This window comes from Danio rerio, chromosome 24, assembly GCF_052040795.2.
Source record: "Danio rerio strain M-AB ecotype USA chromosome 24, GRCz13ab, whole genome shotgun sequence".
NCBI classification, from domain to species: Eukaryota; Metazoa; Chordata; class Actinopteri; order Cypriniformes; family Danionidae; genus Danio; species Danio rerio.
In genome coordinates, this window is record NC_141044.1 from 26941454 (window position 1) to 27009810 (window position 68357).

Genomic DNA, 68357 nt, shown 5'->3' on the forward strand with positions numbered 1-68357 from the left:
AAGGTACAACTATTTAAAAATCTGAAATCCGAGGGTTCACAAAAATCTAAATATTGAGAAAAATTGCCTTTAAAGTTGTCCATATTAACTTCTCAGCAATGCTTAGAACCAATCAAAAAAGATTTTTCTCTTATACTTACAGTGGGAAATTAAAACATCTTCATGGAATATGATCTTTAATTAATATCCTTATTAATTTGATCATAAAAGAAATACGTATTATTTCAAAACATACAATGTATTTTTGGCTATTGGATCAAAATATGCATATTTGCAATTAACCAAGTAAAAGGTTCATAAAAGTTCATTAATTACAGAATCAACCAACAACTTCAAATTAAAAGGTATTTATTTCCCCCAATTTTTTCAATTTAACCCACAATACTACATGAGGTATGGTTCGTGGTTTATTGCTTAAAAGACACCCTTGAGTACTTTTTTAAAGATTTTAACAGATTTGTGTGTGTTAAGCCTCAATTAAGACAATGTTAGCACCTGTCAGCTTTAATTTTGAGCATTTGTCAGCTAGAGCTGTACAAAAATTGGAAAACAGCGGACATTGGGCTCTATTTTGACGGTCCATGCACAGATCGCAAAACGCAGGGCTCAAACGCTTTCAGGGCGTGTCAGGACGCGTTTTTGCTAATTGAAGGACGGGATATCTACCTTGTGCCAAGGCGCATGGTCTAAAAGGGTTGAGTTTATTTTCTTAATGAGTTATAGGTGTGTTTTGAAAATAAACCAATTAGAGTCTCATCTCCCATTCCCTTTAAGAGTCAGCTGCGTCGCGCCAAGAGCGCATTCGCTATTTACAGGACGCAAAGTAAGTCTAAGTGGAAAAAATTTATCATTTCACTCGCAAACAGTTAACAGTTTTTTAACAGAAAACTGTTAAACAGAGCATCTACTGCGTGAGAATAAGGAGATAAATGATCTACTTTCACTTTCGCTCTTGGATAGGGAAACCTTTACGCACAGACATCAATTAGCCTACAAATAATTAATTTAGTTTGTTAAGCGCAAAGATTTGTTTCAAAACTATTTCTAAATTCAGTTCTAATTTCTAGCAAACGAATAAATGAACCATAATAACCAAGTGTGGACAAAATACTGAGTTATTTCCAAATACACCTGCCATGCCCCATATGGTCTAAAACCTGACAGGTGGGCAAATCCAAGCTTGTTTTTAATAAAACAAATATAAATATGGATATAATAAATAATACTGCTAATAATAATAACATTATACAAAAGCAAATTGTTATGAATGAACTGAAAAAGCCTCCCGAGATAAAGAAGACATAAAAGCAGTGGTTTTTCATATTTATATAGGCTAGAAAATAATATGTTTTGTAATATTTTAATCCTTTATATTTATATCCTATATCTATTCTTATTATATCCTATATATATCCTTAATATTTACATTTATTTCATATGTAAAGATATTTGCCTATTGCTCTCTTGTGCGTATTAAGCAGTGCGTAAGCGAGGCGCAACTCTGCGCCAGAGTTTAGACCGGTTTAGTTTTGGTCTAATGAAAAATCTATTATAGTTTCTCAAAATAGCGATGCACCAGCAGTCCGCCTCAGAACGCCTTCCTTTTTAGACCAGACTGCCTATGGGCGCACAAATGAGCGCTAATGCATTTGCTATTTAAACAGCGTAGCGCAATGCCTCAAAACAACTCTTGCGCCAAGCTGAAACTACCAAAAGACTATTGCGCCGGGTGTATGATAGGGCCCATTGTGTTTTATCAGTTGTTACCATTAAGACACACTGTCTCTCTGTGTTGTTGCATTTGCACATATGTAAAATCTTCCAGATTACCGACATGGCTAATGGTTGAAACCAGCTGCACTGCTATTCACTGTCTCTGCATTCACACCCAGGGATTCATGAGTGAAGTCCTCCTCATTTAGTTTTTATATAAACACGATTATCTTAATTATGATATAACAAATTGTGGTTATGTGTATATGAAATTACGAATAGTCTATCGTATACTATATGTAGCAGGGCATTAAATAACTTTTTATTTCTTTGACTTTAGCTTTGTAAACTATGAAATCACTTACCTCCTCATGTTTTGTGTCAAATATTTTTTTTTTGTCTGATTTTGTGAGCCAACTGACAGTTGTAGTAAAAATTAATGTAAAACAATTCAGGAACTAGCTTGAGGGCACAAATGTACTCAACAGCACAAGAAAATCTTCAGTTAAGTTGTAATTACCTGTAAACAATGTTAAGAGAGTGCAAGTAACCCAGAGCGCTCGCCATCTCCGCAATATAAAACTTTGCTCTGGGTTCAGGAAAGGTCCGCTCTTTTTGGAGATGAAAGAAAAGCTGTAATTGAAAGAAGAAATCATAATTATTCATTCGCAACAAGCAATCCATTATATCGAGGCTACTTTATGATCTTCCTTATAATGCTAGTGATTATTTGTATGATTTCTCATTTGTCTGGCATTTAAAATAATATGATCATCTCTCTTAAAATATCTTGAAAAGAATTATTCAAGACCAGTGGTTTAAGTGAGCATGTGAATAGTAACCATGCAGATTGGCCAATAATTAGCAACAGTCATGCACTGACTTCATCTCTTTTATATTCACATGACTCTATGCTGCATTTTCTAAAGTGATATCATTTAAAAGAATAGTTCACCCAGAAATGAACATTTAATCACCATTTACGCACCCTCAAGGGGATCCAAACCCAAGTTACTTTTTTCTGTTGTACACAAAATAAGATATTTTTAATAATGTTGGCAACTATTAGCCATTGACATCTATAGTAGGTTAAAAAAATATTATGGAAGTCGACCAGTTTCTAATATTATTCAAAATTTCCTTTTTTTTTTTTTTTTTTTTTTTTTTTTGCTCAACAGAAAAAAAAACTCAAACAGGTTTGGAACAAGTGGACGATAAACAGTGTTGGGGAAAGTTACTTTTGTAAGTAATGCATTACAATAGTTAATAATGCATATAATAGTATATAATAGTATAATGCATTAGGAGTTACTCTATTAAAAAATTAACCAGTTGCGTTAACTTGTTACTTTTTATGGTAAGTAATGCGTTATGTTACTTTTGAGTTCATTACGTAATTTGCGCTACTTGTAATGCGTTACCCCCAACACTGACGATGAATACATCATTTTCCAGTTTTGGATGAACTACCCCATTAAAAGATATATGACTTTGTGGTCCTGTTCTAAAATGCAGGAATTCTGCGATAAAGTGCACAGTTACATTCAGAATGTTTCTGGATCCTGCTTTTCATTTTGTCCTAGAATATAAGTACTGGGAGACCTGTTCCTGTTGGGGTCTGGTGTAAAGATGTCTGAGTGGATTCAAATAAGTATTATGATTGGATAGGGGATGGCGTTCAGCAGGTTCACCATCTTTTCAAGATTGGGTTACGGAATTGGGGAAGGTGGCAGCATATGAAAAAATGATTAGTTGATAAATTGGATGTTTATCAAAGAAGATGGGGAAATTATTTAGCATTTTTGGAGGATGAATAAGGTCAATGTGGTGAGACGCACAGTAAAAGTGTAATTATCTTATTTTATTTAGTTATTTATTATTATTATTATTATTATTATTATTACGGTGTGTTTTTTTAACTATTACTATTTTCTGTATGTGTGCTTTTTTATGAATTGAGTTTATATTATTTATCTGTATTTACTGGATTTATGATAGCAACATTTAATTACTGTAAAAGTGGCTGTTGAGGAGGGAAAAGGAAAGGAGATGTTAAAAGGATTTAAAGATGTGTACACTGATAGTACTGTTTAATTATTGATGAAAATAAAAAAAAATATTATAAAAAACATGACTTTATTCTTCTGTACAACACAAAACGTAAGTCAAAAGGGCCTATTTTGGATCCCATTAACTTTCATTGTACGAAAGGAGGTTTTCAGAGGAAGAAAATGATTTTAAACAAATTACGCAATGAGGAGGATGACAATTTTCTTGATGATCTACATACAGTGACAAATATTACTTTTGTCATTAGCTCTATTTACAGTAAACTGGTTTAATCTGTCAAACGGTAGATTTGAGATGTGATAAGGCAGATGTGAGCCTTGAGTGTTTCACAACCACAATACTCACTTCTCCACCATTGACAAAATCCAGAACAAAGTATAGCTTGTCCGTTGTCTGAAAGGAATAGTGCAGGCCAACCAGGAAGGGGTGTTTAACATTCTTCAGCAACACATTGCGCTCAGCCATGATGTGCTTTTGCTGGCGTGAAAAGAATACCAAGGCCATTCATTAATCAGATGTCAAAGAACATGAATGAGTGAGCGTAAGTAATGTTTTGCTTTTGAAACAAAGGAAAATGGTTACCTCTCTCCTGTTTAGAATGACCTTTTTTTGCAAGACTTTGATGGCATAACACTTCCCATCCCGTTTCCTCTTTGCAAGGAGAACCTTTGTGTGAGAGAGGACATGGTGGGTTAGTAACAGTTTCACCTTCCACTACGGCTGCCCATTAGCCAAAACAAAAATACAAGTCTGTCTTTAAAACTGAGGGACTTTCACTTCCTGAATGGAGAGTCCACGGCTCAGAAACAAACACCAGTGCTAACCATACACCAAACAAAACTGAGAGATTATAAAGGCTCGGTGACATTTAGAACTTTCAGTAACTGATACAAAATTTACACAAACTTTTACAATTAGTGGCAGCCATAAATAGATTTTAATAAAGAGCTTTTGCTTTCATCAAGTCATTTCATTTAAAAAGAACCTACCTTCCCAAAGCTTCCCTTTCCTATGACTTTAAGAAAGTCAAAGTCAGTGGGCTTTGCACTAAGGAAAAACACATGAGCATGAAGGCATGTGCAAAAGTAATTTCCATCATTTGAATATTTATATGAATTTCTACCTGATCTGTTACATAACACATAATGAGTCAATATATAAAGAAATAAATGAAGTCTACAAAGCTATTTAAAATAATTAGGAACACTTACTGTGGATTTGCAGATGGCCCCAGGTTAATGTTTCTAGAGGTAGAGTTACTCTATAAAAGATATGACAAAAACAGTGATGATTCAATTCAGTGATGTAGTAAAGCATACTTGCCATTTAGTATTAATAATTTGTTCTGATCTTAGTTATAGTGATTTTATTTTTTTATTTTTATACATTAAAACATTTTACAGAACAAAAAAATTCAGTGACAGCGGTTTAAAAACAAAAAAAACAACAACAAAAAAACAAGTAACACCAGTAAATAAAACAAATTACAAAAAGATACATACATCATTTTCAATTTCAAAGGATACAGCAGGAAAAACTACACTACCTGACAAAAGTCTTGTCGCCTATCCACGTTTTAGGAACAACAAATAATAACTTGACTCCTAGTTGGTCAATTGGAATCAGAAGGGGCTAATATGAAAAGGCAAACACCTCTAGATTACGCTTATTTTACCAAAATAAAATATGATCAATTAGGACAGTAAGGTCTGACTTTACTCAGCCAAAAGTCTTGTCACTCATCAGAAATAATGTACAGTATAATATAAAGTCATGGTGCAGTGGAGAAAGACCTTATATTGTGTATGACTCTCATGAGCTTGAACAACTGCATTCATACATCTCTGCATGACTCAAATAACTTAATAATAAAGTCATCTGGAATGGCAAAGAAAGCGTTCTTGCGAGACTCCCAGAGTTCACCAAGATTCTTTGGATTCATCCTATCCCCGACATGCTCAGAAATGTTCATTTCTGGTGACTGGGCTGGCCAATTCTGGAGCACCTTGACCTTCTCTGCTTTCAGGAACTTTGATATGAGAATGAAAAATTTGCCCTCTTCTGAGGTTTGTAATGTAATGGGCAGCACAAATGTCTTGATACCTCAGGCTGTTAATGTTGCCATCCACACTGTAGATCTCTCGCACACCACATACTGTCTGAATGCAACCACAAACCATGATTTTTCCTTCACCAAACTTGACTGATATCTGTGGGAATCGTGGGTCCATGTGGGTTTCAATAGGTCTTCTGCAGTATTTGTGATGACTGGGATGCAATTCATAAGATGATTCATCTGAAAAATCTACCTTCAGCCACTTTTCCAAATGATAACCAAGAAGTCAAATTATTATTTGTTGCTCTTACAACTGAGATCGACGACAAGAAGATTTTTGTGAAGTATTGTATGTCCTGTTGCCATGTTCATATACATATTAACAGGTGCCCATCTTTGTTTTAAAATATCCATATATTGCAGTCATATATAATATAAAGAGTCTAATGTACTAATATATATACTGTATATATATATATATATATATATATATATATATATATATATATATATATATATATATATATATATATATATATATATATATATATATATAAGAGAGATAGAGAGACAGAGAGAGAGAGATAGACAGAGAGAGAGTATTATATATAGTCATATCTTGCATTCTATATCTGGATTCAAGTTTTTCTATCCACTGTGCTTTTGTTGGAGGGTGTGGCTTCATCCGATTTATTGTTATACTTTTACAAAGTGCAAGAAAGACTATATGTAGTATACATCTCTGGTTTTTACCATATACATCCTGGGGTATGCCTTCCTGATCTTAGTTGTATATGGACTATACAAAAACATAACCATCTACTAAGGCTTGGCGATATGGCATAAATGCAATTTTGATAATTATTCTCCATACTGAACGATAAAGATATCTATTTCGATATCAGTTTTTAATGCTTCCAGATTTAAAAAGAGTACCCCAACAATGACTGAAGCCACAAAAACTAGAGGCTCCATTGAATAGCATAACATATTTTCAACAATAAATTTTCGGTGGACAAAAATTTTGTATATCTCTAATATCAACACACTTTTCGATCCCTATTGTTGCACATTCCTGCTGTGTGATTAGCTCTTAGGTCAATATAAAGTAAAAAAAGTCCAGAGCTTATCATTGTTATTGACATAAATTTTATTGCGATTCAATATAATATCGTTTATCAGTTTAGTCCTACCATCTACATTTACATGAAAATCTTCAGTATTTAAAAAGTTTTGCTTTAAATGACAATGTTGCCAAAACTATCCCAATTCATACGATTCTGCAAAACCATCTAAAAATGCTGCATTATGCATGTCAGGCCATTAATTGAGGACAACACTTTAAGAAACACGACTGCATTACACATTCTGACTTGTTATCTGTCTTTAGCTAAAAATGAAAGCAATTTTTAATGTAAACTTTCCCTGAGATTGAAAAACAAAACCCGTTTTTATTTCAGATCCCAAAAGCATGTTGTTGCATAAATGAATGAACAAAACACATTAAAGTGATCTGTTTTTACGTCAAAATAATTGTACATAACAGCCCCTTGGAACAACCAGAAAATGTGCATCACATTGCATTTCAGGACCCCAGAAAAGATCTGAAAATATATATTAATATTAAAACATTCTTATATCAAAAACTACAGAGTAGCTAACACAGATAACAAGCAAGACAACAACAAAACTGTACAGTACAAGAACCAGTTACTCTATATCGTATGTTCAAAAGCAAAATTAATATTATTAGTACAAGCACCAACCTTGTCGTCTTCATCCTCTGAGCCATCAGAGAAGTTTTTGGCTTTGTCCATCTGCAGAAAGACTTTGACATCGGGACTGTGCATTCAAAATGAACATTCACATGTTAGAGGTCTGACTGAGCCAATACAAAGCTACAGCTGTGAGAAGGAATATGAGCTAACGTCAACAGCTCTCTGTAACAAGAACCGTAACCACGACGAATTTTAACAGAATCAAAAAGAAGCATCTTTTATTTGGCACTGCTTCACAAGATACTATCAGACCAGCTTTGTACTAAAAAAGTTCAGAGATATATTTCCTGGTGTCCATTACAAAGCTCACTCAAATTTTGCATTTACATTTAGATGCACTGACATGGTGATATACTTAAGCATAACTTGCAAAAACTGACTGCGATACTTACTGGCTGCAGAGCTGTGAATGGGACACGATCCTCTGAATGAACTCATGTAACCCCGCTCGTCTCTGTTTTATAAACTCTAAGAATCAAACAAAAATATAGCTGTAATTGAGCACAAAGGACTATCATTTTCAATTCAAAGCTGCAATTGTTTATTGTATAAAAGGAAACCAAAAATCCTTACAATAAAACAATTAAATGTATTATTATCACAATGCACAGGCAAAGACATGAACTGAATAATGTATCAGCTTGCACTAACACAAATCCTTTTTTGGGAAGTTAAACAGCTGTGTGTATTTACAAAAGACAAACAGTCAACAGCTGTGCCTGATGTTATTGCATATGTTTGTGTAGGGCTTTCCCTTTTAGACACCAAATTTCTTTAAATAAAATGCAATCTTTTACTACGGTTATTGATAGGGGTGTAACGGTTCACGGTTGATCCATGATTCGTACGGATTACAACCCATGGTTTGGAACACACGTGACCTGCGGATTAATAAATTTATTTAACTTGTAGTTAATCCTAAATTTGTAACGATCATAGAGAGATTACCTCTAATGTTATTCAAATCACATGTACTATGAAAGCATTTAGACTTTCCTGTAAAATATAATGATGACAGAAAAAGCTGTGGTAGGTTATTCAGGATGTCATGGGTTTCTTAGGTTATTAAAGGTGATTTCTGTCCCTACTTGTTTACCCTGCACGAATGCATTCAGTGTAAGCTGCATGAATAATCATTAAAAGATTGGAATCTCAACCCCATACAACACAAATGATAAATTATGGTGATTTGCATATGTTTATTAATCTTTTGGATCGCTATATTCAAATCTGTGTTTGAACAATGCAAAAATCAAGAAAGAGATTGAGTCTTTAATTAAATAACACAGAAGCACTGGGATAACAGTTTATTCATTCATTCATATATTTATTTTCTTCTTGGCTTAGTCCCTTTATTAATCTGAGGTCACCACAGCGGAATTAACTGCCAACTTATCAAGCATATTTTTTATGCAGCGGATGCCTTTCCAGCCGCAACCCATCACTGGGAAACCAAAATACACTCTCATTCATACACACACACTACAGACAATTTTAGCATACCCAATTCACCTGTACCACGTCTTTGGACTGGTGGGGGAAACCGGAGCACCCGAAGGAAACCCACACGAACACAGGGAGAGCATGCAAACTCCACACAGAAACGCCAACTGACCCAGCCGAGGCTCAAACCAGCGACCTTCTTGCTTTGATGTGACAGCACTACCTACTGCGACACTGTGTCGCCCATAACAGTTAATAGTTTAAATAAAACCACTGATGTTTATGGTAAAGATTAAAATCACTGTCATTTAACTTGACGCTCAAAAATAAGTTGTAAGCAGCAATTAAAATATTTAACCAATAGGTGGCGACAACCAGCCATCAAAAAATATGCCACTAAATAATTCTTCGAAAATGACACATCTTGCATTAAAACATGTTTTTGAGTAAATAACTGAATCATTTATAAAAATAAATTGTAGAAATTATGTTACATTTATACATTTAGTGTTACCAGCAACAGTAGTAGTAACAGTGAATTTTTACAGTATTGAATATTTTACAATTAATTTTTATTATTTTTATTCATTATTATAATTTCTTCATGTTATTTTTAATAAAATGATAATTTTTCAGTTTGTTAAAACCAAAAGTATCTTGCAGTGCTGTTTTTAAAATAAATGAAAAGCAAATTACATTCATCACCTCTCCTTTTTAGCTGATCAGAAAAATGGTCCAATCAGTGACTAAAAAAGATTTGTGATCCGCTACACCACTACTTTTTTAGAAGTCCATTTATAGTAATTATACCTCAATTTAACAATTTTATCCTTCACAATATACCATGACGATGTATTCCTGGAAAAATTGAGGAGATGAGTTGAACATATTTCTGATAGAAGACCAGAATTTGTTGCTATAAATAAACAAAAGATGCTTAACTGACAGATAAAAACAAGCTAGAGTGTGTATCCATATACGGTTATACATATTCATAACGTATTCTATATAATATCTACATGTATGTGTATAATGAAGGTGGTCATTTAAGACTATTCAAGAATTCAGTTTTTTTTTTATTTCTATTAATATTATTATCATTTTCTTTTGATTCTTAAGCTATTTTTTCTTTTTATAATTTACTATGTATAGTTAGTGCACTTGGCAATAATGTTTGTAAATTCTCATATAAAGTCACATACTGAGATCCAAATGTAACTTGAAATATTGTATGATTGTACTCACATGAGTGTTAACAATTAACATAAAATAAAAAATAATATAATATGACATGGTTGACTACCATTGGTTAGGTTATATAGCAATTTAGAAAAGATGAAATATAGAAAAAAACATGTTTTTTATACTTTAAACATTAAAATAAAGCTGAAATACAGGGGAAAAGGGTATGTCTGGTCACCCTAGTAATTTGTGCATAGCTTCCAGCAAGTGACATTTGCACCAAAACACAGGAGTGTATGATTTTTCTGATGTCAAAGGCTGAGCATCTAAGAGTGTTTATGCATTTGCGTTTTATGTCTGTTTTGCTGCATACATGGCAATTTTTTATCATCACGTTGACCAGGAACCAAGCTGTAAGCCAGTTTGAGGATTACTCACGACTACAATGACTTCTGACAAGAAATAACGGATTTAGTCATCACTTCTTAAAACCAGTGTGTAGCATTGGGGCACTACTGTACAAACGTGCACCAATTAATTTGCTTGCTATTGTCCAGTAATGCACCAATTACCCAGAAGGAATAAAAGAGACAGAGAAAAGCAGACAGAATCTTTTCAATGATGGAGAAGTCCTCTGAACATGTGCACAAATTTTGACCAGACCAGTGATTTCTCTATGAAAAAGATCTTGACCACATACTGGCCACGTAATTGGTTGCACATGAGCTAAATACAATTGGAACTTGGGTGCACATTCTCCTTTAGTTATTCGTGCACGCAACGTTGCTGCCACATTGTCTGAGAGCATTACATGAGATTAAACAAGGACAAAGATTGCATAGGCTCGGGGCAGGGAGGATTTAGCATGCTTGATTTTCTGTATGGAACACTGTTGAATAATCTAATTTGATAAATACATGTGATCTCGGTTAAGCTAAATAAAGCACAGCCATTAACGTACGAGAACTTGAGGACAACTGTTTCCAATAGGTAAGAAACAATATGCATTATACTACATAAGAAATTAAAGTACTGTAAAATACCTGGGTCAAAATTGTCGCCAAATATTCTCTTAGCAGGAATCTTCAAATTCAGCGCAGGAAATTGTTTTTTCAACTGTAGAGAAACACAGTCTTTTTAAAATACACCATTCACCAGTTTTAAAATAAACATGAATATATATTGTTATAATGTTAAAATGAAATAATAATTTCCACAAAAATATTAAGAAGCACAAAACAAACCATATCAGGCTTAAATGATCTAACATTTGATTTTCCTTCATGATCAAAATAAACTAATACAAAAAAATCTAAATCTGAGTGTAATTCATGAGTGCAATGCTGAATTAAAAAGATAAGAGGCAAAATAGGTATAACACTGATAATTATAAGACTTAGGGTGTACTCCCCAGGTGCAACTGTCCCCTCTCCCTTTCGGCCTGCACTCATGCTGCATTTTCTGCCTTCAGAGCCCCATCGCACAAACGTCATCGATGACGCAACTGTTCAGTTTAACAGAAGAGAAGCGCTCTCAATGGAGATTGCTTTAGTTATATTCAATTATTTATTTTCCTTTGGCTTAGTCCCTTTATTAATCAGGGGTCGCCACAGCATAATGAACCACCAACTTATCCCGTATATGTTTTACACAGCGGATACCCTTCCGACCGCATCACAACATTGGGAAACACCCATATATTCTTGCATTCATACAAATCCACTACGGACAATTTAGCTTATTCAATTCACCTACACAACGTCTTTAGACTGAGTGGGAACCCAGAGAAAATCCCACGCAAACACGGGGAGAACATGCAAACTCTACACAGAAATGCCTACACATGAACTGACCCAGCAGAGGCTCGAACCAGCAACCTTATTGCTGTGAGGCGATCATGCTGCTGACTGCGCCACCATGTTGCCCGCTTTAGTTATATTGTTTTGTATTATTTCAAGTTAATTGATATGCAGAGAAACTGTAAAATATATTTAGCTGAACAGATCCACCACTTTTAACGCTAATAAATGTTTATGAAGGTCTCATGCTGCAGGTTTTAGAAGGTTTGCTTAAGGTGGCAGCTGACGAGCAGCAAGGGGTTTGTATCTTTATAAACTATGACAGTTCGCTTTTATTAAAAAGTAAGAATGATTAATAAATCCATATGAAACAGTTCCTTAAAAGTAATGTCTGATCTTTAGTTTTGCGCTCAGGCGTGCTTTGCACTCTAAGGCCCAACCGAACTGCTCTCTGGCACACCTCTTCCAACTGGGCCAGGGCCAGCTAAATGAACTGCGCCTGAGCCCGACCCAGAGCACTCACACTTGTCAAACGAACCAGGAAATGGAGGTCAAACGTGCCTGGGCACGGTTCGGATAGTCTAGTGTGAGTACGCTCTTATCTTTATGCATCAAATCAGCAAATTTAAATGATTTCTGAAGTATCATGTTAGATAGAATAAAGGAAATTCAGCTTTGCCATCACTTGATCACTTATGTGCAATTAAAACAGAAAAAAACTATTTTAAATCCTAACAATATTTCAGAATAATACAGTTTTATTGTATTTTTTCACTCAAATAAATACAGCCTAATAATTCAGCCAAAAATAAAACTTTCCACACAATTTTCTTACACTCAGGTAGTACTAATATTTTTTCTTCTGTCGAACAAAAAACAAGATATTCTGAAGAATGTTGAAAACCAGCAGCCATCCATAGTAGGAACAAAAAATACTATGAAAGTCAATGGCTGCTGCTTTCCGAACATTCCTTAAAATATTTTAATTTGTGTATAACAAGTTTTGGAACAAGTGGAGAGCAAGCAAATGGTGACAGAATTTTCATTTTTGAGTGAACTATCCCTTTAACGAGCTTAAGACTGTATTCTTTTTGAAGACATGTTACCAGATAGTGAAGTACTTCTTGTTATCTTTTCACATTTGCATGGTTTTATGTTTACTGGACTAAAAATGCAAAGGACTTACAAATTCATTTACTCACCGTGTTGTACAATTTGTCAAATTCTGCATATCTCCGGAACACAAACCACTCATGCCTTCCAACACTGACCATAACTTTGTAAACCTGATGAATAAAAGTGGTCACACATTACAATTTAAACATTTAAAACACACTAATCCAAATTGTAAATGAAAAGACCCATCAAAGCTCACGTGACTCACAGTATAGCGTTTCTTCTTGTCCCTCTGCTCATTATAGCATGGAATGCTAACATTGGGACAGCTAGGTTGCTCTTCCATCCTCTCAGAATCTCAAAAGTGACCGTTCATAAACGTAACAGGTCCTCAGAAAGCTTTCCTGCTTCTTTGGCACACCTGATTCTGATGGGAACTTTCCATTCTGGCTCCTGCGCAGAAAATAAACGTAACACAACATAAGCGAGAGGCTCTACCTCCGCCAAACACTCTTTTCAGCAGAGTCCAGCGTCCACTTTAGCTCCAGAGGGCTCTTTTGGGCCTTGCATGACAGGACAGGAAGGCCACTGAGAGTCACTAATCAAGTGTGGCATGAACACAGAGAGAAGCTTCAGTCTGGGCGGTCAAGCGATGATGAGTCTCCGCCTCTCTTTCATCCTCCCCTCGGTTTCTCTCCAACTGAGAGGCGAGCAAACGGGTACGTTCATTTTTCATATGCCATTTCCACATACTCCCTCTGTCAAGCGCAACACGCGATGGCTCACCGGGTGGGCAACGTTCCCGTTCCCCTCTGAGGTATTTTTAGAAAACGCAGCACTGGACATACAAAATGCAGATTTAAAGGCCAGGAGGAAGCTCTTAAGAGACGATTGGGAGCGACAGAACGGCCTGATCAAATTCATTTTGAATTCCCTTTAGGAGTTTGGCCATTAAATATGACATTGCTCTGTATTTTTATAAACAGTCTTGTACAATATATTGGTATTAGCTTATAAATGCGTATTAATGTTCCTGTTAACTGTTGAGAATTAAAATTAGGTTGATGTATTAAAGGCAATCAATTATGGATTATTTGTGCTGGTTGAAGGATTTCAGATGGGTGCTCCTGTTCATGAAGGTTTTGACTAGTGCAGGGGTGCCCAAACTATTGCTTATGAAGGGTCAAAAAAATATATACAGCTGCATTGGTAATTTCCTAATGTATTAATATTACTACATTAATATTAATAATTATACTTTGTTAGATTTTATAATGGACTTCGTACAATAAAAACATTAAAACATATATTATACAATGGTGTTCAATGCTGAATACTCAAGTCAAGCTACACTGCCTTGTGCATTGTAATCTATCACAACCTTCCCATCATTCTAAATCTCTTCTCAGATTGGATGGTAGGCCAAATCAAAGGTTACCATGGGCCAACTTTGACCCGCGGGCCCTACTTTGGGCATCTCTGGACTAGTGTAATAGTCATGATGTGACACATCACACAGACTCACACATCAGATGGCCACTTTAAAGGGTTAAATCACAAAAAAAATGATAATTCTGTTATTAATTATTTACCCTCATACCACTCCAATCCCCTGAGAGTTTTAATCATTTTTAAAATACAAATTAAGCTATTATTAATGAAATCGAAGAGCTCTCTGGATAAAGGCTGCACGATACTGAAAAAAATCTGATAATATGATATATTTTTCTGCGATAAATATTGCAATATAAATGCAGTTTCACAAGATTCAAATAGCTCTATTTGATGGTTTTCTGGGGAGTCTAGCAGTATTACGATATAAAAATTGAAGAAATTAAATAAATTGAAAATATCTAACTTTTTTTTTGTCTTGTTTCTAGTCCAAATATCCAAAATGGTTAGAGCAAGAAAAAATGGCTTGGTTTTTTTACCGTCATAAAAAAGAAAAGTAAACTTATTTTGTTTTCACTTTGAAATGTAGATATTTAGAAACGAGACAAAATTTCTTAGTAAGAGAACTTTTCTGCATAAATCATATAAATTCCATATAAATACAGTGATTAAATAATTTTTTATGGCTTCTGGTCAACTATCAAACATTGCATTTCTTTGCGATGTGACTATTACTGATGCACACATACTGTAGCAATATTGATGATATAAATCATCAAAATGATATATTGAGCAGTCCTATAGTGCTGAGACATTTAGCCCAGAAAAGGAAACAATATCTTTTTTGAAATAATCCATGCAAATTAAGTGGTTCAAATTTGATCATATGATGCTTCAAGAACACTTTTATGCACCAAAAAACCTTGTAAAAAGGACTTTGTTCAGCCAGGTCAGGGTACACGCGTTTACTATGGGCAATACAACTTACCTCCATTAGGGTCAGCAGCCGTAGGGCTGCACTATATATCGTTTGAGCATCGATATCGCAATGTGTGCATCCACATTGGTCAAATCGCAAGACACGCAATAATGAGTTAGGATTATAGACGACCAGAAACCACAGGTCAAAACGCACAAGATTTATGGAGACACTAGAGAATTGAACCGTAATAGGGTAAACGTTTATCCTCTGCATGTGTTTTTAGGGTCTGTGACTGTGTGAGCATTTGAAGAGAGCCTAAAGCATTTTAGTATAAAATGCAGAAAGAAGTTTCATGAAAATTAATTTTATTAAATTATTTATATGGTGCAGACCATACAGTGCCATTTTACATTTGATTATAACATTTCTTGAATTTACCTTAATACTGTTGCTCTCTCTAAGAAAACCATAAAGCACGGTGTATTTCACTTTAATATTTGCTCAGTTGTGTTTATTTATGACTGTAGTTTATGTAATAATTTACATAAAAATATATTTATCTTTCATTCCCCTCAAACAAATTATCCTAAGTAATGACTTTGCAAATAGAGCTATTTAAGTCATCTGGTGAAATGATATCGAAATATATAATCGCAGAGAAGAAGAAAAAATATTGGGACATTTTTTCAATATTGAAATTTTTTCAATATCGTGCAGCCCTAGTCAGCAGCACAACAATCATCATATTTAGACGTATCAAGTGTCCGGAAAGCTCAGGGAGTGTCCTGCAATTTCATAGTGGCTCCCTGATGCCCACGAATGAGATACAATATCCTGGAAATTACACAATATTACCACTTACCCTGTGCTTAGCCAGATGCTTTTACAGTTTTTGGCAAAACAAACAAATAAAAACACAAACGTGTTCTTGTAACTTGATTCCACTAAAGTCACATGGAGTGTTTCGATTCCTTTGAATTTCATTAAATGTTTTTCATTTATTTTCTGTATTTTTAACATCTCTGAACCACTGCTGTCTATGGTGGATCAGAAATCTCTCAGGTTTAATCTAAAATATCTCAATTTATGTTTCAAAGACGAAAGATGGGGAATTAAAATGAGGTAAAAAAGGTAAGAAATTAATAACAAAATTGACTTTTTTGGGTGAACAAACCCTTTAAAGGGCACCTATGATGCGAATCATCTTTTCAGAACTGTGTTTAGGTATTGTGTCCACAGACATATTGGGGTCATATAAAGACTACAAGTCTCTTTCTTTGTATTTCCTGACATTAAAATAGGATCCAAATCACTGCTATTTTGAGGCCCACCGCAACGTGACGTGGTTTCCTCGCCCCCCGAATTGATTGACATCCATGTATTAACATGTCTCCAAAGTAACACATATAATCATATAAACAAGACAAGATGTGCGCAAAGCAACTGGGATTAAAAGATCTGTTCAGCTTGCTGTAATCATCACTCATCATTAAATGTGATCAAGAATGATTTTTACAAGTTGAAAACAAATTTAAAACAGTTCTTCTTTATAATAGTGTGAATTAAAGACGGTAAAATTGCTGTAATTCATCACACTTCAATCCTGGTTTGTGGATGTTAAATCAATGTATTAAAGTGTATCCTGTCACATTTGCTGTGCAAAAACAGTGCAAAGTTAAACGTGTGCGCTGCGTGTGCCTGTGTGTAAACTTTGTAACGTCATTGCAAAAAGGCTTGAATTAACTCCACAACAAATACATCAAGTAATCATTGGGAAAGTTCTTAATGGAGTATTTCACACAACACGAGATGTGCTTTATTCAAGTCTGTTCCTGTGCTTTTTATCTGACACTGCGGAGATTGAGGCACACTTAAGAAAACTAGCATTAACGGCACAGGCAACAAAAACAGCTACATTGTGTTTAGAGAAAAAAATTCTAATATTCTGAAAGGTATAATAAATAATCTGATGGGTGTTTTGAGCTAAAATTTTACAGACACATTCTGGAGACACAAAAGACTTATCTTAAATCTTGAAAGAGGTAAAATAGATGCCCTTTAAAATGCTAGAGGGAAAAGATTCAGAAAACAGTGTTTTTCTACAGTGACAAAATAAAACTGCAATTTTTCTATTGGCCTTCTTGCAGCTTTCTTGTTTTCAAATAAAATCGGTTTCTGTGTTTTGGTTTGTTTATTAAATTTACGCAGGAAATTTCATATCAAGATTTATATTTATCTGCTCATATACTAGTCAAACTTCCAAAACTTAAGAATTATCATTGAAATGCATCAGGCAAAGTTTCTATATCGCAACCCTAATTAATTTCCAAAAAATGATATACGTTTATTTTGTTTTTGACTCACGAGTAATACAGTATTCCTTTGTTAAATAGTTAGATTATCCTAAACCCTCCTGTGTTTCTCTTTATCATGTGTCGTGACATGAAATACAAACTAACTGTGTGCAGATGAGATAACAGTCCGTAGCTCCGGCAGACAGTTTACCATATCACTGTGATCAGTATTTGTCTACATTCCTGTGAACCTAAAGGAACATATTTGTCTATGTGGTCAACTATTCAAAGACTTTAATTGCGTTTCATGAGTTGTGTATAATCTAATTCAATTGGCACTCAGGAACAGGTGGTATCATTTTAAATATGCAAATGAATCCACAGCCCTAATGATTTACCTGCATGTTTTCTTACACTGAAAACAGCAACCAGGAAGAAGGGCATGCATGCATTCACTTAATTGTTTGTTCCAGTGCCAAAAAAGCAAGCTTGAAACTGAATGTAAAAGCAGTTTTTTCCATTCATGGCTTGAAAAACTAAAGATTATAAACAATAACAAATTATAAAAGATACTACATGAACATTATTATATTTCAGGAAACTAGAGACTCTATGTTATCATTCTTTTAGAAGTGCCAAAAAGGTAAATGCTATTTAACATGGCCTTATGCTATTACAGCAACTCAAACAGTCAAACAGGTTTGAGCAGAGAAAAGAAAGTAAAGTGAACAGGTATATCTTGCACAGACATGCCACACAATGAAATACGGATCCATGCAGGTTTGTCTCTGCAATCCTCTGCTTTCATTTCACACTAAGAGTAATTCTACCCTATTAAAATGATACATCTGAAATAACGTGTAAATAATGTGTGTCAAAAAGAAACCACTCACAAATGTATCTGTAATAAAACTTCAGACAGTTTAACATCCCATTAACATTTATAACGGAAGGCTTGGTGAATATTTCACTCGTTGGTCACATCGTTTTCATTGTCAACACTGTGTGTGTATGGCTATTGCACAAGTACACTGAATGACACTGACTAGCCCACGCAGGACTCATAGTTTCAATTCCCATTTAGCATGACATTTCTACTTCATGTATTTTGTTGCTGTAATGGTGTAGGAACACAAGCTGACTAATTCTGTCTAATATAGTTTTACATAAGGAGTTAGGTATATATATATATTAATATTATAATTTTTTTTTTACTGATATTAATGTTTATTTTGCCGACTGCTCCGGGTGTATACTCACATAGTGCATTTGTATATTTGTGTGTGTGTGTGTGTGTGCTTTCACGACTCACTCAAAATGTGTGTTTGTGCACTTGAATGGGTCAAAAGCAAAGGACCAATTATGAGTATGGGTAAAAGCATACTTGACAAATCTCATTCCACTTCAAAAAGCAGAACTGGTTTCATTTATAGTTTCAATTATGTTATATATAAATGGTGCTACTATTTATTGATATTCAAAAACGTACAGACGTTTTAAAGCAGTCATGTTATTTTAGTTATTTAATATTACTAAACTATAAGCTAGAACATATTAAGACAAAAAGCTGACAGTAAAATTGGTTACAGGTCTGTATTCAATCTGACTATATGCTTTTGCTTTAAATAATTTCATTTTTGGACATTCTTTATATTATGTAATATTAGTAGTATTATGAGCACAGCTAAACACATTAGCACAACTGTTGCAGTGCATTCTGCAGATCCTAATAGCAAAATCAGATACAAAATTACAGAATTTTCCAAATACAGACGGCCATCTGGTGTAAACATGGACATTTTAGGTCATCTTAACGTATTTAAAGACATTTTAAGAATGATAGATACACTATTGTGTACTGATGCCAACCAAAGCTTCAAGACTAAATCCTGACTGGCAGACATTTGTCTGTGTTTTGCGGAGCTTTGCATTTCTGCCATGTGGCTAGCTTGTTTTTAATAAATAAATATTTTATTACGTAATGTACATTGTGTACTCTCGCAGAGAAAAGGACCTGTTACACATAAAAACTTAGTACAACCACCGACGTACTTCAAGAGTGGCTTGTATTATTCAGATAATACTAAGACATTAAACTCATAATAACAACTTGCCTTATTTTTTCACTCTTTCCATCCAACTGACTCCAGTGACGTGTCGGGAGGCAAAGGAAGTCCAGCGATTCAAAAATCCAGCTCGGCGTCTCTGGGCGCTAAATGTTGACCCGGCTGAACTGAAAGAGTTTGTCCTCCCCGACATTCATTATGTTCCCGATGAGCCACCCGTGAGAGAAAGACAGACACGCTGATGTTTGTTTCGAAGTTCCGAAACAATCAGTCACGCGACAAAAAGCAGCGAGATGAGGAATAATAATGTTGTGAAGGAGCATATAAAACAGCGCCATCTGGCGGAACAACTCTCACGAACATGCACTTAATATATATATTATACTCAGGCCTTGACACATTATATTATATTATATTATATTATATTATATTATATTATATTATATTATATTATATTATATTATATTATATTATATTATATGATATTATATTATATTATATTATATTATATTATATTATATTATATTATATTATAAAAATGTTTATATATTCATAGAGGCTCTGTCACAAAAAAAATACTCGTATGTGTGAACATACCTGGTAAAAAAGCTCTTTCTGATTCTGATTTAATTCACAGATTTTCTACAAAGTATGTTTTATATTGTAAACTTGCAGACTTTTTTGGTCAGATCCATAACGCATGTCTATTTTCCTAATTTAACATATAAAACATGTTTATATATATATATATATATATATATATATATATATATATATATATATATATATATATATATATATATATATATATATATAGATATATTTAGATATATTTAGATATTTATATGAAGAGTTTATATGCAAAAACCTTTAAGTATCATTTAGAATTTTCATCTAAAATTTGCATTTTTCTCAGGCTTCTTTGTGTAGTTTCAGTAAGTTTACACTTAAAAAAAAATTTCAGACCATGCCTAAAGGTTTTTGCATCTGAACTCTTCATATATATATATATATGCAGGCCCGTAGCCAGCTGGACCTTTTTGCAGTTATACGCCTCAGTTTCTAGTTAACTACGAGATTTAAATACTGCATTTTAGTGTTTTTTTTTTTTTTTTGCTGGATTATCTAGTCAGATGTCATCATAACCACACTTTTTTATGTACTACAAACATTTCCTAAAAAATTGCAATTAAAAAAAATGTAAGACTATTTTTTAAAATACAAATTTATGACATCATATATCATTAGGAGAAAATAGGAATCTGCTAAACTTTTAAAGTAAAAAAAAACTGTAGCCCACTATCATTTATTAGACAAAAAACAAGCTGGCCAGCACATTCAACTTTCCTTAGTCAAAATTTGGCCATTTCAATAAAAAATATAATATTTAATAATAATAACAATAATAATAATAAAACAATAATAATGAATTTTTCAGAGTTTTTCTAGTCTCTTTGGTAAAAAACAGTACATTTGAAAATTCGCAGGTCAGATTTTCTTTAGGTCATAATTAAATTTATTTATATGAATTTTATCTAAAAAATGATTAGACCTGTCTAGTTTCATCTGGAATGCATCCCAGATCACCTTCTGAAGTGGTTTGAGCAATCGGATATCTGATCAAAATAAAACGAATAAAGTGAGCAAACAGCCTCACAGACGTGACGGGAATATATATTGAATATAAATATATTATATTAATTGTATAATACACATAATATATAATATTAAATTACATAAAATAATTAAAAGGACAAATGCTAGACCTTTTAGCCGCGGGGGGTGGTTATAGCAAGTAGCATGCTATTAGGTTATGTGACCGCTAGATGGCGATCTTGGATAATAAGAAGCTTACTACCACTAAAGTAGTGTGTCCTAGCCGGGTTTACTTTCTGTTCTGATATTCCGCATGTCTTTAATTATAATCATCTGTCTCCATATTCTACTGCATCCCAGAATATTACACAGCAACCAACATGTAAAAATAAATATTCAATATATTTCATATGTTTTTGTCCACAGCCAACCGCAACTCGCCGTGACGGAAATTCCCGAGCCTGTCTGCTCCAATAAGATGTGCTCTCTTCAGCGCTCACCATGACAACGAGACTCACAGCAGTGACGTCGCATTGTAAACATTTGCATCTGCATTTCTATAAAGCTCGTCGGTTCTCTCTCTTAGCCTTGTCAGTTCGCTCGGTGTTGCTGTTTGTACTTGACCAAGGTGAGTTCAATACCTGACGGGAGGAGTGGAGCCACGCCAATCTCACGAAGTCCGCTTCGTGAAGCTTCACTCGGGCCCATCTGTGCTGTAGTTCCTTGCAGTTTGTGTACATAAACGCAATATCGCGAAGAATATTACGTGTTTTGCTGCTCGAAATGTGCCGCCGAGCAACATCCAGTGAACACTGGCACGGACTGGCACCCGGTTAGCTTGTGCACTCCCTGGGGCGAGGCGGCTTGTGAGCCCTAGGCAGGGATCAATACAGGCCGTGAGGACCCTCAGGGAAAAACGGGAGGCCGGTAGTGGGACCCCGCTGCGAGGGTTATTGTGGGTGGGAGCAATGAGGCCCACTCATCGTCTATTTTAAACTATAGTTTCAAACTTTAGTTTACTATAGTTTAAAATAGAAACCATGGTAACTGTAATGATTTAACTGTATAAGCGCGCGCATTATAATGTTTCCGTGCTGTTTTTTGAAAGTTTATCCTGTTTAGATAAGTTTGCAGGTCAAACAAAATAAACTATACTCTTTCTAAACACCTGTCTCGTGTTTTATTTGTCCTCTACAGCAATAAACTGTCATATAAGTCTGTTGAATGCATTTGTATGCAACATGGTTTGACAATAATGTAGTCTAACAAATAAATAGTTGTTTTAAATGTACCTTCATTAGTCAACATTTGGTGTAGGTATACAAAGTTAATCAAAGATGTCCTAAGACATAGTGGTAATGTTATGGTTGTTACATAACTGTATTTATTCTTATTCTGTATGTTTAAAACCAGCAGGTTATGCTATATATTTAACATGTCATGAACTTACTGTTATTCAAACATTTTCTTGATAAAAATGTCATAAGACAAGAATAGGTTTTGTTTTGGTTTTATGTCAAACTACTGTAGGTTTTAGGTTGACTACAGCAGGTATCTATATCATAATATTGGTAGTCAGAGTTAATTAATGACCCAAATCAAGTAAATTGTCTCTTACTCAAGTACTTTTAGCATGCAAAAGTCAAATTTAAGTATATAAAATACATTTCCGGACAACACAATTTTGTCTTGTGAAAATGACCAGTGGGTGGAGAGGAAAAAAAGTTAATGGCAAGTTATATATATAAAAGAAGTTGAACAAGTTGTCATAATATTTAGTCATAATGCATTTTTCTATACATTTCCATTCTTGGAAATGTATATAATGACTATTTTTCTAAATCTATAATTGGTAAATTGCTCCCAGGTCAATCTTTACTTTGTCTAATAAAGGTGAGGTGTATCTGAAGGGAGATTGACTTATGTACACATTTCTACTTTTGTTTTTTACTTGTCCTATGTAGTGCTGTCTTTTCCTTTCTGCATCACAATGACATGATCTGGCAACAAATTACAGTACAAACAGCAAATAAATAAATAAATAAATTAGCCACAGTTTACATCAGAACATCCCTCCAGAATACACTGTTATACTGACAACATGACTAGGCCCACACAGAATCTACGTGCGCAGAATTCCACAGATTTTTAGCCCATCATTGATTCTGTTTATTTACTTGTGTAAATGTTTGTAAATCTATATTTATTCAGTTTTTAAATTATTTACAATATTATTGACTAATGTGAAAATATTCATATGAATTATTTACAATACAGTTTGTGCAGTAATATTTTCTGTCTTTTAGTAGAGATATTATATGAAAGACTTGCTTTGTTTTCCAAATAAAGAGGATCTAATTGGATTTGGATTGTAAACATTAAATACAAGTTAAAAATGTAATATAATAAGGTTTTAGTTATGATACTCTTAAAATAATTCAGCATAAATCTGCAGATTTTTAACACAATTCTGTGCAGAAACAGCAAAAAATGCCCACAGATAGGGTCTGACCCTAAACATGACAGACTGTCTAATCTGTACACAATGACAAAGGGACTTGTCATTCTGATGGCACTGACATGTTCATTGAGAGATGAACTAAGGATTTTAAGCCAGAGACTGGCTTTTGCAGGTAATCCATGCTGTTTTGCTATTTGTATGTGCTGTTTTGAGAAATGCACTTACTGTTTTGTAAATTTCAAATCTGAGAAATGTACCAAAGCGACTGGAGAAAAACTGGAATACAACACAAGTAAATGTAAAGACGAAAAGTCTGCAAAGACAAAAGTGGGTATTTTTATTTGCAGATATTCTTTTATAAAAAATAGTAGTGTATACATAATTGGGCTGTACATTTTTTAGCTTGATAATTAATACTTTATAGTCTACTCACTTTGATATAACCATGATAGTACAAAAAAGAAGAGAGTCATGCATTGTAAAACTGTTTGTTTTTAAGTCATATGACTTTTTAACTTTTTTAAAACCATTGGAAAATAATTTCAGTCTTATAAAGGACTACATGCTAAGAATGTTTTAATTTTATTTATTTTATTTTATTTTAGTAGCATTCAATTTAATATTATTAACCTCACCTCAATGAGCCCAGTGGACACCATGTTTTCAGCACAAATCTATTAGTTTAATTTTATAGATCATCCTAAATGTTCATTTGTGGCATGTATTTATTTTCAATGTATTTGATTACCATATGGAGTCAGAAAGTTTAACCTGGTGCTATAAAATCAGTCTGTGTTGTTAATCTAACGTACTAATATAATACGCCATCCTATGAAAAAAATTAAAGGCTGAGGTCTTTTTATTTGCATGTTGTTGCTTTTTATGTAACTATTACCTACATTTTTTATTTACTGTGGGTTATGGATGAAATATTAATTAATTAATACTATAAGTTTTTAATACTGCATTTTAGTTTTTTGCTGGATTATCTAGTCAGATGTCATCATAACCACACTTTAATGATGTACTAAAATTTTTCTTAAAAAATTGCAATGAAAAAACATTTAAACAAGACTAATTTTTAAAACACAACTTTATGACATCATATATCATTAGGAAAAAATAGCAATCTGTTAAAGTTTTAAAATAAAAAACTGTTGCCCACTATCATTTGTTAGACAATAATAATATTAATAATAATAATAATAATAATAAAATTAATAATAATAATAATAATAATAATAATAATAATAAAACAATTATAGTGAATTCTTCTGAATTGTTCTAGTCTCTTTGGTAAAAAAAAAAAAATCCTGGATATCAACAACAGCCAAAATATATTCAAATTAATTTAATATGGTCAGCTTCTGGTGCTTCACACCTTTTTATTGTTAATTTTTATTTCAGAAATAAGATAATGACAACGCTGCCTGCCCTTTCTGCCTCTCTTGCTCTTTTCGACCTACAGTATAGCGTTACTCTGTATGGACAAAGAGCATAGTTATAAGCCTTTCGATATGGATATCACATCAAAGATTCAAATCATTCATTCATTTTCTTGTCGGCTCAGTCCCTTTATTAATCCGAGGTCGCCACATCGGAATGAACGGCCAACTTATCCAGCAAGTTTTTACGCAGCGGATGCCCTTCCAACCACACACATTCACACACACACTCATACATACGGACAATTTAGCCTACCCAATTCACCTGTACCGCATGTCTTTGGACTGTGGGGGAAACCGGAGCACCCGGAAGAAAACCCACGCGAAGGCAGGGAGAACATGCAAACTCCACACAGAAACGCCAACTGAGCCGAGGATGTACCAGCGACCCAGCGACCTTCTTGCTGTGAGGCGACAGCACTACCTACTGCGCCACTGCCTCGCCCAGATTCAAATCAATGATTCAAATATATGACCACTCAGGCGGTTATGTCACGTGACTCTCTGCTTTGAGGCTCCATGGGCCATAGTTATTTAAAATTACACTTTATTACAATATATTTTTAAAATAAATATAATTATATTAATTATATACTAAATATATAATATTAAATTACATAAAATAATTAAAAAGACAAATTCTTGACCTTTTGGCCATGGGGGTGGTTCCTGAATGCTACGGGCATGAAATATATATATATAGTTGACATTGATATTTTTGGTCCTCTTGAAATTTAAAGTTGTTCCCTAATTATGTTTAACAGAGCAAGGACATTTTCACAGTATGTCTGATAATATTTTGTCTTCTTGAGAAAATCTCATTTGTTTTATTTCAGCTAGAATAACAGCAGTTTTAAATTTTTTCACAAACCATTTATGGTCAAAATTATTAGCCCCTTTAAGCTCTATATTTATTTCGAGAGTCTACAGAAGAAACCATCGTTATACAATAACTTGCCTAATTACCCTATCCTGCCTAATCTAATTAACCTAGTTAAGCCTTTAAATGCCACTTTAAGCTGTATAGAAGTGTCTTAAAATATCTAGTCAAATATTATTTACTGTTAACATGGCAAAGATAAAATAAATCAGTTATAAGAAATGAGTTATTAAAACTATTATGTTTAGAAACGTGTCGAAAAAATGTTCTCTCCTTTAAACTGAAATTGGGTAAAAAATAAACAGGGGTGCTCATAATTCAAGGAAGCAAATAATTCTGACTTCAACTGTATACACACACCTGTAAAATACATGTTTATATATGGGTAAAAGATGTTTATCCCTATACTTCTAAATATATTATATTATATTATATTATATTATATTATATTATATTATATTATATTATATTATATTATATTATATTATATTATTGCAATTTAAAATTTGTACCTTGCATTTTAAGCTTTCCCAGTATATTTTGTTTCATATTTGTTTTACTACTTTTAATTTAGTCTTCACAATTTTGTCCCAACAGTTAATGATTAACATCTCTAACTGAAAGATTCTTGTTTTGAAATAAGCTGCTCATCTATCTAGTCATGGTTACACCAAATGATCCACAAGAGGGCAGTATGGACCTACATAATACTAATGCTCTGTCACATTTAGTGAGAACATTTTCACTGTACAGTATGTTGCTGTTATACTGCTCATAATGCGTATTTTAACGACAATATTCTTTCAGTTTTGCTTAAAATATAAATAGGCCATCGGTAATACATGAACCAGAACGCATATGCAAATTCAAAGTACACGAGCTGCATATGCAAATAAAAAACACGTCAGAGAGTGTCACAGACCAGTTGCTGTTCAACAACAAGAGCGCGCTGCTCCGCCCACTTTTGTCCACCAATCAGCAGCGAGGCCGCGTGCGCAGATTCAAACCCGTTTGCGGAAGAAGGCTGGGCGCGAGATTCGGCGGGATGGACAAAAAATGAAACAGAATGAGTGGAAGAAATACACGCGCTGAAAACAGTACATAGTGACAGTGCAGAGGGGCGGGTGTGTGAGCAAGGCGCGCAAGGATAACACTGCTATATTTAAGGATTTTCCATCTTCACTGTTTTGGGATCGCATTGGAAATTTACTTCTCAGTGTTTTATAACAACCATTTTGGAAGGACATTTTGTGGCGTCTTATATTTATTGTATAGAGGCTCTCGGGAATGTGACTGTACGGATCTGAAGGTTTTTGAGGAAAAAAGACACATGTCTGACAGTGGCATGTGCGGATAAATGTCAGCTGTGTGTTCTGATTTCAAGAAGATAGCAACATTGGATATTTTGAAGACGTTTTCCTTTGTAAATATCTGGATTTAAACGCAATTGACATGGCCAATATGAAGTCCCGGAGGTGAGATGATGGATCTTATAAACTGAATAAAAATACTATTTAAAACGATCAGATTTGTTATCTAATGGGTTGTGTTGAAACCTGTAGATAGTGTGCTGATCTCCAATTTAACCCAAAACATCGAGGTATTATTTGAGTTATGAGTATTCTAAAGAAACTTTTGGGTTTAAATATTAGTTATTTGTGTTACAGCAGAAATTGCTATGGGAACGCAAAGCTCAAATGAACAATTATTATTAATAAATTTCCACAACATCATCTCAAACGTTTATAAACGATGATAGTTTACATGGTGTGACAGTCGCAATGACGCATCGCGTTGCACCTGCTGACTGACCAACAAGATTTCATCGACATCCTAATAAACGGGTTCAGTCTTTTAAAATGACTTATTTCTTATTGCTACTACCTCCATAATGTTAATTCTTGTCAAATGTAATTTGTTTCAAAGGTTTAAGATCACTTTATTGTGTTAGCATAAATGCTACCAGTTAGCATGGTCTACCGAGTTTTCTATCTAGAGTGGACTAGCATGCTAACATTTCACTGAACAAAGTAAATGTAACCTGCTAAGTTAACGAAATTAGTCATCGGTGAGTTAAAACGTTTGAATGCAGTTACTAGTGAGAGTAATAACTAAACAGAAATGAGGGAAGGTGCAATTATTGCGGATTTAGAGGATTATGGGGTATTAGATGAAACGAACTGTGCCCCGCTGCCTTAGTATGGCATTACATAGTAATAACACCATAGCATCACCAATTATTTATAAAAATAGGTTACTAATGCACATCAAGAATATTTTGTAAGATGATTATTAGAAAATATTGTGTTTTTGTCGAATTTTAACACTTAAATATCTCATTAAAAATCTGAAAAATGTATAGTAAGAGTTTGCTATGTTACAGGTACTGGAAATTAACATGTATATTTTGTTAATAATGAGCTGAAAAGCTGTAACAAATTAGTCAAACAACTAGCCATAAATCTAAACCTCATTCTAACCCTAATTATATAGTAAATACACGTATTTAATCATTATTACTCAGTAGTTAAAAAGTTGCACTAAAATGGCACCTTAAAATAAAGTGCAATTTATAAATTAAATATATTGTAAAATAAACAATATAGCCTATTTTAAATGTGGAGGTACTGTATACAATAAGTATTAAACTACATATTAAATTTTATTGGAGTAATAATAGAGTAAGGATATTCATGCTGTGCATAATGCTTGCCACATAATCACTTACTGGCGTCTAGCTGGTTTATAAAACTGTGTCTTATTTTCCAAACACATGTTTATAAAGGAAGGTGACGTACAGCTTTCTTTTTGTGCCCATACAAACATGACCATAATGTTATTTATGGGTCAGTAAACATTTGAATACATTTTTCAATGTGTTGAGATAAAATGCACCTAAATACCTAAAATTAGTATTTTGGGTGTACAATTTTTACTGTTAGGAAATATATGATTCTGTTTGAATAGAAATGAGAAAAAAAAATCATTGTCTATTTTAAGTCTTTAAAAAAAATGTGTGTGTGTGTGTGTAATAAATAGAACCAGCTGCAGGCCTTAATCTGACTGAACGCATTAGTAGTTTGTACAGACTCTATTTGAACTCAATTAAACACTGTGGCCAGCCATTATTTTGCTTGCCTCCTGACTGAATGATGCAAGCGCTGATTACTTCCACATATGAAGTAAATGGGCTTGTTCATCACTTCAACCCTTCCTGAAGGGTGGAGATCATATTGAAGCAAGTTTCTTAAATGAAACGCTTCTTTCATCGGGTGATGTGTAACAACGAGAGCCAATGTTTCAATGATAAACAAAGAGAGAAGGATTTTGAACTTCCATATTTGTACCACTTCAGTCAAAATTGGACTTCGGCCTAAATAAACACCTAACGCAGCTTTAGACATTACGTGAAGGCATCCTAATAGAATGTGCTCTGGCATATTTCTTTAATGATTAGACTTCCTTGACTTGCTCTTTTCGAAAATATTTTCGCTCTACAGCAAGCTGTAACCTTTAACCATTGGTTAAATGATTTTCCATTAGGTTTGTGCTTTGGTATCCCAGGGAGAATTTACTACCCACTGGTGTTGATTAAATACTTTTTACCGCACTGTGTTGGTGAAATGTTACCAGGCAACAAGGCATTCTCATAGCCTGAAGTCTCTGGAAGAACGTCTGTCACTTTGACTGTATATTTCTATGTATGTTAATAAATAGAGTTTAGATGCATGGAAAACATAAACACCAAAGCTCTGGAATAATGCTTGAATTCCCTTATGTGGCTTGTATTGCCTGCTTGGAGACTAATTACTCTCAGGCATGTCCTGTTTAATGAGCCGCCTGTTTTTCTAAACGGTTTACATCTTGTATTTACAGATGAGCGATCATGCTCATCTGTTTAAACCATTGGCATCAGACAGTTTGAGCGAAAACATTTCTGATTAGATTTATTTTTTGTTAAATAATTTATTTTCTGTGCTATGTTTGTGTTTATGGCTGCAGTGAAGATGAAGACGAAGATCGTCATTCTACGGACCCTGACAGCAGAGAACCCAAGAATTCTAAAAGGACTCTGTGCAAAATTAAATGGTCCCGAGATGAGGTATGCTTGTGTTTGTAATGTTTAGTTGGGGTTATACTTGGAAGCTCTGTAATGAAACAGGAAGGGGTGGGAATTGCGACAGCGCTGTTAGTGTTGCTGTCTGAAATAGAAAACCTCACAATCTCTCTTTCATGCACAGGATGAGAAGCTGAAGAAGCTTGTTGAGCAACAAGGAACCGATAATTGGAAATTAATCGCCAATTATTTCCCAGTAAGTAACGTATATTGAATCTGATGCTAAAAAAGTCTAAATGAAATGTAAAATATTTATTATTGTATACATTATCTTAAGTCTTGTTTAGAGCTGTTCTTTATCATTTTCTAGCTCTAGGGCTACACAATATAATGTTTCAGCTTTAATATCGCAATGTGATCATTCGCAATAGTCACATTGCAGGATTTGCAATGTTGAATTTTGTAGTATAGTTTATCATTTGCATGTGATTTTGAGGCCTGGAGGATTTTATAGGCATTCAGACACAAGAAATTGTACTGTTAGTAACTTTAATAATGATTAATTTTATTGAATCATTGTTATTTTTATACAGTTCACAACAAAATACTGTTTGTTTCAATTGTATCTGTTTCTTTTTTGTATTTATCAATATTTTAATTTGTTTATTAGATATTATGCAGATGCACTAACCTACAGAATCATACCAATCAACCTAAAATTATGAATTCTTTTTAAATAGAGATATTTAAGTCATCTGGTTAAATTGTATTCATATTGCAAATTATACTAAAGAGATTAAGAAAATGTTCATATTCATTCAAATGACAACTTGATTCATTATTTGTTGAATCAGTGTTTTTATTTGAATCTTTTGAACAAATAATCTATAAAATCTATAAAAATAGTTTTAAATGAATGATTTAGTGACTCACTTAGGACTCATCACTGGATGAATCAACTTTTTTGAATGAATAGCAGCATCCCAAACGGCACACTATGTACTTATGCACTTACACACTCAACTGCATAGTATATGTGTGTAGAGGAACAATATTGGTTTTTTTTACTAAGCGGAAATTCAAACCGTTTCCCTGATGATATTTGGCGGTTTCCAAATTTGGAAATAAATGACCAAAGTACCAAATAATACTTGTCACAAGTATAACTACAGTCACCATAGGGAAGTATAATGAGTCTTGTAGGAGAATTTTGCTTTCACTATCCAAAATAAATAATCAAACATCACTGCCCAAAAGCTCCGCCCCTTCCGTTACGTGACAGTGGCTGTTAAGTGCGTGAAGTGTCCATCATTCCACACTTCGTTTTACTGGTCGAATAAGTGCATCATCCAGGTAGTTAAAGCGCACTTATTTTTAAGAGTTTGCAGTGTAAACGGACTTCCTACACTATTTATACTACAAAATGGTGTAGAATAGTGCATACGTATGCGATTTGGGATGCACCTTATGTCTTGAACAATGACAGTTTTTATTCATTGACTGTTTATCAAACTAAACATGGTTTTAATGATTGATTTAGTGACTCACTCAAAGACTTCACTTACTTCCTTACTGTATTAATTGTGTTTTTTCACAAATCTTTGGAATAAATAATTTAACAAAACAATAAATCTTTTTGAATCATTAATTGATTTACTCACTCAAAGATTTCAGTTGTTTCATTACCTTTAATGAAAAAATATTTTTTAAATGTATGAAGAATTTAGTTTACTGGTGTAAAAGTATGCTTGATTTAGATTCATTTGCATGTCAGTTGCAATGTTCACTGTGATTATGTTTAATAATATTACATTTATTAAGTCAACTTTTTTATTGTCATCTAAATTTAATATTAAAATCTATTTTTAAACACACAGTTTAAATCTAAATTATTAAACCCCATTTGAATATTATTTTTAAATATTTCCCAAATGATGTTTAACAGAGCACGAAAATTTTCACAGTATGTCTGATAATATTTTTTTCTTCTGGAGAAAGTCTTATTTGTTTTATTTCGGCTAGAATAAAAGCAGTTTTTAATAATAAAAAAAACATTTTAAGGTAAAAATTATTAGCCCCTTTAAGCTGTATATTTTTTTGATAATCTACAGAATAAACCATCGTTATACAGTAACTTCCCTAATTACCACAACCTTCCTAGTTAACCTAATTAACTCAGTTAAGCCTGTAAATGTCACTTTAAGCTGTATAGAAGTGTCTTGAAAAATATCTAGTCAAATATTATTTACTGTAATCATGGCAAAGATAAAATAAATCAGTCATTAGAAATGAGTTATTAAAACTATTTTGTTTAGAAATGTGTTGAAAAAATCGTCGCTACGTTAAACAGAAATTGGGGGAAAAAATAAACAGGGGGGCTAATAATTCTGACTTTAACTGTAGTTATTTAAAAACATCCCAATAAAAGCCACATATCAAGATTTCTAACTTTAGACTGAAGCGAACTGTTGCAGTGATAAGTCTGGATAAAATTTCAGCCGAACTATTGTTAAAACTAGATTGTTTTTTTAGCGACAGACCTGTGTGTTAGTAAAGATGATATTATAGTTATTTGTGTACTTGCTGCAGGTGTTAATATGGGATGTTGTTGCTCTTTGACAGACGAGGACAGATGGTCAATGTCAGCACCGTTGGCAAAAGGTGCTCAACCCGGAGTTGGTGAAAGGACCCTGGACAAAGGAGGAGGATCAGAGGGTAAGATGAGCCGGGTGTTCAGTGTCCTCAGAGGAACATGGAGATGAATGAGTAGAAAAATGGTGAAGGAAGGGGAAGGGTGTGATGATCTCGTTTTCTTGATTCAGCATTTTTGAGTGCAAGATTTTGTCCTTCTCCTCTACATTCCAAACTACTAAATGCCTTTTTGTTCCCACATGCTGTTTTAGATATGCATGAACATTCTAGAATAAATTTAAACTTTTGTAAACACTACAGTTCATTTTCTGCCCAGTTTAAAACATAGTAATACAAATATAATAGTAATACAAAAGTAGACATAGTACTAGACTACCAAAGTATTTTGAAAGAATCAAAAGCTTTCTCAAAAGCTGCACATATTTGATTAATAGTACAGTAATAATAGTACATATAGTAAGGTGTTATTGCTATTTATAATAAATCTTTTTTTTATTTAATGTATTTTAAAATGTAACTTATCACAAAGTTGACTTAGCAGAAGTCATTACTTCAGTCTTTAGCGATCCTTCAGAAATAATTCTAAAATACTGATTTAGAAATATTTGAGTACTCAAATGAATACTCAAGAGACATTTGAGTACAGTATAAATAGCTACAGTACTAGTTATAAAGTTTAGGTAAATAATATAAAAAATGTTTATTTTATTCAGCAGTGATGGTTTAATTTGAATATTTAAGTGGTTTAAAAGTGACATTTAAGTTTTTTTATTTATTGCTGAAAAATATTTTCATTTTAATTAACTGCTGTACTTTAAGCTTTCCAATATGTTTGTGGAAACAGTAATATATTTTTCAGCTCTCTATGATGAAATACATATTTTTTATAAACAACAAAAGTCAGTCTGAGGCAGACCTTTATTCAAAAGAAACTTCAAATGCACCTGATTTCTGTAACCCTGATGAAAGCAAGTGTTTGCCGAAACGCGTTGGCGCAGTATTGAGGAATAACTATGTTAATAAAGACTTTTTCATATTTTTTCCACATTTTTCGAGTGCCTTGGACTGACTTTTGCTTTTTATTCTGCTGAATCCCTTACCCAGAGCATGACACATTATTTAAGCTACCCCTGAGCACTTTTTGCTTAATTTTGGATATATATTTTTATGTTTTAGTGTCACTTATGATCAGTTTAAACCATCCCAAATTTATTTAAATAAGGTAAAAATGCTTTTTCAAAATAGTTATGATTTAAAATAATTGATATATTCATTCATTAATTTTCCTTCAGCTTAGTCTCTATTACAGAAGTCGCTACAGCGGAATAAACTGCCAACTATTGCGGCATATGTTTTACACAGCAGATGCCCTTCCAGCTGCAACCCATTACTGGGAAAATAGTTCATATATAGATAGATAAATAGATTCAAAACTGACTTTAGCTCACTTTAAAATAATAGTTTGTGCAATATTATGTTAGCTCAAAGACTAGCCATAACTGTTTTTATTTGGTAAAGACTAAATGATCCTGACATATTTTGGAAAATGGTTGAAAGGGTCATTTATATGGTAGTTTTCAGCAAAGACAATATTTTATAAAATCTATAAATTTAACAACTACATTTTATAATCTATAAACATAATGTCAAACTTTGCTAGTTTGATTCATTCATTTTCTTTTCGTCTTAGTCCCTTTATTAATCTGGGGTCGCCACAGCGGAATGAACCGCCAACTTATCCAGCTTATGTTTTACGCAGCGGATGCCCTTTTAGCTGCAACCCATAACTGGGAAACATCATACACAAACACTACACAACACTACACACAATTTAGCCTTCCCAATTCACCTATACCACATTTTTGTACTTGTCGGGGAGCACCCGGAGGAAACCCACACGAACAAGGGGAGAACAGGCTAACTCCAGTTCACACAGAAACTCCAACTGACCCAGCCAAGGCTCGAACTAGCGACCTTCTTGCTGTGAGGCGAACATGCTACCCATTGCGTCACCGTGCCGCTCCAGTTTTATTCAGTTTAATGTTTTATATCAGCATCAAACATTGTTAGATGACAAAGTGTTTATTCTGAACATCTCTACAGGTGATTGAGCTTGTTCATAAATATGGACCCAAACGGTGGTCAGTGATTGCTAAGCACTTACAAGGGCGCATAGGCAAACAATGCAGAGAGCGCTGGCACAATCACCTCAACCCAGAAGTGAAAAAATCCTCCTGGACCCAGGAAGAGGATCGCATTATCTATGAAGCACACAAACGTCTGGGTAACCGCTGGGCTGAGATCTCAAAGCTCTTGCCTGGAAGGTAAAAATCAGTCTAAATCTGTGCTGAATATAGAAGGATGCCTGTGTGCTTATATAGGCTGGAGATTGACGTTACTTCACTCTTATAGAACGGACAACTCCATTAAGAACCATTGGAACTCCACCATGCGCAGGAAGGTGGAGCATGAGGGTTACTTACAAGAGGGCAACAAGAGCTACAACAGTGATCCAGGCCAGAAGAAACGTCCCAAATCCAGCCCGACTGTGGAATATCCACATGACCAGAATCAGCCAATATTGAGCGGCCAATCACAGGTGATAACACATTTGAATCTGTCGCTAAAGCAACTTTAATTAGTTTAGGGATTCATTCTCACTATTAACTAGTGACTATTAAGATATTTGTTGTTTGTTAGGACTTATAAATTACGTATTCTGCATTATTACACGGCTGTCTGGAATACTCCATTCTGATTGGTCACCCTAGTAGCAAAGAATTCTGGCCCAGATTTGGCATAAAGCTGGCATAGCAGGCATTCATCCGGCACTGGCATACAGCATGTGGGCCAAACATGTACCGGGTTTGGCAGAGGTGGCACCGTCTTTAAGGCGGCACACAAGATTTGGGCCAGATAAAAAACGTAGTATTTGGCCCAGATTAAAAATGTGATAAGTGGGCCATTTGAGTTTGGCCAGTCTTGACCCACATTTAAAATACACTAAAATCATTTTTGAGTAAAGAAAAAAAATTCTACCAATCAGGTCACTTTGAGAAAAAGCATGCCCATAGTGTGCCTAAAGCGCATCACTCCATGGGTTTATCAATTTCATTGCAATCGTGACACACCAACCTATCTGGCCCAGTTCAGGCCCAGTTATGAGTTATTAACTTGGCTGAGACTTGGACCAGATATGGTCCGTGTTTGGCCCTTGTCTGGAAGCCAGATTTGGTCCAGTCATGTACCGTAATTCACTGCGGCATGTGGGCCAAGCAAAACCTGATTGTGTGGGCCAGAGCTGGGCCAGAGAAATTTTGCTATGTGGGCAGTCACAACATTTCAAGGTATGTTATCTCGAGATAACCACTAAATAATGCAGGCTCATCCAGCAATTGTGAATCACATTGACTGTCAGTAAATAAGTTCAAATCCATATACATATCTTCATTTATTTGTATCTGCTTGTCTGTCACATTGCGGTTTTTGACTGTTTGGCACCATCTTGTTTATGAATAATACGGTTAGTATTATTCAACGGGTTTAATTTCTGTCAGCTTTGCGTTTTGACTGTTTGTTGCCATCTTGTGGTTGAATAGTGTGCTGGTTAGTGTATACTCTATCAGCTGTTTTAGTTTCTGTCAGATTTGCACTTAAACAAAGAATTACTAAACTATTACACCTCAGAACAAGGTTTTGTGTGTGATTTTTTTATTTTTTTTTGTTTGTGGCAGGTAGCTATGTGATGAGCAAGAAAAAGTACATCCAGGTTGGTTGTTTTAGCAGAATAAAGCCCTTCAGTCCTATACAACACTAGTAGTGATGGGTTGTTCTTGAATGATTCGAGAACGTTGAGTCCTCTCAGAGATTTGTTCATTCGCATATGCTCAGATTTATGCAGGTATAGCAGAAGATTAGTTCCTTTTTCAAGCCTTCTATCGGGTTTGAGTTGTTCATTCGTCACATGAAAGACAGAAGCCAATCATTTGCAGTCAGAGCGAGAAAAATATTTAATCAGTTCAACTCTCGAGTCCTCAGTTTGAGTAATTCGTTCATCACATGAAAGACAGGAGCCAATCATATGTAGTCAGACCCGGAAAAAGATTTGATCTGTTCATTTCTGGAGTCCTCGGTTTGAGTCGGTCTTTTATTATGTGATAGACTCCTTTCGTCAAGACTGTGTGCGTTGGTTAAGCATATATGGGACTGTCTGTGTAACAAGAACAAACCACTCAAATTTAAAGACCTGTCAGATGAGATGAGCTAATCATTGACAAAAGACCAGGTAAACAATAAATGATTATCTTCTCTTTCTTACAGCTTTCTAGTTATGACTTGTTTGTAGTGTGATCAACGTTTTGGTGTAGTTGTAGATGAGTTTGGAAGCAACATTTTAATAATATTTTGGCAAATTGAATGAAATGACTCGAAAAAAGATTCGTTCACCTTTGCTGAACGAGACCCAAAGGTACGAGTCAGTAAAATGATCTGATCTTCCCATCACTATACAACACTGCTCCACTTTGCAATGGGCCGACAATAAGCCTTTTGGGCTTTATTCTGTGATAACAACCTCCTGGAGTACTTTATCCATAATTATTAAAAACTATTAAATGTAGTTAATGGTTTGTTAATAGTGAGAGTTGTACCTTAAATTGTCTTATTAAGGTTGACTTTTATTTAAAAAAAATTGTTTTCAGTAAAGATGCTAAATGTTTTTCAACCAATAATGATAGCCGATTACTGTGAGTCATGTCTAATGATGGGATTTTTTCATGATAATTTGTGAAACAATTAAAAAAAAAAAAATTGAAAAAATATTAATTAGCTAATGTGAAGTATTTAGTACAGTAAACATTAAGAACTCTCTTATCGTGTTTGATTGGCAGCCCCCCAGATATCCATACAGATCACAAAGTGCCCAGTGCTTGGAAAACATCAACGTACGGATCTCGAGCTTCGTCTCGGTAAGTCCCATGATGCATTTCCCACAGCATGCTTCAATCTTCTCTGTATCTCTGAACTTTCTTCTTTCTGAAGTCTGTTCTTCATCTCTATAAATTAAAAACGAATCAACTCATATGTTTGTGTATACTTGTTTAATCTGCATGTGTGTGGTGTGGTGTTTTAAAAAAACCTGACTTTCACCAATGGAATGTTTTTATATTTGTATTGTAAAATCAATTCATTTAATAACGTCAAAAAAAGGCCCTAAAAAGTAAAAAAAGGCTAAAATGTTCAAATGTAGGCTTTAAAAAGAATTGAAGCTGAACTATCCCTAAAGTTAATAGAATTTGTTCATAAGACTACTGCTGTCTTCAATATTATGTTTAGTTTGAATTAACTTATTTGTCTTGAAAGTAATTTAGTGATTCTATGTTTTCTTGGTTTGTTTTGTTGTTGTTTTTCTTTGTGGACATTGCAAATAGACCCTAAATTTAATTTATTGTGGTCTGTATTGTGGAACTACATTAGAAATAGAAATTCTAATACATTAATTTTGCCCAATTAATTTGCCCAAAAGTTAAATGTTTACAATTTTGTTTTTATTCAGCCGATGTCCTAGCGTAGCTTAGCATTAAGTAATAGACTATAAGTCACAGCCATATCAACCTGCAGCCCAAAGACTGGCCAGTACCTGGATGGGAGACCACATGGGAAAACTAGGTTGCTGTTGGAAGTGGTGTTAGTGAGGCAAGCAGGGGACACTTAACCTCTGGTCTGTGTGAGTCCTAATGCCCCAGTATAGTGAAGGGGACACTATACTGTCAGTGGGTGCTGTCTTTCGGATGAGACGTTAAGCCGAGGTCCTAACTCACTGTGGTCATTAAAATTCCCATGACCTCCCAATTCCATCTACATCTGCCCTTACCATCATGGCCTCCCAATCATCCCCATCCACTGAATTGGCTGTATCACTGTCTCTCCACTCTACCAATAGCTGGTGTGTGGTGAGGGCACTGGCACCGTTTTCTTGTGGCTGCTGTCGCATCATCCAAGTGAAGGCTGCACACTGGTGGAGGTGTGGAGAGACAATCCCCATAATTGTTAAGCACTTTGGGTGTATGGCCATACACGATAAATACGCTATATAAATATACGTTACATTACATCACATTAGCATCTCACTAATTTTTTTAATATAAAAAAATAATTTATTTATAATTGATAGTTTTTCCTATTGAAAGCTTGACTCTATAAACTTGACTCTAACCATATCGACCTAGAAAATAGCAACTTATAATTTCCCATCAGTCTTAGAACAACATCCTAGTAACTACAGATGAATTATGCTTCAAATAGGACAATTATCGAAACTCTTTTAAAAAAAGTTTTGAGCAAGATGCTAATAGTTTGATCCAATTAAATGATTTATGCTAAGCTAAGCTAAAAGTGCTCCCGCTACACTCAGAGATTGGCTGAATAAATTAACTCTAGGGATCTCTTGTAAAATGAGCCTATTTCCAAATAAAAGTGTCCCTTTAAAACATATGTCTCAAACTCTATTCCTGGAGGGCCGCAGTTCTGCACAGTTTTGCTTCAACACTATCAAACACGGCTCATCTAAAAAAAAAAAAAAGAGTTCAAAAGAGTCATGAACACCTTCAGTAGTCAGATCAGCCGCGTTTGATCAGGGTTGGAGCAAAACTGTGCAGAGCTGCGGCCCTCCAGGAATTGAGTTTGAGAAATTTGCTTTAAATATCTTACATTTGACTATGAAGCCTGCTGAAACTCTGTACAATAACTACATCAGCATATAAATCAGCCTTTTCCTTGGTGAAATTGAGGACCTCATAAAAGTCTTGTGAAATTGTCAGTAAACTTTGTCACCGTCTCTCTTTGCGCCTCTTCGTTCCTGGTTGTTCCTCTTCCTCACAGCCGTTCCACGACGACCCCGACAAAGAGAAAAGAATTAAGGAGCTAGAGCTGTTGCTAATGTCAGCTGAGAGTGAAGTCAGAAGACAGTCGGGGCCCCGTGTAAGAAACACTGTGTGTGTGTGTACGCGTAGAGTATCGCTTTAGACCCCATTGCCTCCCTTCATTCCCATCCTGCTCATTTCTAACTCATGTCTAGCTGTGCTTCGCCTGCACTCACTGTCCACCTGCTTCACATGTAGTTTGGTTAATTACATTTATAGAACAGGACCGCATTGAAAGTTTCACTTTTTGTTAAATGCATGTTTTAACATTTTACTTTTATTTGCATTATATTGACTCTACATGTTATTTCCATCATTGTTCTATTCATTTTTTCAGTATAACTAGTAAAATTAAATAGCATAGTTAATGTTATCTTTTTGTAAACATGTTTTTCTTTAAGTTAATTCTGTCTGTTCGAAATATATTTAGTAGTTTTGGTGACAAAGATTTTATTTAATTATTCAATATTTTAGATTTTATTTTATTTTCTTTTAAATTTGAAAGACATGTCATCAACAGTTTACAGCAGGGATCACCAAACTTATTCCTGGAGGGCCAGTGCCCTACAGATTTTATTTCCAACTCTAATCAAACACACCTGAACCAGCTAATCAAGGTCTTACTAGGTATACTTGAAACATCCAGGCAGGTGTGTTGAGGCAAGTTGGAGCTAAACCCTGCAGGGACACCGGCCCTCCAGGACCGAGATTGGTGACCCCTGGTTTACAGCATAAAATAAAGCAACAATAATATTTTACTTAAACCTTGAATGGTAAATCCAGAGAATTTTTTTCCATCGCTGTTCATTTTCGTTTTCTTGTTGTTTTCTGCCATTTTAATTAGTATTCTAGTTGTAAGTTAAAAGGCAAACAAGTAAAAAAAATTAGAAATACTTTCTTGGCAACATGCTGAAAGAAAATTTTAAAAAGTTTGAACCAAATTCTCTCTCTCTCTCTCTCTCTCTCTCTCTCTCTCTCTCTCTCTCTCTCTCTCTCTCTCTCTCTCTATATATATATATATATATATATATATATATATATATATATATATATATATTAGGGGAGGGGAAGAAAAAAAACAATGCATTTTAATTCTTACTTTAACAATTCTAAATTAATTCTCAAAAATTTCTAATCGATTCTGTATTCAAATTAGATTGCGATGGTGCAGGGATGTGCTCTAAACAGAAGTGTTGACAAGCACATATACGTATGCTACTGAATTCACTTGATTTGGACTGATGGATAATTACAGGCGAGACGCAGCTCTTCTGATCCGTTGATCAACCAATAATTGTGAGAGCTAATTACATAATAAATGTACATTTAATTTTTCTCCTATTATCCATAATTTCACTTAACGTTATAATCAAATAAAAGCATTTTTTTTGGAATGAGGACTCTTTGTTCTTTATAATTGCTCTTTGTGATCTGGTGTTTTTATCTTGAAATTTTAATAAAGAATAATTCTTTAATAAAAGAAATAAATGTTTAATAAAATAAAACAATTTTGATGACTTGATGTACTGTCACACAGAGATTCCAATCAATAATCAAAAGCATGGAAACTGTAATTCTGGTTAAAATGACATAAAATTTTACAAATATTTGTAAAAATAAAAAAATGTTTGGTTAAGAATCTTTTAGGAATCGGCTCATGACCTCCAGAATCGGATTGTGCTCAGAGATTCCCACCCCCAATATTATATAATTAATATATATTATTATTATGGCATCACAGTGGCACAGTGGGTAGCACAATGCTTCACAGCAATAAGGTCGCTGGTTCGAGCCTGGCTGGGTCAGTGGGCATTTCTGTGTGAAGTTTGCATGTTCTCCCCGTGTTTGCGTGGGTTTCCTCTGGGTGCTCCGGTTTCCCCAACAGTCCAAAGACATGCGGTACAGGTGAATTGGGTAGGCTAAATTGTCCGCAGTGTATGAGTGTGTTTGTGAATGTGTGTGTGGATGTTTCCCAGAGATGGGTTGCTGCTGGAAGAGCATCCGCTGCGTAAAAACTTGCTAGATAAGTTGGCGGTTCATTCTGCTGTGGCGACCCCAGATTAATAAAGGGACTAAGCCGACAAGAAAATGAATGAATGAACGAAAAACATCTTAACATTATAGCATATAATCTCAAAGTAATATGCAGCATCGATATCATGACTGAATTAATGTAGACTTATTGATTCTGTGATTTTATTTATTGTTTTATTCAGTTGAACTTTCCCTTCCACTTCATCTTTTGGTCATTTCATGTGTTTTATCTCACTCTTTTCCTCACTGACGTCGATGATTGTTCCTCTGCAGAATCCAGAGAGCTACTCGAGCTGGTCAGACAGTCTGCCTGATGACAGTGTGGAGAGTGTGGAGGACAGAGGTGTAGAGGATGGCCGCTCCGTCTCCATACCTCTGCCTGTCTCTCCGAGCAAGTTTCTGGCTGCTGAAGCCAGTGCTGTTCTGTCCACACTAGAGACCATCCCTGAGTTTGCAGAGACCATGGAGCTCATTGACTCGGTAAGCAGAGTACGTAAAGATACACTTTCTGTGTTCTAAATAAACTGATCAGGTTATAGGAAGTTTGTAGTTTTTAACTAGTTTTTAACTAGTTTATTCTGCTTTTCTGATAATAAGAGTGATATTTAAGTGTCATTAGTAATTTGGTTGTGTTTTAGATATTTTTATTTTAATATCATCTGTATAAAATGTCAATTTAGCTTTATGTCAATAATAGTTTTTAATTAACCAAGATTTGTCAAGTCAGTTTTATGGTTTTAGTTTAAGATGACAAGAATAACCCTGGTCAATAATCAAGTGTGCAATGTAAAGAAATCCATTAAGTACAGAATGTAAATGAATTGTTTTAGAAACTGCCTTTGTTTTTGGATGTCGTGTACTCTCCACTCTTAAATGAATGTAAAACTGTATAAAATTAGATATGTTATTGATTATATATTCTTATTTTTAATTAATTAATTTATTTTACTTTTTATGTACTAGTTGATTACTGTACTAAGAGATCTAAGCCAGGGTAGCACCATATTTAAATTTTGGAAGAAGGAAATTAGGTTATGAGCAATATTAGTCCATTGTGTTCAACTGATTGATCAGATTAAGAAATATCCCTCTGAAAAAAAACAAGTTTGAAAGTTATGATTTGTGAAAATGTATCATTGACAGCCTTATTTTTACCTGTGTTTAAACTAAATATGGGGTTTAACAAGACTAGGACTAAGACTACGTGTTTAGACTACACTGTAAAAAATGCTGGGTTCCACACTATCGATTTGAGTTGGGACAACATGAAGGAATTAAGTTAACATTTACGTTTTTACAAATTAAGTTGTTTGAACATTAAACAATCAAGTTCTCCTCCCAAAGAAACTCAGGAATTGCGTTGTTTCAGCTCATTTTAAATAAGTAGTTTGAAACAAACTTAATTCTTTGAGTGTAAAAAAATCTTATCAACTATGCAGATTTTGAATTGTGGCAATATAAATGTGTTTTTTGATGCTGTAGGATCCTCTGGCCTGGAGTGATGTCACTAGTTTTGATCTCTCAGAGAGCGGCCCCTCTCCGAAGCCTACAAACCCCGCTGATGTCTGTACAGAAACCCTGGCCTTCCCAATAAATGCTCCTACCGTCCAGACAATGACCAGACCATGTGCTGCGGTCAGCCAGGGCAAGTCTGGGACTCTTCCCAACACCTGCATGAACAGATTCAGCTCTCCACCAACCTCCATCTGCAGAAAGAAGAGAAGAGAGGGAGGAGATCAGTCTCCTGCTGAAGAAAGAAGCTGCTCTTATATTGACAACAGTGGGAACTCTCCAAAACACACTCCTGTTAAAGGCCTGCCGTTTTCACCTTCTCAGGTACAAAACAAAATCATAAACTAAAGCACCTATTATAGAGTACAGAGAACCAAAATGTTTTTTTTTTCCATTTTTTTAAGCGGTTAGTTGGATATTTCTCAAAAGCAGTAAACCGTTTATTCTGTATTCCAGTGATTAGGTGTTTTCAGATATGTAAAGAGATATTTATAGAGGTGATTTCTACACATGCACCTAAAATTTAGTACTCACTGATCATTTTTTTATTATAGTTATTTTAGTTATATTCGTTTATTATATCAAATTGAATCGTAAGCCTGTACATCTGTATCGAATCAAATTAGGACTTGATTAGGACACAATCAAGGACTGAATCAATACCCAGACCTAGTGGATTCATTCAATGTTTTTTTTTTTTTTTTCCAGTTTTTTAATGTATCTGGTGGCGAGCCCTTGAGCCTCGACAATCCTGCTCTCACGTCAACTCCAGTGTGTGGACAGAAATGCCTCCTCAACACACCGCATCAGAAAGAGACCACACCAAAACACCAGAAGGAGAATGCAGGGTCAGGGCTCATTCTTCAGCTTTGCTGCTGCTGTTTGAGAAATTTGAGATAACCGTGGTCTGAATCAAGAAATAACTAGTGCTGTTTTTGTCTTCAGTTTTAGGACCCCGAAACTCCATAAGAATATTGTTGTACACACTCCAAGAACGCCAACTCCATTTAAAAATGCCTTGGCTGCCCAGGAGAAGATGCATGGGCCATTAAGGATGGTGGTAGGTTTTAGTTTTAGTAAAAATAAATGAATTAATAAAAGACACATCGTTATTAAACAGACTACAGCAAGATGCATGAAAGAATAAGTCTCATGAAATCTGTTTTAAAAAAAAGAAGTTCAAAAATGAAGCCTTGGGTTATCCAAGATGTAGGTGATTTAGTCTTCTTCAGTAGAACATTAATTTAGTGGAAACTTATCATTATTGATTCATAAAATGAAAGTCGATTGGTCACCGGTACTTTGACAGTCAACCAAATCTAAAAATTATTGCATTTACATTTAAATGTATTCATGTAGCAGATGTTTTTTATCTAAAGCGACTTACAAGTGAGGAGAAAAGAAGCACTTCAAATCATCAGAGAGCAGTATATAAATGCTATGACAAGTCCAAGGTTGGTTTAGTTCTAGGGTGCCCAAACTTGGTCGTGGAGAGCTGGTGTCTTGCAGAGTTTAGCTCCAACCCTAATTACACACACCTGAACCACCTTATTAAGCTCTTTGGTATACTAGCGCTGTTTCCAAAATCACATACTTACGATATAGTAAGCTAAAAACAGTATGCGAGCCGAATAGTATGTCCGAATTCATAGTATTCGAAAAACAGCATGTGAAAAATTCCTGGATGAACTACTACTCCTGGCAAGGTTCTGAAGTGGGGATTCGATGGACGCTATGTCATGCGATAGAATTCATGAATTGGAGTGAAGGGACGTAACTGATGAGGGTAGGTCATGTGATCATGACAAATGACAGATGTAGTACATTTGAGTTCCATTCATACTTTTCACATTCATACTATATAGACCATACTTTTTTAAAGATTATGTGGTAAATTCAAATTTAAATGTATACCTACTTGAGTAGTAGGCGATTTCGGACACAGCCTAGAAACCTCCTGGCGGGTTTAATTTGAAGCAAGTTGTAGCTAAACTCTCCAGTGGCCCTCTAGGACCGAATTTGGGCACTCCTGGTTTAGGTTTGTCAAGCCAACTCACCTATGTGAAGCACACTTAGAATCACGCAATGTTTTGCAAAAAGTATTTAGTGCTTGTAAGAACGTATCTGAGGCATATGGAGAGAAAAAAGAATGTCGTCTACTGGTGGTTTGTCAAGCACACTCACCTGCAAGTAGACCACTAATGCTTAACAATGTTGCCAGGTAATTTTGCAGAGCGATGTTGCTTGGCTGATTTACTATTAAGAATGGGCAACAAGCTTTGTGTCTGTAACCCATTGCCCTAATTTGTTAACCCGTGTCTCACCAGATTGCCCATTTATAGTATCACTTCCCAAAGTTGCCCAGTAAAATTGCTCAAAAAGTTTCCCTGTGTACCATCAGCTTAAGAATTGCAAGATTTCCCAGAACCATGGAGTGTTGATGAGAAAGTGTCTGGCGCGTACGAAGAGGAGATCCCACTCACATGTGTGGAGCTTAATTACATTTTAAATAAAGAGCATTAAATCTATACAGCAAGACAATTAATTACAATATTCTTCCTCATAATACTTATTCCGATGATTGTCAATTGACCTTTACTTTTTATTCAGTTATTTGCCATGGCAGCAAATCTATTTAGTCATTTTCAATATAATATCTGTAGGGTCCTAAAAACAATCAGGACAAAGACATTCCCTAAAACAAACTTAACAGTCCCTAAAACAAAATTGTTTCATGATGATTCAGCCATCAGTGCTTCAGACGCTAATTTGCAGTTTTATATATTACCCTGGTGTGTTTAGCCCCAACCACTGGCACTTCTGGAGGAGGACATCAGAGAGGTCCTGAAGGAGGAGACCGGAGCGGACATCTTCACTCAAGTGCAAAACCAACTTCAGTACAGATCCTACGAGGTATTCGCCACTTTCTTTCGTACCCATTCACGCAGTCATGGACAATAGATATAGTGACAGAATTTCAATCTTAAAGGGAAAGTTTACCCAAAAAATGAAAATTTGCTCACCTGCAAGTGGTTACAAACCTCTAAACCTTTTTGATCTTCTTTGACTTGATAATAACAACTTTTGACTTTTGAAGTTTTTTTCAAAACACTGGGGAAAATAAGTATTGAACACGTCACCATTTTTCTCCGAAAACATATTTTTGAAGGTGCTGTTGACTCGAAAGTTTTATCAAGCTCTTAGGTATACTAGTGCTGCGTCTGAAATAGCATACTTCCATACCATATAGTAAGCTAAAAACAGTATGCTAGTCAACTACTATGTCCTAATTCATAGTATTCAAAAAACAGCATGTGAGAAATTCTTATATGACCAGGGCTTGACATAAAATTTTTTGATCAACAGCCACTGGGTCTAGTAGTTTTCCAACGTTACTAGCCACTCTCCATTTTCACTAGCCACAATTTTGTTGTAGAGAAAATATATTTTATATGCATAAATTTAACTTTGGGATGCTAAAATCACTTGATTTAGATTTTGTGTTATTTCCACATGCCTCCTCATTCATTTTACACAGTCAAGCAAAATAGATAAAGTGACAGAATTTCCACCCTAATAGGATAGTTTACCTAAAAATAAAAATGTACCCACCTTCAAGTGGTTACAAACTTCTAAACCTGATTTTCTGATGAACACAGAAGATTTTGATTAATGCTTAAAACCAGTAACAACTTTCACTTTTGAAGTTTCTTCAAAATACAGTGGGCAAAATAAGTATTTAACACTTCACCATTTTTCTCAGAAAACATAATTCTTAAGGTGCTATTAACTAATTTTTACTGGATGTTGGTTACTTACAACTAAAGAAATCCATATATACAATATATACGTTATGTTAAATATAATGAAATGACACAGGGAAAAAGTATTAAACACATGAAGAAAGGGAGGTGTAGAAATACAGTAAAAGCCCAGACAGCAGCTGAAATATTTCAGTAGTTCTTCAGCAACTCTCTGCTCATTACAGCAAGGTGATGATCAAAAACACAGCCGAGGAAACTCTCAAATGGATTTAGTAAAAGAAAATCAAGCTGTAGAATGTCCCAGCCAATCACCTGACTTAAATCCAATAGAAGATACAATATAAAGATCAGATTTGATAGACAAGATTTAATTTTACACTGTTAAAGTCTGTGAAAAAAAATCACCAGAGCAATGCATGTGACTTCATTCTCCATATGAGAGGCATTTTAAGCTGTCATCACAAAAAAAGCCTTTTATATAAAGTATGACATACTTTCAGTAGTTCGGTATTTTCTCCTTGTGTCATTTTATTGTTATTGCACGAGAAATAAACTCAAAATAAGTAGAGAGTGAGTAAGTAATGACAAATGTATAATTTTTGGGAGTACTATTCCTTTAAACCGAACACTATTTTTATTTGCTGTGTCTTGTGGGATTGACAGCAGATGGAAGCTCCTGCAAGGAAAGTGAGAAAGTCTTTGGTGTTGGACAGCTGGGAAAAAGATTGTCTGAACGTTCAGCTGTTTCCTCAACAGCAGATTAACAACAATGGAACAACGGTATGAGCATTGTCCTCCTCTTCTAGCTAAAGATGCATCTTTAGAATTGTAGTTTACGTTGTTTTCCTGCTACTTTTTTTCCACGTAGTCTCAGAGTGACGGCCTGCTGACCAGGTCCATGCTCATGATGCCATTAACGGAAAGAGAGGAGAACTCCTGCTCTCCTGAATCACTGAAGGATTCGCTTTCTGTTGTTTGTTCAGTCAGCCCACAAGGCAAGCGAGAAAACATGATCCAAAGGAGCCCGCTTTACCAAACACCCACACCGGTAAGTCGCTCTATTGTTCTTTAGGTAGCAAAAGGAAAGGATTTGATGTGATATTGATATTCCTATATTCATTGTTTTGGAGTTAGCACATAATTGCAGTGTATACACAAAATTGCAATAATGTGCTGTTTGGAAATAGATTAGTTCTAATAAACAATATTTGGGATGATATGTTAACCGAAACGCTTAAATAATTTAATATCATTTGTTCTAGTAAATGTAGTAAAGTAGTTATACAGTGGGGAATAAGTATTGAACACTTCATGTTGTTTTTAAAGGAGCTGTTGACATGGAATTGAACCAGAATTTGGTAAAAACCCAAACAATACAGTGTTTCCTCTAGGATTTTTCCCAGCTGTGGCAGCAGGCCTTTTTTTATACAGATCTACTAAATACTTGTGGCGTTATTTCAATGACAAATGTCATGAGCGCAGTATTAGAAGTCGAGATCACATTCATGTAATAACGTACATGTACGAGCATGTGAATCTCTGCTTGCGCACCGATTTCCTCTGCTCGTGCACAAAACTTCTTGCACGCCACCTCAAATATAAGCCGCTTCAAGAGCCTGCAGATCTTCTTGTGCGCTCTCAAACAAACGCTGTTGAGTGTGATTTAGTGCGTTTATGTAAAGAGTATGTCTCCAGCATTTATTAGATTTTCTAGGAATGTTTATGAATGTCTCTAATAGAACTACAGAGTAGCATTAATGCGTCCAGAAGTAAAGTGAAACGGCTAAACGTCATGTTTGCTGGCCTCACACATCACGCACCTGCCAGTCAGTCAGCACGTAACCTTAAAGGGTTAAACAAATGTTTGCGCTGTTATAATTCATTTACCCTATAATACGATTTGGTGCGATTATAACCTGCTATTAAAAAAATAAAATGTTTTGAATGAGAAGCTGTAATGTAGCCGTGGCGGGATGAATTTTGGTGTGGCGCCCCGCCATGGAAGAATGAATGTAGTGGAAACCATGATACAAACATAAAACAAAAGAAAATCTAAAACATTATTTATGTGTACCAATAAAATGACACAAGGAGAGAGTACTGAACTACTGAAATGTATTTAATACTTTATATAAATAGCTTTTTTAATGATGGCAGCTAAAGACGCCTCACATATGGAGAATGAAATCACATGAATTGCTTAGGTGTGATTGTTTTTTTCACAGACTTCAGTGTAAAAATCTTGATGGTTCTGTGGGTCTCGTCTATCAAATCTGATCTGTACTTTGAATTTGCTATTGGATTTAAATCAGGTGATGGGCTGGGCCATTCTACAGCTTGATTTTCTTTCTCTGAAAGTATATGAGTATCATTGGATCATTGTCTTGCTGAAATGTCCACCCTGGTTTCATCCTTATCATCCTGCTAATGTAGATGTTGTACTGAAGCAGCTAATATTCATATACAGTGAGAAAGGGCAGAGGGTTGCTGAACTACTAAGAGCCTTCAGCTGAATTTGAATTAAACAAATTATATTTTGTATCGAGGCACAAGGCACAAGGCTGGGGAAGGTTACAAAAAAATGTATGCTGCTCTGAAAGTTTCAATGAGCACAGTGGCCTCCATCATCCGTAAGTGGAAGATGTTTAGAACCACCAGGACTCTTCCTAGAGCTGGCCGGCCATCTAAGCTGAGTGATCGGGGAGAAAGGCCTTAGTCAGGGAGTTACCCGATAGTCACTCTGTCTGAGCTCAACCATTCTTCTGTGAAGAGAGGAGACCCTTACAGAAGGACAACCATCTGTGCAGCAATCCACCAATCAGGCCTGTATGGTAGAGTGGCCAGATGGAAGCCATGCCCCTCCTGGAATTTGCCAAAAGGCATCTAAAAGACTCTCAGACCATAAGAAACTCTGGTCTGATGAAACTAAAATTGAACCCTTTGGAGGAAATGCATTTGAATTCGAATTTGAATTGAATTGTGAATTGAATTGTTTGGAGAAAACCAGGCTCCGCTCATCACCAGGCTAATACCATCCCTACAATGAAACATGGTGGTGGCAGCATCATGCTTTGGGGATGTTTTTCAGCTGCAGGAACTGGAAGACTAGTCAGGATAGAGGGAAAGATGAATGCAGCAATGTACAGAGACATCTGAATGAAAACCTGCTTCCGAGTGCTCTTGACCTCAGACTGGAGCAACGGTTCATCATTCAGCAGGACAGTGACCCAAAGCACACCAAAATATCACTGGAGTAGCTTCACAACAACTCAGTGAATGTCCTTAAGTGGCCCAGCCAGAGCCTAGATCTAAATCCTATTGAACATCTCTCTTAAGATCAGGTCTTGAGAGGTACTGCAAAGAGGAATGGGCAAAAATTCCCAAAGACAGGTGTGCCAAGCTTGCGGCATCATAATCAAAAAGACTTGAGGCTGTAATTGCTGCCAAAGGTGCATCAACAAAGTATTAAGCAAAGGTTGTGAATACTTATGTACATTTGATTTTTCAGTTTTTTTTTTAAAATAAATTTGGAACAATTTCAAAATCCTTTTTTCACATTGTCATTATGGGGTATTGTGTGTAGAATCATGAGGAAATAAATGAATTTAATTCATTTTGGAATAAGACGGTACCATAAAAAATTGTGAAAAAAGTGAAGCACTATAAATACTTTCCAGATGCACTGTAAACTTTTCAATCTTGTTTTTGTTCTTCATTATAAATATTAATACAAATTTTAGACCTTTGGCCTTTTCGTATGATTAAAGTTTTATTTATTATTAATTTCATATTTTGAATTGGTTGTAATTGTTATTATTTCATCTATATATATATAATTTTTTTAAAGAATCAAATTAATTTTTTTGTTTATTTATATGTTTTCCATAAACATTCGATTTATTATGATTTTTTTTTTATTTGTAGTTAAATTGTATTTTGCAGTGTTTTTTTTAAATGTTTTAATACTTCAGCTTTTATTTCTTTTAGATAACAAAAATGATTTTACTTTTATGGTTTTATTTTAGATTAACCATGATCAACAGACCTATTTTCTCATCTAACAGGCCAACAACGAGTGGGATGCAGTGGTGTTTGGAAAAACGGAGGATCAGCTGATCATGACAGAGCAGGCCAGGCGTTACTTAAACCCCAACCCGACCGCCTGCATCTCCAGAGCTCTCGTTCTTTAAACAACACTTCTGCACTCCAGAAACCTCCCTCTTTTCTCCTTCTCCAAAACAATGACATTTAACCTCTCAGACAATCTGATGTAGAAAACAAAAACACTCACAACGATGTTTGCTAAACACCTACTGATATTAAATAAAACACACATGTAGCACTAGATTTGCCGCACATTTTAACGTAGAGCTGTTTTTATCCGTTTTTTTAGTCATAGACAGTGCGCTGAGCTTTAAGGGCTGCTTTTTTTAATCATACGAACAACATTTTTAAAGCTCTTTTAGATGTTTTTAGAGACTGGTGTCAAGAAAAGGGGAGCACTGGCAGTGTTGCACTACTGTAGTTGTTTGTTAGGCTGCGGAGCAGAGAGACAGTGTTGAGGAGTAACTGGATAGCACTTGCGACGTAATCCGCTCCAAAACATAACAAAGATTCCGTCCTGATTCTTTTTTATTTCATTATTTTATACGAGTAGGACACTCACTGAATGTATTGTATAGCGTGAATCTGCTAAGTTAACGTCTACTGGAAGGTACCTCACTCATTTAGTTTTTTATTTGTATTTTTGAGAGGATTGTTTCGCTCTAAAGTGAAGGTCGTTGATGTTAAAATTGCTGACAGAAGTCTAAATCCAGCATCTTCGCTGCTTATTGATCTCAGTTTAGCCGGAATCATGTTTTGGTACTGATATCAATGCGCTCCGTCGCACGTTCCAAGAACAGATGAGAGAGTGAGATTTTTTTGCTCAGAGCTGTAGCTTCTATTTATTAAATCTTTACTAATTTATTTATTTCAAATATATAAAAACAAAAAACTCTAATTATATTTCTGTTCTGTTCAAGATTTGACTACCTTCCGTCACATGTTTCCTGATTTCAAATAACACTGCCACTAATTTTTTGGCCTGTACAGTTTAACGTTTTATTTCATATTTCAAGTTCCGTCCGCAATTGGTTGACCGTAAAAATAGTAACAGCAAGCAGCATTCAGCCTCCAAATGTGGGGAAATTGCACTTTTAAATGTGTAAATGTTGGTTTGTCGTTAGTATCTAGTGTTTTATGCCCTCTGTAGTGTTTACATTTTGTTGTTGTGTGATTTTTAGCGCTGGCTGAATGTATTTAAACATATCATTAACAATGACATGTCTGATATTTGAAGGGGAAAATGGCATAAAAGTATTTCCTCTCTCCCACTTTCTCGCTTTAGAAACATGTTCATAAGATTTTTGCTCGCTGCTACTGGGAGTTACAGCAGAAATGGACACATGCACAATCGGTTAAAGGAAGTGTAGGACAAATGCTTTGCTCTAATACGAAGTGAAATGTTTTGATGTCTCGATTTAGTGTAAACTGAGATGAACCCATGTGAAATAGTTCCTGGTTGATTAGTCTGAAACAAACAAAAGTGTTTGCGTTGAGTTTGATTCAAATTGAGGAATGGTTTAGTTTATTTTTTTAATTGTAATCCAGATATTGAAATATAAAAACTGACCGTCTGGATACAGGTAAACACTACAAATGCGTAATCCTGCATGCAAAATAAAGAGAGATTCATTTATTCTGGCTCACGTAACGTTGTAGAAAACAGCCTAATGTGTTCGTTTGTCATAAATTTACTGTCAAAACGTCTGTCTTGTTTGTTGTCATTACATTTTTGGTGTAGATTTAAGGGGAAGCAAGTATATGTAGCAAACTGACATGCATGAAAACAAGCAGCACTCTTCCACTGACATGCAATGCGTTACAGAATTTACACGAAACAATTTTAACCTGCTTCTTTGATATTACAAAGCGTCCAATAGCCAAGTTGTCATTACCTAAAAATAAAAACAATATGCTCTTTAATATGTGGTGCTTTGTATTTTTTTCTTTCTTGGTCGTAGGTTGTTCTCTGAATTGTACATAATGGATAATAGACATGACATAGTTTGCCCAAAAAATGAAAATTCTGACATTCTGAGTCTATTCCTTCTGTTGTCAACAATTTTTTTCCCTAATATAGAAGTCCATGGCTACTGTCAACTCCTTCATTCATTCATTTTCCTTCAGCTTAGTCCTTATTTATCAGGGGTTGCCACAGTGAAATGAACTGCCAACTATTCTGGGATTAATGCAGCGGATGCCCTTCTAGCTGCAACTCAGTGCTGGGAAAGTTACTGTCAACTGTCTATATTCATTCATTCATTTTGCTTCGGTTTTATCCTTTATTCATCAGGGGTCACCACAGAGGAATGAACCATGAACTTATCCAGCAAATGTTCTACACAGCGGATGCCCTTTCAGGTGGAACCCAGTACTGGGAAACATCCATACACACTTATTCACACACATGCACTACAGCCAGTTTAGTTTATTCACCTATAGCGCATTTCTTTGGACTGGAAGAAACCCACGAAAACATGGGGAGAACATGCAAACTCCACACAAAAATGCCAACTGACCCAGCTGGGACTCGAACCAGCAACCTTCTTGCTGTAAGGCGACAGTGCTAATCACTGAGCCACCGTGTTGCTCCAATTGTCTACATAGAAAATGTTATTCAGAATTCCCAATGTTGTGTTAAACCAGAGAAATAAATAGATTTGCACTATTGCTGAGCGGAATCTAATTTTTGGGTAAACTATCCCTTTAACTTTATGATTGACAGTTCTTCCATCCGTCCCAACACCAATTTCTTTTTGTCTAATAATCGCCTTCTCATTTATGTCACACTGAGAAAGACCTCAGACTCCAGTTCTCTTCTGAGGGCCATGTGTTTTTAGCAGTAATGGAAGTCGAGGTCTCTTGAGTTGACAGATATCCCCTGTCACCATACTGGGAGGGGGAGCAATCTCTGCCCTTGGGGTCCGAAGACCCACACCCTCCCCGAACAACACAGCTCTCCACAGGTCAGCTGCTCTCTCTAAAGAGGCCCACTCGGCCATGAAATAATGTCTTTTGGCTCTATTGTTCTGCATGTCTGTTGGTTTTGCAGGCCCATTCACTCAATTTCCCCTGAATAGAGGGGCGCAAGGCCCCACTGACATGCCTTCTGCTGCTGACGGCCATTACAAGCCTATAACACATGTGCTCTTATATGTTTCTTTCAAATTCAAAGAACACTTTGCTATTGTGTTTTTCAGATGGTCAATGCAGGCTTGAGAGATGTCAAAGGCCCATTGGGGATAAATTGGTTGCCTGGTTTGGGCTTTTGTACAGTGCGCCGGGCACTTGATGGCTACTGATGCCATTTTGGCTCAAGTCAAAACAAACACCTGTTGTAATTTCTGATGGTGATGTGTAAATTTAGAAAAGAACTTTAATGTTTGGGCTGAAATCCAAGCTTTGTTATAGATTGAGGTAATTGTTGATCTGCATTCATTGGTTGGTTTGTAAAATGAGGTTTAAGTGCACTAATTGTGCTTGAAGAAGAAGTGGACAAGAGTTTCTGAATTGGGAGAACACAAATATATACACCAATGTATGATGAAGTCAATTTAGCATAAATAAAGGCTTCAAAGTAAATTCACATCCATGTGCTCTGATCGTTTTGCTCTTCTGTTTTTAATATAACTATGGTAAACACAAATCAATCATATTCTACACTGACAAGTCAAGTCATTGAGTAAAACTGGCTGTACAATGTAAAACCCAAAAAGTTATGGCAACTCAAACCATTTGAGGAGATTGATTGCAGCAAACCATTTAAGTTTAAAAACTAATCCTAATGAGTACTGGGAACTTAATCCATTTGAGTAAACAATGCTATTTGAGCACAATAAAACCTAATAAATGAAGAGAACTCAAACCAACTGAGTACTGCAAAACCCAATAAATTAAGGCAACTCAAACCGTTTGAGGAAACCGATCGCTACAAACCATTTGAGTTAAACTGATCTATATGAGGACTGCGACCTTACTCCAAGTTGAAGTAATGAGGTATTAAATTAACTCATTACCGTCAACACTGAGTTCAAAACTCTTTTTAAATGAGTAGAATTAACTTCAGTAAATTTTGAGTTACCTACACTCATTTAATTGGATAAAGTTGACTGTTGGGTATTGCAGTGTACAAATGGTAATGTGCCAAAACAGTTACTATAAGTTTTTACTTTAAAGGTTAGGTTCCCACCTAAATGAAAATGATGTTATTAATTACTGATGTTATTAGCATCTTTGGGTGAACTAACCCTTTAATAAAACCATGGTTACATTTTGTGACCTTTTCACTCAGGTTGCATAATAAAGACAGGTGTGGATTGAGGTCAGTCAAGCATATTCACTCTGTGCCAACAAAACCATGCTGTTGTATCAGATGAAGAATGAACTATTAACCATAGACTTCTCAATAAAAACTTCATTTTATTGTAAGTAAAAGTCTCTGCTTTCATATCATGTCTACAAGTTTGCATATATGCTGGCCACCCTTGATGTTTGCTCTCCTGCAGCTCAATAATATGGCAGACCAGATATTTCTGGTCTTTTACCACTCAATGAGACAACTCAATGTCAAATTTGTTCCAGAGACAAGTTGAACTGTGGACTCAAATGAGCCCAGCCAGCTGATTTGAATGTTATCACTCCATTGAATGGGTGTAATCAGAGGAGCTCAGTAGAGTGTTATCATCCATCCATATGGTTAATCAGTTATAGATCACATAAGGCTACAGCCAGAAGTTAATGAGAATTATTTATATTATTTATTAAATTTCTCAATAATTGTATTTTATTAACGTCTACCCCAACCCTAAACCCAACCATTACATTAATGTAAAAACAGATCTGTATCTGGAGTCTTCTCTATTAGTATAGCTTATTAACCATGTGTATGGATGATAACAGCCTTCTGAGCCTACCAGTAGCTGCAGAAGGCCCCTACAGGCCCATATCTATCAGCTGATAACCCCCATTCAGTCAAGTGATAACATACGAAGTCAAGTGGGTGGCCCAGCACACATTTCCAATTACAAAACTCTGACTATCAGAATCAGAATAAAGAAATATACCAAGGATGGCTTTTGGGGGGGGCTGCGGGTTCATTTTTGGGAAAACTATAAATACAAAAACATATAGAAAATGAAGAAATCACAGATCCTTATAATGCAGATTATAAATGACAAACCACATTCTTTAGCTGAAAATAAAACCTATATTCAGTGGTGTAAAGTAACAAATTACAAAAACTCAAACTACTGTAATTGAGTAGTTTCTCTCAGGAATTGTAATTTACTAATTAGTTTTAAAAATCTGTCATTTTAATTTCCCTTGAGTACATTTTTAGTGTAGTATTGGTACTTTTACTCCACTACTTTCCTTCAACCAGCATTCACTACTATTCCTGTCCAATCAAACAATCAAATCGCATATGGAAGGTAAATCACATCATAGTGAACCACTTCAAGACATTTTATTATAAGATTTATAATTTCAGCAAACTGTTTGGAAGCATTAAAAGTATCCAAGAAGATGTCCAAAATCTTTACATGCATTGACCCAGAGACTGTTTAGATGCAAGTCACTGATAAGAAGATGGCGGATGTTTGCTGTAGGATGACCGAAATGGCCTTAAACCCAGCAGGTACAAGACCTCAACATGACATCAGATTAACGTTGTACCCCAATGGCGTGGGGACGTTGCTTTTTTTTTTTTATGAAAATCAGGTTGACGTCAATGACCAACGTCCAACCTAAAATCAACCAAATATCAACTTCTAATGATGTTACAGCTTGACATTGTGTGGACGTTACGGCTATGACGTCTATACGATGTTTGATTTTGAAAGCCATACCTAATGAATAAACGTCAGTATTTGACGTCAATATGAAGTTGGTTTAAGATGTTGGCTCAACATTAGATTTTGGTTATTTTCTAACACTAGCTAAAATCAGTCAAATATCAACGTCATTTGACGTCATTATTGGAAATCAAAATCACTTTGTCCTTGGACGCTGGCTAGACACTGAATTTTGGTCACCAGACATCCCAACCTAAATCTAACCTAATATTAACGTCTTATGACGTTGTGTGCCTGCTGGGCAATAACTACTGTAAATGCACTACAGATACATTTTACACTCATCCACAAATTATATATAAATGCATCAGCTTTTTACAGCGTAATACTCACTACTCTTGAGTATTTTTGAATTACTTTGCGTAGTATTTACAACAGATTTTCCTCGCACTACATTTTATAGGCAAGTTATAGTACTTTTACTTAGTGTGATTTTTCAGAACTCTTTCCACCACTGCCTATACTACAGTGCTCAGCGTGAGTACAGCCCTCACAAATCTATCTTTTAAATTCTTATTTTATATAGGAATATATTTGTGCATATACATCTGGAGCTCATCTAACAAAATAACTTACAATAATGGTCAAAAACTAGTACACCCAAATTTATATGTTATAGAAGGATATTAAACAAATGTAATAAAGAGAAAAAAATCAAGAGAAGCAAAAAAAAAAAAATTTTGTTGAAATGTAGTGTTTTTTTCAATATTTAGCTAATTATTTTGTATTCTATTTCAATTTCTAAATATCTTTGTTGAGTAAAACATTTTTAATAAATATATCTGTTTAATAAATCAATTTTGGTTAGGGGGGAATTTTCAATTTTGGGAGAACTATAAATTCAAAAACATATAGAAAATGAAGAAATCACAGATCTTTGATCCCACAAAATTGAAAGCATTTTCAGAATTGCAGATTATAAATGAAAAACCAAAATGTTTTAGCTGAAAATAAAACCTATATTCAGTGGTGTAAAGTAACAAATTACAAAAACTCAAACTATTGTAATTGAGTAGTTTCTATCAGGAATTGTATTTTACAAAGTAGTTTTAAAAAGTTTTAAAATCTGTAAAAAAAAAAAAAAGTTAAACACAAATGTAATAAAGAGAAAAAATCAAGAGAAGCAAAAAATAATAAATAATAAAAAATTTAGTTAAAAATTTTTATTGTGTTTTTTTCAATATTTAGCGAAATATTTTGTATTATCTTTCAATTTCTAAATATGTTTGTTGAGTAAAACATAATTTATATAAATATATCTGTTTAATAAATCCGTTTTGTTTACATGCACCAAAATACATAGCCTATATTCACTGAGAAATGGATACAAATATTCATTTTCAAAATAGGCTGTACTCAATTGTGCGGAGCAATGTAATACTAACTGATTGAGGCAAAATCCTAATCTTTTTCCAACTAAAACTAAAATATCCTTATAATAATGAGGAACGCCAGCATGCACGCTTCACATATATGCGTGCAAATGAGTGTGTGCGTGTGTTCAGAGGTGTCCCAGTGCAGCATGTGGTACAGATCCATCCCATGAAGCCCCTCCCATGGGTCTGTGTGCACATTGCCTGCCATTGTGTGCAGTAGACAGCAGATGGTAGGCAATGGCAGCAGTGACAGACCCAGTCATCTGGCAAGCACCCACACTTCAGGCGGGAAACCCAGGCGTGGTGCTTCACTGCCAAAGGTGCTTATTAATATAGGTCAGTCTTTCCACTGCTTATGACTGGCTGACTGCTGAGAGTTTGGACACTGGGCTGGCCAGGCGCATAACTATACTGCAGGGGCCAGAGCTATAAATAAGCTCATTTAGATGGGTGATTTTGGAGTTTTAAGAGCAAAAGGGGCCCTTGACACCCAAATCAACAGAGGCCAACAGTGTGCTGAGATTCATATGTAGGTAGTATGAATGATCCTGCTGTGCACATGCCACAGGGTATGTGGAAGCCTGTTTATGCCACAAATTAAAAAAAAATAAGTAGAAAGTATAATTGTGGTTTTTGACTGAATTTTTCTTACTCCGAAAGTTACTGTAGATTTGAGTTTACATTACTCAGTTGTTTAAAAAATCCAAATATAGTTTAATCTCACAATTATGAGTCAATTATTTGTAAATTTATATTTCAGTTTTGACTCTAACTTTATATCTGGTGGTTTTGAGCATATGTAATGTTTTAACGCTAAGTTTGAGATCAAATCTCGCAACTTTCACTTGTTCTACTGAGAATTATCTCTTTAAATTGGCAATATAATAGTAGTTTTGGAGACCTAGAGATCTATATGAAATGCATACAGTTAAAGTGAGAATTATTAGCCCCCCTTTGAATTTTGTTTTCTTTTTTAAATATTTCCCAAATGACTTTTAACAGAGCAAATTTTCACAGTATGTCTGATAATATTTTTTCTTCCGGAGAAAGTCTTATTTGTTTTATTATGGCTGCATTAAAAGCTGTTTGAAATTTTTTAAAAGCCATTTTAAGGTCAAATTTATTATTTATTACATTTACTTAGACTATATTTTTTCCGATAGTACAGAACCAACCATGGTTATACAATAACTTGCCTAATTACCCTAACCTGCCTAGTTAACCTAATTAACCTAGTTAAGCCTTTAAATGTCACTTTAAGCTGTATAGAAGTGTCTTGAAAAATACCTAGTGAAATATTATTTACTGTCATCATGGCAAAGATAAAACAAATTAGTTATTAGAGATGAATTATTAAAATTATTATGTTTCGAAATGTGTTGAAAAAATCTGCTCTCTGTTAAACAGAAATTGGGGAAAAAAATGGACAGTAGGCTAATAATTCAGGAGGGCTAATAATTCTGACTTCAACTGTATAACGTTTGGGTACATTTAATATAAATATTTTGTGACTTTAACAACGAAGCAAAAATTCAGAAGCCAATATTGTGAGTTTTTTTAAAACTGCGAGTTTCTGACACAATTATGAATTTATTTATTTCATTTCTAGCAATCACAGAAAAAAGTCATAATATGTAAACCCTTTTTTAAAATCTTGAGGTACAAATTGCCTATTTTAGAGAAAACCGAATGCAACACCGAAACAGTCCAAAAGTGGTTTATTTTTCTTTAATGGGCCATCTTGGTGAAGAGGCACCTGGTGAATGAGACACAGTGGACACAGTGTTCTGTGGGTGGAGCAGCAGATCTAAACCTTTTTAACCCCCCATTTTTACAGTCTAGCAGCTGTTCCTCAGTTCCTTAGGTGAGCTGCAGATCACAGAAGCTGCACACACTCACTGTATTCATGCATCCTTTATATTCTTGTTGACTCCATTTTTAATGTTCTTAAGACACTGTAAGCAAAAACACTTTTAATTGTTTATTTTATCAAATGTGTGTCCATCCTTTATAGAGCCATAAATCTACACTTCAGCTGTACTTACATGCCCCAAACCTTTCTCTTTTATTCATATCTACACTGTAAAAAATGCAGGGTTCCACACAATTCATTCATGTTGTCCCAACACAAAGTGATTAAGTTCACTTAACACATATATGTGGATTGAACAAAAACAATTAAGTTGTCCCTTAAAAAAATTTCAGCTCATTTTAAATAAGTAGTTTGAACAATAAGCAATATATATATATATATATATATATATATATATATATATATATATATATATATATATATATATATATATATATATATATATTTTTTTTTTATGCATTCTGAAGGTTTTTACAGATGCATATGTTTTATGCATAACATGCCTGATTATTCATTCATTCATTTTCTTTTTTACACTTTTACACTTTATTACACTCTTGCATTCACACACATACACTATGGCCAATTTAGATTATTCAATTCTCCTATACCACATGTCTTTGGACTGGGGGGAAACTGAAGCACCCGGAGGAAGCCCACACGAACATGGGGAGAACATGCAAACTCCACACAGAAATGCCAACTGCCCCAGCTGGGGCTTGAACTAGCATCCTTCTTGCTGTGAGGCGATTATGCCTGATAATATGCAGCATTTTATTCTGCAAAACCTGTGAGAAACCTTTTACACTACACTGCAAAAAGCAATTACTTTGCTTCACTTTTAAAAAAAATTGAAAACTTGACTTTACTTAAAAAAGTTAGTAGGCCTTTTGTAATTTTAAATTGTTTACTTAACTTAATTTTTATAAGTATGCACATAATTAATTTACTTGTTTTATGGCCACAGCTTTACTCTTTATAAGTAAAGTCAACTAATTGCTTTTTACAGTGTAAAAAAATGGAAAAAATATATGAACCACACTCACATGATCAGGTTTTTGTTCTAAAAGGGTATGCAAATTAGTGCATATTTAATAATGCCTCATTTGCATATGCAAACCAAACATTTTTAACCAAAAATGTTGCCCTTCTTAATGTGATCACTCAAATGGGGAATTGTGGTGATAATTATTGGTTAATTCTATTTCCTACACAGCAAATTCATCAGAGTTAAATTCTCGGTGTTGAAGCATTTGAGAGTAAAGTGTTGACGTTAAAGAGTTAGATTTTGATAAATGAATATAATAAGAGTTAGAATTGTTTTTATTCAGTGCGAAATCAAGGAGTTATCTTTTCAACACTTGGTGGTGTTATTTCCAACATCCGGGAATTCATGCAGCCCCAGTCACTGAAGAATTTTCCAGACGCCATTTTCCATCTGAGATTTAGAACAGCAACTGGTGAGTCAAACTACCTAAATGTTGGTATTTTACTGACTTTCTTTAAGGAAATGCAGTTGTAAACATGTTGTTAAGTTAATAACTTTAGAATGGAGTTACAATTTTAAACTTCTGCGGTTCATTCATGGTCGTTTGTGTATCTAGCTTAACTGCATTACTATTGACTTCTTTTCAAGAATGTTTTTATATGCTCACGCATACATAAGTGCATAAAAACATCAAATGTACATGTTCAACACATTTCTGTCACGCTTAATGCCATTTTGTGCGTTGTTACCCATCTGTAAAATAAAATCGACACTTCTCCTTTAATTCCAAGCAAACTAGCGAGGGAATCCCCGGAGCCGCCTAAGGTTAGCCTACTCTGCCCGGATGCTAACGGCAACACAGGACGGTTTCCATAAGCTCTGGAGAGTTTCTAAAACATATCTGGTGAGTAAATGAACATATGCTTACTTGTAAAAGGCTTCCTGACTGAAACAAATGATTGTTTGTTATTCGTGTACGTTAATTTGGTTATTTTAAACACCGCGGCCCTTTTAAACTGGTTCATTCGTGGCCGTCCATATACCGTTAAGTTAGTCCATAACTTAGACTCGTGTGATAACGTACGCTTGAATTATATTAAGTGTTGACAACCATTAAAGTCGGAATGTTAACATTAATGTCTTTAAATGACCGCGTTTGCACTTTATCAGACAATTAACGTTACAGAAGTCTCCCGGAAGTTGCGGGACTAACGTTAACGTTATCCCGCAAATGCACAGAGACTCCCAGATGCCCAAGTAGATGCCCGCAAATGAATGATCATCTCCCGGAAATCGCGCGTCTCCCGCCCGGTCATTAAACACTTTGCACGCCCCTCTCCACCGCATCCCTCCCAGCTCTTCAGGTACGTCGCGCGCAAGTCACCCCCACCGCTCTTCAGGTACGTCGCGCGCAACTCATCCCATTGCTCTTTAGGTACTCATCTCTCCCGCTACCTCCCGCAAATCAACTCTGTATCCCCCGAAAATGACTTTTCCCAACTCGGGATGTCTGACGTTAGTAAGTTAGGCTATTTCTGTAGTCAGGAACATCTTAGTCAAGCTTTTTCTCCCGCATGATATTGTGCTTAAAACTATAGGCTAAACTTAGCATGTACTGTACACAACATTTCCGTTTTATTAGTGCGTTGTAAACAGCCACCTGTCTGTAAAATTAATCAACTGATTCATATTTGAGCAGCCTAATGATGATACAGGTTTGATTTGTAGATTTATTATCAATAATCAACATCTGAATCAAAAGATATGTGAAAAAGTGTGAGGCATACTTTGTGATGTTCATCTCTCTTTTTTATCTGAAGGTTATGCATATGTGTTAGATACTAATGTGTTGTTGTTTTTTAACAGCCACAGTTCTCTGTACAATAACACAAGACCCTGTGACGGTGGCTGATTAGAGACGGATGGTGTATTTCCAGAGTTGGTGAAATGACCAAGCACACCTTCTTGGTCATATGTGGTGATAATAATGAAGGTATGTTTGATAAAGTTCTGTATTTGTTTTACAATAAGCTGAGAGGGTATTAGAGCATTAGAGAATAACAAATGACATGAAGGTGATAAGTTTTGTATTGTGGGTGAACTGTTACTTAAATAATGTTTTGTTGTTTGCTTTGCACTTTTTCTCTTCTGCTTATCCTAATATTTTAGATTATATTTGGACCTGAAACATCTGCTAGACTCCAGGAAAGGTGGCGTCAATACTGGACCTGAAAGGGCCTAACAAGTTGAATCTGGTAAAGAAACACGCACACACACACACACACACACACACGCACGCACGCACACGCTTACAGAAAACTGTAAGTTTATGAATATTTTTTACACTGTGGCCAATATTTTGGGGAAGTCAGCATCACTAAATGATATAAAAGATTTTAAGCTCCTCTAAATTTTGCTCCAAGTGTTGTGTTAAATTCAGGATTGTGGACAGACAGCTGCCTGTTTTTCCAGTTCTAGTCATAGTGGTTAACCTAATTGTTTTTGGAGATCCAACAGTGATGTATGTGTTTTTTCTACTTTTCCATATCCTGTCACCTCAACCAGCTGGGAGAGTCAAGTTGTGGATCATCATGTGGATTTTCAAAAGGTGAGTTTAGATTTCTTGAATGTTTTATTTACTTTAAATGTTCTTTTAAATATATCATAGAATTTGATTGCTATTTGTTTTCAAACATTTTTCTTAGTCATGCTGGAGTCTTGAAGAGTTCTTAGATGAGCATCACCCTACAGTATATCCGTGCTTCAGGAACCACCAGACGAGCGATCAGCAGCTACTACTGTACATCGTCATGGATAAAAAGGTCATCCTGTGGCTGGGAAGCACATCTTTCACAGGACATGCTTGATGAGATTTCCTAGCTCCAGTTTGTTTTCACACAAGTTTACAGCATTTATACCTTCATTTAAACTGCTGTGTTTGATATGGAGGACCAAGGAAACACCAGAAGTGAAAGATTTGCACGCCAAGTTGTTTAAAATGTAATTTCAGAAGAAAACTATGCGTTCAGAAGAAAACTATGAGTGACGATATATTGAACTTTCAAATTGCTCTGATAAAACATCAAGTTTGGACATCATATTTTGTTGATACTGTCTTTACTAATAAAACATTTAAAGCAAATTTGACATTGTTGCATTTTAAAAACTGAATGAATTGTTGAAGTTGTGAATGTTTTCAAATAAAATGTTTTTTATTTTGTAATTTACAGTCTATTTGACCTTTTTACCATATTTACACTCAAGAGAGTTGAATAAAATAATATATTACACCAGGTGGTGTTAAATATAGTTACATTTTTTAACTCTGCCCTGAGTTAAAATTAACCCTTACTTCGGTGTCAATGTGCCAACCCTTTTGAAAGTGTTGATTCAAGTCTGTTTTGAGTGGACCCCATGAGACACTTTCAAAGGGTTGAAATTAACACCCATAGAGTTGTTTTGGGTCCCCATATTTTGCTGTGTATTCACCTGCAATGTCTTTGACATCATTTGACATGATTTGACATCAACAGTCACTGCATCAGTGGATTAATACAGTCCTGAAAAAGGGTCGAGGAGAAAGCTGAAGTCATTGTGACTGATCAGCCAAGCTCAGCAGATGGCTGAGGCGTCTTATTAAGCTAAAAGCTGAGAGAAGTCAGTTATTGAGGGCGATTCAAAAGAAAACAGTAGCAAAAGTTAATCTTATAATATGTGGGGTACATGATGAGCACTTCATCTCCAACTAAAGTACAGGGATTGAATTTGGCAGCTGTTCTAGAAAAGCAGCCAGACTGGGCCATTGGATGATAATTATTGTTGTTAAAATAAATACATATGCCACTGAACAGCAACCCATTTCTGTTTTTCCCTGTTTTTTATGCCTTAATAAACTCATTAAGCACCTTAATAAACTCCAATGTTGAGACTAATGAAAGTGTGCTTATGCATTTATTTTACTACTTCCATCATTATATTTTGCCATTTATTAATATTAAATCATCTTGTTTTACTTTATTTTCCCAAAATATTGTTGTAATTTTCACGTTGTATTTATCACTCAGTCACTATTCTTCGGTTTAGTCCTTGATTTATCAAGTGTTTCCGCAGCGGAATGAATCGCCAATTACTCTGGGATCTTTTATGTGGCGTATGTCCTTCCAGCCACAACCCAGTACTGAGAATCACCCATACACTCTCTCATTCATACATTACAGTTATTTTTTGCGTATTTATCATAAATATATAAATATTTCATCAATTTTCCATGTTTATTCATGTGTTTTAATCAAAGTTAAGTCTAAACTAAGTCTAAAATATGAGATAAAAAATAGTAATCATTGATTCATTTATTTTATCTTATTTACTACAACTACTTAAGAATTTATACACAAATAACAAGTAAAATCTGAATAGGACAAAACCTATTACAAAGAATAAAATAATATAATATGGGCAGCACAGTGGCACAGTGGGTAGTACAATCGCCTCACAGCAAGAAGGTCGGCTGGGTCAGTTGGCGTTCTCCTCGTGTTTGAGTGGGTTTCCTCCGGGTGCTCCGGTTTCCCCACAGTCCAAAGACATGCGCTACAGGTGAATTGGGTGAGCTAAAATTGTCCATTGTGTATGAGTGTAAATGAGTGTGTATGGATGTTTCCCAGTAATGGGTTGCATCTGGAAGGGCTTCCACTGCGTAAAACATGTGCTGGATAAGTTGACGATTCATTCCGCTGTGGCAACCCCTAATTAATAAAGGGACTAAGCTGAAAACAATATGAACAATAATATAATATAATATAATATAATATAATATAATATAATATAATATAATATAATATAATATAATATAATATAATATAATATAATATAATATAATATAATATAATATAAAATTAGATATTATTAAAATGTGTAAGGTATTGATGTGTTTGTAATATTTAATATAAAATTAAACCTATATTTTCCTGGGATGCAGAAAAATGTTTCTTTATTTTTCTTTCCACGTTGCTAGTATTTGGAACACATAACTAAAAGACATACTCTATGTAGTTAATTTCAACAATAAATATAAACATTTTTTACAACTTTATCATGTCAGCATGGAACAAATTGTTGATTAAATAAAAACAATTAAATATACATAAAATAGTAAACAAAGAAATTACAGTAAGTTCAGTTCAGTTAGCTGTGACATTATTTACTTGTGATATTTATTACAATTATTATTATTATTACAACATGATTAATCATGACCATGCAGTTGAGTGCAATTACAACACTATTTTTGCAATAATAAAAAACATTTATGTCTGAACCGCAAGACAAAATCTTTAAAATATCTAATAATAATAATAATAATAATAATACTTTTATAATAAATATAGATAAATTGTTATATTTATTGAAAATGAATAAATATAAGCATATTTATCTATAATAAATATTTAAAATAAACTGATCTCTGGAATGATTGTTATTAAAAATCTTTTGTTGCCTTGGTAATGCAAGCATAATGTTAACATGTTAATTAATACTCTAAAAGTGCTCATTTATTAAGATGTTGGCATAATTATTATCTGCATAATTGGTTGAGAGGAAATTTATGCTTTATATTGCTTAAGAATTTTATTTGAACATGCAGTTTTTTACTTATGTGTGTGAAGCCTGTTGCAATGTCAGGTGTTTGTAACTTAATAAATATGTTGTTCATTGAATTTTTTTGTAGCCATTTGCTTTTCTAAACATGGCACATACTTTACTGTACTGTACTGAAACCGTGACCCTAATACCATGATACATACCAAACCGTGATTGGATTGAACAATTGCACCCCTAATATGGCAACAATTTTAAGGCTCGCATTTATACAGCGTGATAAAAATCTAAACATCGCAATCCAACTTATGACTACCTCCTAAATAAAACTACTCTTTTCAAATGTAATTATATTAATGACTATGTGACATGTATCACACATTTACAGTTGAAGTCAGAATTATTAGCCCTTCTGAATTATTATCTCCCTGTATATTTTTCCCCAATTTCTGTGTAACAGAGAGCAGATTTTTTTCAGCACATTTCTGAACATAATAGTTTTAATAACTCATTTCTAACAACTGATTAATTTTATATTTGTCATGATGACAGTAAATAATGTTTGACTAGATATTTTTCAAGACACTTCTATACAGCTTAAAGTGGCATTTAAAGGCTTAACTAGGTTAATTAGGCAGGTTAGGCTAATAGGCAAGCCATTGTATAGTGATGGTTTGTTCGGTAGATTTTAAGACTTTCTTCAGAAGAAAAAAATATTAAAAGAAATACTGGGAAAATTCCTTGTTCTGTCTGTTAAACATCATTTGGGAAATATTTGAAAATAAAAAAATTCACAGGAGGGCAAATAATTCTGACTTCAACTCTCCATGCTCTTCACACTAACAGGCTAAAAATCTAAATATGACCCTCCAGTCTCACCCATTATTGCATCACGAGGTTAATAATAACTTACTGTAGCTATTAAAAGTACAATTAAGCAACAGCACCCACTTCCACCGTGCATATTCAGTAAAGGAAGAGTCATTCAAAAGCCCCATTGGTGGCCCCTCGGCAGTGGCTTTTTTGACAGAGCCCGGGAGCAGATCCTCTGCGGAGCCCCAAGAAAGAGGCTCCTCCCTCCCGCCGTCCCCCAGGAGCCTCTGCTGGAGAACACAAAGAGGAAACAACAAGCACAAAGGCCCTGTTTATTCCCCATGACCCAGATTCCTGCGCTTTTGACGAGGAGAGACAAGAGACAGGCTGTTCAGGACCATCGCCAGTCAAAGGCCACAGCGAGCTTTAATAAACACACCTTGATCGCTCAAACAGGGGCACGATAATACTGCAGTTTGAAGCCTCAAATGTAGAGAGGGTTTCACAAATGAAGGAGTGTAAATCTGAACTCAACTAGTGCTTTCATTGGTGGAGAAATGGCACAGAAGGACTTTCCATCAAATTTAGAATTGTTTTTATGTTT

General features: G+C 34.8%; 2 protein-coding genes across 9 annotated transcripts in view; one reads left to right on the top strand and one right to left on the bottom strand.

The window, feature by feature from the left end:
* The window catches only part of sgk3 (serum/glucocorticoid regulated kinase family member 3), a 26112-nt gene extending 6072 nt beyond the window's left edge, over positions 1-20040 (bottom strand). The window contains 11 exon segments of the mRNA NM_001110467.1: positions 2234-2346; positions 4129-4260; positions 4366-4449; positions 4773-4830; positions 4995-5044; positions 7606-7681; positions 8010-8085; positions 11286-11358; positions 13244-13327; positions 13426-13610; positions 19880-20040. Of these exon segments, the coding sequence (NP_001103937.1) occupies positions 2234-2346; positions 4129-4260; positions 4366-4449; positions 4773-4830; positions 4995-5044; positions 7606-7681; positions 8010-8085; positions 11286-11358; positions 13244-13327; positions 13426-13503 (824 nt within the window). The 5' untranslated portion in view covers positions 13504-13610; positions 19880-20040.
* A 7269-nt stretch (positions 20041-27309) lies between these two features.
* On the top strand, positions 27310-53179 carry mybl1 (MYB proto-oncogene like 1). Of its 8 annotated transcripts, none has more exons than XM_087309552.1 (16): positions 27310-27688; positions 30216-30315; positions 30455-30526; positions 32893-32985; positions 35026-35246; positions 35335-35521; positions 37812-37889; positions 39802-39900; positions 42150-42365; positions 43359-43712; positions 44097-44236; positions 44334-44448; positions 46191-46301; positions 47816-47932; positions 48021-48200; positions 51217-53179. In XM_087309552.1, the coding sequence occupies exons 1-16, from the start codon at positions 27666-27668 to the stop codon at positions 51340-51342; spliced, it is 2232 nt and encodes a 743-aa protein (XP_087165678.1). In that variant the 5' UTR covers positions 27310-27665; the 3' UTR covers positions 51343-53179. The 8 variants fall into 8 exon arrangements, with proteins under 8 accessions (XP_087165678.1, XP_087165679.1, XP_087165680.1 ...); XM_087309553.1 differs by having other exon boundaries at positions 47819-47932; XM_087309554.1 differs by having other exon boundaries at positions 42150-42356.
* The last annotated feature ends 15178 nt before the right edge of the window (positions 53180-68357 follow it).

Coding starts and splice junctions, on each gene's coding strand:
- mybl1 (XM_087309552.1), top strand. CDS start 27,666: ATGGCCAATATGAAGTCCCGGAG. Junction 32,986..35,025: donor CAAAGGAGGAGGATCAGAGG/GTAAGATGAGCC, acceptor ACATCTCTACAG/GTGATTGAGCTTGTTCATAA. Junction 44,237..44,333: donor CACCAGAAGGAGAATGCAGG/GTCAGGGCTCAT, acceptor TTTTGTCTTCAG/TTTTAGGACCCCGAAACTCC.